The 60,948-nt window shown below is 31.8% G+C and overlaps 1 protein-coding gene and 2 long non-coding RNA genes across 3 annotated transcripts; 1 reads left to right on the forward strand and 2 right to left on the reverse strand.

The window, feature by feature from the left end:
• Nucleotides 1-14,158: 14,158 nt before the first annotated feature.
• Nucleotides 14,159-16,624, reverse strand: LOC143049002 (uncharacterized). Its single transcript, XR_012969986.1, has 2 exons — nucleotides 16,535-16,624; nucleotides 14,159-15,149 (listed from the first exon to the last, which is right to left on the reverse strand). It is a non-coding gene; the product is annotated as an uncharacterized LOC143049002 (long non-coding RNA).
• A 5,075-nt stretch (nucleotides 16,625-21,699) lies between these two features.
• LOC143049915 (uncharacterized) lies at nucleotides 21,700-25,631 on the reverse strand. The gene is made up of 2 exons (XR_012970360.1): nucleotides 22,070-25,631; nucleotides 21,700-21,787 (listed from the first exon to the last, which is right to left on the reverse strand). It is a non-coding gene; the product is annotated as an uncharacterized LOC143049915 (long non-coding RNA).
• Nucleotides 25,632-38,115: 12,484 nt separating this feature from the next.
• Nucleotides 38,116-45,617, forward strand: LOC143049003 (carbonic anhydrase 2-like). The gene is made up of 8 exons (XM_076222826.1): nucleotides 38,116-38,212; nucleotides 38,506-38,538; nucleotides 39,000-39,176; nucleotides 40,312-40,460; nucleotides 40,799-40,870; nucleotides 41,637-41,700; nucleotides 44,492-44,649; nucleotides 45,310-45,617. The coding sequence occupies exons 1-8, from the start codon at nucleotides 38,122-38,124 to the stop codon at nucleotides 45,583-45,585; spliced, it is 1,020 nt and encodes a 339-aa protein (XP_076078941.1). The 5' UTR covers nucleotides 38,116-38,121; the 3' UTR covers nucleotides 45,586-45,617.
• The last annotated feature ends 15,331 nt before the right edge of the window (nucleotides 45,618-60,948 follow it).

A 60,948-nucleotide genomic window follows, 5' to 3' on the forward strand; every position in this document is an offset into this window, starting at 1 on the left:
AGCTTGTTATTGCTATTCCTTTTTCCTGTCCGTTCTAAAAAAAATAGCCATCTTTTTTGTTCGCCAAAAAAATCGATTTTTCCTAATTTGACGTTTGCGTATCCAAATACAGAAAAGAACGGTTATCATCTTAAATGAAACCGGGAAACCTATTTCAAATTTATACACTTTTTTGAAGCCATCATTTTTTACTTTTATACATCAATTTTAGTGACCACCAGCCATGTCAATTTGTATCTGGTTTTAGCTACGTTTCAACTTCAAAACAGTGAAGTTAAGCTTCTTTTCATTGTACCTGTTTCAAAGTGCTCTAACATACTGATTTTATTAAAGACATGAATGAAATTTTGATAAAAAATTGTGGATTTTCACAATTCCATACGATACTTGTATTTTAAAGTAACTAAAACCCCTTTTGATCCCCTACACAAATTGACGGTGACATTGTTTTCTTTTTTCAACATACGTCATGTAACGTTTATAACAAAATATGTGTCAGGGTCATGTGCATAGTAAAAATTTACACATTGGAAAAGTGAAACAACAAACAAAGATCTTTTTTATTGCGTTTAAAGCTAAACGTCTTGGAAAATTCTGACAGATCTGACAAACTATTGATAGCCTACTGTATGGATGGACAAAAGCTCAAAAATAGCAATAGAAAATGCATTGCAAAGAAAATTCTGTAGGAAAAAAACATGAAAAAAGAAAATGAAGGTCAGTTAATAAAATCTTGCTTATATTATTATCTCTTTACTTAGTAAGCTATATTTCCATTCTCAATTTTATAGTAATAAGAGCAAAAACTAGCTTATCAAGCCAAGTCAGCCAAACAAGAAGTTTATTCAGAGATGTGTTCTTACAAAATTGAATTTATTCAAATGGCAAATTCTTGTCAAATTTAAGCATCTTTGATCATTATTGTAGTAAAATGCACAAAATTTGTCCCACCAGTTTCATTTCATTTCCTATTACTAGTATTCAGATAAAGTATATATACAATACTTTGTTTATAAATATGTAATTATTTAAAGAAGCTGATACAGCAACCTGTTCAAGAGAAGAAGCCCCATTTTTTCCAAAAAGTTTACTTTCATAATCTATAAAATACCCTGAGAAATAAGACAAAGGGCTACTGTGCAAGCTAATCTAATAGTTTAATTTTACAATAATAATGATTCTGAAATTCAAAATTGTGTCACTTTCACTTATAATTTAAAGCATATATTTTTTTTTTACAAAATTTCTGTCAATATTTTTGGTATAAAACTTATAAATCCCTTTTTTGTATTTTACTGTTCAACTAAGAAACATAGGCTTGAGTTTAAAGGCTCTCTTAATTTGAAGAAATTTGTTGAGACTCTTGGTCACACTTTATAGAATATAAAATATATATGATCAGTACTATTTATTTAATAATTATATCAATTTCAGAAAGATTATTGAAATTGTATAAACTATGTTTTATTGCATTAAATATAATCAGAAGTGTTTAAAAAAATTCTGCATGTAGTATATTTCATCCGCCAGATCTAATTTCTTTCAATATAGCTAGGTTATTAATTTTACATGTAGGTGTCATTATCCACATTTCTGAATTGGTTTTTTTTACTGCAGTAATATTTTGTCTTTTAATATAAATTACATTTAGTCCTCTGAAAAATAGGGGGAAGTATCTCTTCTTTATATTATCATAACATAGTTATAAATCGAGTTTCGTTTATTTTCTTTCTAACTTTTGTAAGGTAAACTCCTTTTTTAATTTTTATGCATTTTGCTGGGTTTTTATTTTTGACTGGTGATATTAAGGGGAGATAACCACTTGCACAAATCGGCATAAAAACCACCGCTTCGGTTTGAAATCAATTTGACGTTTGCGTATCCAACATTCTATTGCCGAGATATTCATATCGAGTGTTTGTCTTAATGAGATGCTTTATTAAATTTAAATTCAGCCCATCATTTTTAGTTTCCTCGTAAATATTTAGATTTTTCGTTCAGGAGACTTGACAATTTTCACCCAAACTCCAAGTTTGCAGATAAAATAAAGAATAAAGGACTTTGATTTGATGTGTGAGCTTTGACGAGAATAAACTATGGATACTCAAGATTAGTTAGGTCAATAAGTTTTTATTACGACAATAGTATTCAGTGAGTTAAAATAAGGTTTGTCTCTTCCGTTTTTTTACTGAATTTTCACGGTCACGTGACTCTATTGTTGCTGATAAACTTGGGGTCAAACCGTGACCTGCTTTCCAACTGTTCAGCTTCCGACTTTTGTGACTCTGGTTTTATGTCATAATCAGACTGTAGAAACATACTATATATATTAATGTCATTTTTGTCAACATATATCTATACTCCTCTTAGAACTAACGTCATAACGTTATCCAATTATATACATTGACGTTATTGTTGTTTCAGGCTGGAAGTTACAATCCAAATTATGAACATATTGTTTCGAAGCTAAAAGACGTAAAAAATATAGGTAAGTGAGAACAAAATTCATTAAATAAAATAAAGTAGTGCCAACGAAAGATGATAGTGAATGGACATTTACTGATCGTTAACCCTTTGGTAAATATAGATTTGTTCTTAACAAGGAGGAAGAGAAGACACTAAGAGTACAACAAACCATGTGATAAAAACCATTCGATAGCCAAATGATTTGTTAACATCGTTTATGCGACACATGGCGTTTACAGGAGTTGTAAGTAGTAAGTAAGTTCACAAACCAAGAAACATTCAATTAATCACAGACAAGAATTAATTACAAAAGGACATCGACCAATTTATGTTCACGAATTTGGTGGACGGATGAATTTTTTCTGACTTAAATTTAACTATCTCCTTAAGCGGGTCTAGCTAAAATGTTTGGTGCCGACCTGGTCACGTTGAAATGTCCTTTCTCATTTTTTGGGGTCAATGTTTATTTTGTTCTGTTTTTGGTAAGTCTATTATTCAGTTCTTACATACTAGAATATTGATTTTAAAACATATTTCGAACGAATTTTTCTTAAGGTGACAAGACACTCCTGGATACCTCCCTTTCCAATCATGGATCTGTTCCAGGAATGCACTCGTTGTTGGTACCGATATTGTGGAAGTTTAACCACACTACCATGTACAGAGGCAGTTATACGGACTGTTTTTGATCAAAGCATTTGTATGTCAGAAGACCAGGTAGATTAAAGATCGATATTGTTTTAACGTAACAAATACAACATGTGATCACATTATTCAGATTCTATCTATTTGTACAACATGTGATCACATTAATCAGTTTCTATTTATTTGTACAACACGTGATCACATTAATCGGTTTCTATCTATTTGTACAACATGTGATCACATTAATCAGTTTCTATCTATTTGTACAACATGTGATCACATTAATCAGCTTCTAACTATTTGTACAACATGTGATCACATTAATCAGTTTCTATCTATTTGTACAACATGTGATCAGATTAATCAGTTTCTATCTATTTGTACAACATGTGATCACATTAATCAGTTTCTATCTAACATTTTATAAAATAATAATATAACATCTACAGAGTTATCAATAACATGAATAATACAGACACATTTTCGTCAACTATGTAACAGAGAGGTGATATAAGATAGTGTTGGCTACGTGTGTTATTTGGTAAAGCTTTCTTTATTAAAATATACACATTCACTTTTCACTTATTAGTGAGTCTGAGAATAATGGATGTGTTCTACAATCAAATTTCATACTACAGCTACTGAACCACTCAAGTTTCCCGTTTTTCCGTTTTCGCTCCGTTTTTCATTCGTTCCGTTTGCGTGTTTCGTACATTCCGTTTACGTGTCATTCATCCCATTCATTTCGTTCATTCCATTCCGTGTTCCATTCCGTGTTCCATTCCGTTTATACACGACATAGCATGATAACAAGCGTGTTGTTCGGTAAATTGTGAAGCTAATCATTTCGATTTAGAACGTTTACAGCGTGTGTGAACGATTATATCATTCTAAAACGAAAGGTAACTGGGTTCGTTTCACAGATAAATTTCGTATTTTATAATCACATCATCACATGTATTTTTCTTTATTAAAAAAAAACGACAATCACCACATGATGGTCACTGGCTCAGGTCTGAATAGACTGTCTTTTTTAATTAAATGATGTGAAATTTTGTTAAAACATTTTTGTTCGCAGTATAGTCATTAAAAACTTGTTGAGACATGGAAATATTATATTTTACTTTCATGCTGAGATTAAATGTATTCACAGGTTCATTATTTATTTTTTGTAAAAAGGATGTTTAAGAATATCCCTATATTAAAGTGTACTCTACACATGGCTTACTGGATATACCGAGTTGCAAATATCTACATGTAACTAATTTACAATAAAACGAATGTAGAAAATTGTAGTATGGTAGTTTGTAAAAAGTCTTCTTTCTATTTTAAATGATTAAAAGTAAATGCTGAATAAAATGTATCTACGATTGCTTAAAACATAGGGACAATATTTCAGTAAGTCTGTGTTTCATTTAATTTGATTTAACAAGCTAGATTTATATTTTTTTAATACAGCTACTGTAATCTTAGTATTATAGGAAAATATTTTTTTTATTTGCATATCATAAATACAATGAAATATCATGCATATGACCCATGTATATGCAGCCTTGTGTTTTAGTTTAGTGGACTATTGACAATAACATATTTCTGTAAAGCTAATAAGACATTTTATTGCAACAGATGTGTATTTAAATTAAAGTGGTGACAACGTTTTCGAGGATTTCATACATTTTTTAATCAATCCAAATAACCAGCGGGCGTACTCTGCAGGACATCTTTTGAAAACTTGCCAGACATTTCACACTTAGCTTAGTTGTTTAACAGATAATTATTCTACTGCCAATCATTAAATGGAACTTTTATTTTTGTTATTTTTAGCAAATGAGACTAATAAAGATATTTATATATTTACATTGATCTTGATTTTTTTGGGTGTTTAAAATTTGTTCAGAAATATAATTCAGTATTTTTATTTCCTTTATTTGAAATGTTTACGCTTTCAGCTAATCTGACAATAACAGTGTAGTTACAACGTGATACCTATTAAGAGAATGATAAATGAAAAAAAAAGTCACAGGAAAAAAGTCCAGGGAAAAAGGTCACAAAGTCCCTAAAAAACAAAGTCACCGGAAATAAAGCCACAAGAAAATAATCACAGGGAGCTGACAATGCGGTATGGGCTTTGCTCACTGTTGAAGGCCGTACGGTGACCTTTATATATAAATTTGTTAAAATGTCTGTGTCATTTGATCTCTTGTGGAGAGTTATCGCATTGCAATCATACCACACTGTCTTCTTTTTTTATATATGTGTTGTGCAAAAAAAAAAAACCACAAAACCATTACAAGTTGTCGATTTATTCATTGACAGTTGCTTTTTCAGTTAGTGAAACCGTTAATAAAAACAGTCACGTACTTTGACGTTTAAAATTAATTTGAATAAGCATAGCATACTTATAGATTTATGTATGTAAGTTTGACACTAGTAATTTTGAGGCCCTTTATCGCTTGTTGTTCGGTGTGAACCAAGGCTCCGTGTTGAAGGCCGTTTGTTGACCTATAAAGGTTTACTTTTTTTAAATTGTTATTTGGATGAAGAGTTGTCTCATTGGCACTCACACCACATCTTCCTATATATATCTTAGGGCTGTATAGCCAGTCAAAGTCTTTGAAAACTTCCATCATCATCATCATCAATGGCTTTTTTTTTTTGGGGGGGGGGGGGGGTGGGGTTACAATTATAGATTATGATGATATTTCTAAAAACTTGTGATCTTTTTACAAATTTCCATTAACTAGAAATTAATATTCAGCCTTAAACGTTGCCGATGAGAGCATTTTAGAAAACCATAAATAATATAGTGTAGATATTTCAGCTTTGTCTTAAAATTTGCAATAAAAAAGTACCTTCAAATATTGAATCAAAACTCTTTTGAAACAAAGAAATTTGTCCAGATATATACATGTTGTATAAAGAATATATATTTTTTCCGTGTTCTATTCCGTTTATGCACGACATAGAATTTTCCTTTCCTAATCAATTGTACTCATAACTTAAAGTAATGTGAAATTTTACAACAAATCATCTACAAAATTGTACTTTAGTGTCAGTAAGGACAAAAAGTCATATTTAGTGTAAAGTGCAAAGTCCCAAAAATGTAGTTAGAGTTATGAATTTTCGTTAATTCATATATATCACATTTTATAAGAAATATTAACATTAAACCGGGATAAAAAAAAATCTCAATTATACTAAGAAAAGAATATTCAATGAATATTATACAATATGCTTCGTCGTAAGTTCGTGTAAAACCTTAGACAAATAGTACAGTTGCATTTTATCGACTGGTCAGTGTTCGAAACTTATGATAACAAATAGTTATAGCGTATTAAGGACGAGAAAACGAATAAAAAGCTATGTTTCGCAAGAAACAAATATCCACCAGATACAAAATGACTTATAGATGTTAAACTGGTCCGCCGTTCCATCTATACATGTAGCTTTGCACTTCGAGGTGAACACAACAGGGGTCCAGTTTGTATAGATGTGAATTATTAAAAGTCAACGTCTCAAAATCCTATGCACGTTTGAGTTTCAATCCTGCGATAATTACAAGCCAGGGTACATCAAAGTGACATATAATTAATATTAAGCCCCAGTCCCACTAGACCACGATCGCACCACGCTCACCGCGATCTAAAATAAATTTAGATCGTGGTGAGGTCGCGGTATGAGCGGCATGAAAATGTAAATTTTCGTTGCTTTCACCATGTTCACGATGCTACTACGTCCTCTCTACGCTTCTACAAAGATCCCACTACGATTATACCACGTTCTCACCGCGCTTATTCTGCGACTTCACTACGCTTATCAAGATCTTTCTACGCTCTTCACGTTCTCACTACGACCATACCACGAGTTATCCGATTGCAACACGATCTTACTGCGATTATAACACGTTCTTATCACGATTATACTACGTTCATAGCGCGATCTTACTACGTTCTCAGCAATAATGTCAACATCGTGTTCCATATCAATACAGTTCAATTCCTTCTATTTCTGATTAAATCATAGATTTCTCGGAAACAATACAGTTATGCCACCAAAATTTACCAGAACACGTGGGCATGGTGGTAGGAGTTGATGTAGCGGCAGAGGGAGCAAAGTAACGAATCCTGATCAAGCAGAGATGTCGGACCGACCAATCCAACCTAAATTACAACCTATTGCTGGTCCATAAAGCTCAATGACGATATTTTAGTGAACGATAGCAGAGATGACACAGATGTATCAATATATATAGGAAGATGTGGTATGAGTGCCAATGAGACAACTCTCCATCAAAGTAACAATTTATAAAAGTAAACCATTATAGGCCAAGGTACGGCCTTCAACACGGAGCCTTGGCTCACATCAATCAGCACGCTATAAAGGACCCAACATATTACTAGTGTTAAACCATTTAAACGGGAAAACCAACGGTCTGATCTATATAAAAACGAGAAGCATTGTTGAGCCGTGAGAGCAAATGGATAATTACATTCAAACAAAAAAAAATCTAGGGAGCTTTTTTATATATTTTATGTGAAAATGACAATGAGAATGATGGTCGTAGTGTGAACGTAGTCAGGTTGTAAGAAGAGCGTGATGAGGACGGTAAGGGCTTGCTAGAATCGTACTATGGTCGTGAACAGCGTGGTATAGTCGTAGTGGAAGCGTAGTTGGGTCGCAGTGAGAACGTGATGGTCGTAGTGAGGTCTTGATAACGTCGCTGTGCGATCGTAGCGCAGTCTCTCCGAATAGGATCACGCGTTCGCTACGCTGTCGCTACGATTGTACAGCGACCTTTGCGATCTTACGACGATCTTAGTGCGCTCTCACTACGCTTCTACTACGACCTGATTTCGCCACGACCGCACCACGATTGTTTTGAACATGTTCAAAGTTGGCCACGCTCTTCACGATCTTGAAGACCTCACCACGACCGTGATACGACCTTACTGCGATCTACACGATCGCACTACGATCATCAAAATTTGCATTTTTTTCACAGATCGTAGTGCGATCGTGGCCTAGTGGGACTGGGGTATTAGTTAATTTTATATACTCAGAATGAATAGCTTGATCGTTTATACAGAGAATAACATAAATTTAAAATAAAAAAATATTTGGTATGATTGCAAACTAGACAACTATTAACCAGAGTAGATGACAGATGAAAGCAACCATAAGTAACCTATAGAAAATCCACACCGAATAGTAAGCTCTAAGAAAGTTCCGAAACAAAACAATTCAAACAAGGAAATAAGTAATCATGTTGCTGTAAAGACTTTATAACAGTTGTGTTTATGAATGAAATGGTTAAAGAAAGCATCAATCTGTCGATTGCTTTCTTTTGCTTACTGCGCTACATCGATGAGTGTCAATTTCATTTTTCGTGAAAACAGAAATATTTTGTTAAAAAGAAAAAAACAACCTAAACATCAGAGATACATTTAATTTCAGTTTTGTTCCTGTATCAATTCGCAGTTTTTCTTAAATATTTTTTTCTTATATGCGAAGGGATTCCGTGCCTTCAGTTAGGTTTAGTATCAAATAACCGAACTTTTAATTATAATATAATATACTAGTAGGAACTAATAAATAAGTCGGTCCAAGGCCTAATTGATGAAAGGGAATTATCGACAACACAAAATGCAGGAAATAGTTGTGTACAAGAATTGAACCACGCTGAAGTACATCCATTATTCATATGATACTATCATAATTAAGATTGCTCAAATAGACTAGGGTTCGGTTAAGTATTGGGGTGAAGTAGATATAAAACCCGAAGTCATTTAAGCAAATGTAACCTGATAAAATTGATTCTCGATCAATGTTTGTGTCGATTTTTTTTTTTTTTTTTTTACATATATTTTTCTTCTCCACATATCTAGTAAATATTTCGTCCAATTCGACAAAATATGACAATGTCCTACTAACAGTACTACAGTTCAGCAAAGAATGACAGGATAACTCACCTTGTCTATTCTCGCGAGATCTCATTTAAGATATGATACTATCATAATTAAGATTGCTCAAATAGACTAGGGTTCGGTTAAGTATTGGGGTGAAGTAGATATAAAATACAGTCATACTTCACCTGAACAATAAAAGTTACTATACAGAAACAAAACAAACCTTAAGACTTCCCAAAACTCATCCCAAAACTCAAACCTTAAAATAAATCCATATTCTATCAGCTTCGAAAGCAGAAAGTTAAGCCCGATGATACATATACTGGTCCCAGGGGACGTACTTAACTTACAACAAGGTGCAATTATTCAATTTACACGTCGTAACGTCTCGCTGTGAACTTAAGATGAAGAATGACAATCAAAGCGCTATCGCATGTTAATCTTGTTTAAATCTATATTCAAAATGACTTCGTGTCGAACATTGTCATCCATATATTATCCATAAACTCCCTTTATATACACATTAGTGACACGAATTAAAAGAACTGTTAAAACTTCTAACAATACAATCGAAAGATGATAGACGAACTTCAAGACAAATAGGATGTGAATGAAACTGCTACTAGTGCCCATTAGAGCAAAACGCTTTCAGTAAGCTCAACACGAGAAGAACCAAATATAGAAGGACAGCAAATATACAATGCCAAAAACTAGGCCAAGGTGCACTTCAAAAGGTTACCTTGTTCGGGCCGTGCACAAACATTAGAATAAGAGATGGCACCTTAATTGTAACTGAAAACGGTTTACAAATTATATTATATATTTCAAAAACTGGTTTCGTCTGCGTTTGTGCAATTTTACTTCTGCTTATAATATGGGCATAAAACACTGCCATTCTGCTAACACCTCAGTAGCCAACAATTAATTAAATACTGTGTATGATGAGCCCCTACTTAATTCACTATGACCATCACCTCTAAGTAAATTCTTAGCCATTCTCAGTACAATAATATGACAGGGGTATAAACTAATAATTTAGTTAGGAATCACTTATCTACATGAATGATAAATTTGCTATACGAAATGCCTAATGAAACCAAATGAAATAAACATTATTTATCAAACAACTATTTCCTAATATATTTTAAAGCAAATCTATGCAGAGATAACATGCAAAGTGAAAAACAAAACAAATTGGAAATATATGTAATTTCTCTAATAATAACCAGCAGCGATCAGTTTTTTTTTTGTTTTTGTTTTTTTTTTATCAATCCTTGTTACCAAATTTATCAAAACATTCATTTAGTCCGCATCAGCCACCTCGGCACAAAGACAGCTTACAGATGTAGAATCAACAATCTGAATAACTCTTGAATATCTATTTTAAAATCTATTCGAAACCACCCCACATGATTCATTATATATTGCATTGACAAGAAGTTAACCCTGTTGACAGCACAGTTATGGCGCATCCCCAGTGAATTACATGTGATTTCTCCACCTCAAAATGATTAAACCCTTTATATAATATTGAAGGTATACACTCATATCAGATTATGAAATAATATATAAAGCTGCCAGTAATGCCTTCTCTGTGTTTGAGCGTCACAATACGACAATCTTTATTCATAAATCCGCTACCTATCTACCTGCAACAGGAGACGGTTCGACCTTTGCCTATTTTCTATTTATCAACTATGTTTTTTTTTTTTATTTTCTGTATATTTTATAAGGTAAAGTCCGTAATGTTAAATCAGCATCTCAAGCTACACGTATTTTTTTTTTTACATTTTACTGATGCGCTCCTTTTAATAGTGTGTAAAAATATACAATCTACTCCAATAATACGTATTTCTACTACTCGAACACACCTTTATCTTTAAGTACATCGACAAATAAATACTCTAATACTGATCACGGACCTTGACCTCAATATTTCTGTTAACTGTAAATTGAATACCTGCAATCGGACAATTACATTAAATCAAGCTAAATTGATTTTATTGCTCGGAAATAATTAATTTCCGAAACACAAATCTACTTGATATTTCCGACTTTAAATTATAAACCGTCCATTAACCTCATAAAAAGATTCGAACCACTGGGCCACGAGTCTCCATGGCTGAAGTGATCGATTTAAGTACTTTTTTTTTTTATATATAATTTAATAAGGTCTCTCACATATCAACACATCTAAAATGCAATAACAATATGACATATCAAAGTCAACAATGTACACGTAAACAGCGCACTCAAATAAGTCTCAAAATATTGCATTGTAAACTAATGTAATAGTTAAAATCAAAAATGTAAGATGAATGTTTACGGCTTCTAAACAAACCGAAATTCTACCGTAAATACCCTAAACTATTTAACTTTATGGTAAGTTTAAAACACCGAAATATAAAAACTATCCAACTCTATTATTACAAGAACACGCTGTGGAATTAGACCCTATATTTTAGATAAACAGGACCAAACGAAGTAACGAAGAATCACCCTGAGAAATACAAAAAAAAAGGACATCAACACACATCCTAAAATCAGTAGCTTACATATCACATCAAAAGGAATCGAAAAGCTATTAAACGAGATTAACCCTCATAAAGCCACAGCCCCAGTAAACATCACTTGCCGCTTTCTCAAAGAAATGCAGACACAAATCGCACCAATTCTCTACCTAATTTTCCAAAGGTCTTACATCACCAGAATCACGACCGGAAACATGCTAGAGTCGCACTAGCATACAAAAAGGGGGACAGACATAAACCATTTAACTACAGACCAATCCGTTAACTTGTATTCACTGAAAGTTACTGGAGCATATAGCCATCGAACATGAAACATCTTGAATACAATAACATCTTGCAAGACCTCCTACATGGCTTTCGGTACTATCGATATTGTGAACTTCAAATACACAAACAGAACTCGTAATAGTTGACTTTGCAAAAACCTCTGACAAAGTTTCACATCGTCACTAACTTTACAAATTAAATCATTTTGACTTCACTGGAAACACATTTAATTGGATCTCTGTATGTATCTCCGACCGTACTCAGACAATTATTCTGGATGGAAAATCATCAATCACAGTCCCATTCCCCTCTAGGGGTACAACAAGGTACTGTATTAGGTCCAGTTTTATTCTTGTATTAATGACCTTCCAGACTATATTGTTCATAGCAAACTAAGATTATTTGCTGCTGACAGTATCATATACATGCCAGTTAAATCCCAGGATGACTGCCTCAAACTTCAAGCTGATCTTGATGCAGCAGCGAATTCGGAAGCGGACTGGCTGATGGCCTTCCACCCTGCAGACAAGTGTACTATTCTCTCTGTCACAACTAAACGTCAATCTTTGCAACATAGGTACAGTCTTCACACTCATATTTTAGAAAATGTTACATCTGCTAAGACCTAGGCAGCGCATTACAAACCAACCTCAAATGGGAAAAACCTACAGATGACAATATCTCTAAGACAATAAAACACTTTAAAGAAACATGAAAACAGCAAATCAGAAAATTAAAAGCAAGGCATACCAAGCACGTGTCCGTCTCAAACTCGATTACTCGTCTGTTGTATTGCAGGGTCTTATTCAGACATTGGGGTACAAAACACCCATAAAAACCATTAGAAATATCAATAAACAACGGCGGTTTTATTCAAACCCAAACGTTGATTATGTCTTCTGCAGAGATATGCTTTAAACGATCAAGCGGCCGAATCAATAAAATATCTGCTTTATATACCAAGTACAGGCCAAGAAATAACAACTTTAACCTGGGACTATTATACTAAAATAGTCACAGCTTTAACCAACCGCATACAATCCAAACTTGTATATAAAGAGCACTCGAAAATGCTTTAAACTAAACAACAATTGATTATTACCGAGATGAAAAGAAAAGCTTTTAATCATTTACCTATATGTAAAAACACCGAGAGTCCTTACTGAGTAACCAATAAAAATCAACTACACTTTTTAGTTTACCCTCGATTCGAACATGTAAGCAAAATAATAACCATGAAAATAAATTGGAAATATAAGCCATCCTGCACATAATTTTGAATATATAAAACCCGATTACGAAACACACCTACCACCAATGAACTGTTTAACAAGGTACGCCTAAAGACCTACATAAGCTTGTTTCTACCATGTCAGTTGCTTAGACAAAAGCAGTAGCCTTGAATTCGAAAATAATTTTCTTGAATATCATGAAATATCCAACAAACTGCACCCAAAATATTTTCAAGATTCACATAGAAAATATGGTCGTACCAAGATTAATCATCGACTGACGTAATCAAGTCATTAAGTTCCTTTCCAACAACCTTGGTACTTCACGCATCAATGTTAAATTGGGAATCTTTTATCGTGGCTAAGTTCTGTGTTTTATTAATTCACCTGTTCTCGGTAAAACTATATCCGGAAGTTCACACTAACCAACCTCCTCCCAAGTATTGTGAAAGACCCATTACATATCCTTTTTTTTTTAAAATTTCACAATGAGTATCTTCTACACATTCATTGTAGCATACCTTAGCATTAGGATAGAGTGTTTGAATTATACGACTCCCCTCTAAAATTTCATCATCAAAGTGTTTGACAAACTTTAATATCAACAAATTTTAATCCAGTTAAACATTTTTCAATGCTCTTATATTTCCCCATTCATTTAAATTTAAATTGATATTCCAAGCTACAAAATTATTAGGGTCTTTAAACCGCAAGTCAACCAGGTTGACACAGACACTAGCCTCTGTATAACCCACTGAAGCAGCCAAAATGAGGGACAAGGGTTGAGCCTATTCACCTCTGTAATTATCTCAGCTCACTTGTGTTCGCTTTTTTTTTCTTTAAAAAAGGAAGAAAATGCCCATTCTGACCTCATGTAGATAGCTTTCTATTTTCTAACCCAATTTCTTGGATAAAAATTAAACCTAAGAGACACATAGATTTTCTTGTCTTTTTTCTCTCTCTCTTTTATATTTCTTTCTTTCGTATTTCCACCCAACAGGAAAATTACAGAGGTGGATACTCAACCCTCGACCCGCGTGAAAATAAAATCACTAGGGCTTCAGTGTCCCTTGAGTCAAAGGTTGCATATCCAAAAAACTAAATAAAAATAATATTAATCTTTTAATATTAATACCCTGAAAAAGTAACGCAAAAAATACAAAACATGCTTTACAGCATTCCTTCTTTATCTTTGATCAATCTGCTATATAATGACCCTCTCTTTTACAATAGTGACACCTTTCTTTTCTTGCATAACGAGGTTAGACATATTTGTCATTTTTCACTTTGTATTATAAAACACCGAAGTGCAGACAAACAAACCATTTAACATTCCAACAGGTTATGCCATGCACCGTTTTCCCTTTCAATATTTTATTTTAGCAAAAATAAAATATGTTGTAGTTGTCCAACTGCCAAGTTTGATCAATGTTTAATTTATCGGGCCTCAAACTCAAGATACTAAAAATATCTAATTGAACCATCAAGCCATCTAAAAGATACTGACCAAGCCCCTTATAACAAACGTTCAATGATGTACATGTACCACCAACATTACTCGTATCTGTAAATGTTCAACTGAATGACAATTAACTTCTTGCGTTTGTCATCAACGCAACACAAATGTTTGCCAACCCAGTGGTAGTAAGCTATGCAACTCTTTCTCTAGAAAGGTAGATAAACACGATACGAAACTTGTTGCTAAGAATTAAACTGCCTTAGTCCCACCACCAATTTTTAAAAGCAGCCGTACTCGGTGATCACGTTTGTACATTATATGTTTCCTTCAAGACTTTCCTTTTGAGGCATCAACTATAGGTTGAAATACAAAATTGCAAAATGCAATAGCATTCAGACATTTTCCATATGTATATCTTTCCCTGTCAGCACCATCACACTATTCACCGTTTCTCCTGTTAAACCCTCATACTCCTTAACACGTTTCTGTACAGAGTAATCTATTAAAATATTGTCCCTTTTCAGCTTTGCTAAACTTGAATCTGATATCGGCTCCCCTTGAGACCTCACTACAGGATAACCGGGATTAACAGCTTCCCTATCAGCGAATGTCTAAGTTTCAACACACCAGCCATATAAATCAACTAAAAGAAACAAAAAGCTAAATATCATAAAGCTATTCTACAAAGTTGACAAATACTCAAAGTCTGTATTCGTTATTAAAGACATAAAGCAAAATAAATTATGCCACATATCAAGTATACAACAATAATTAAAAGAAAAAGTCTACTCGACTAAACAAAAATCAAAAGAAAATTCTAGTTCTAAGTATACAAGGTATAAGTTCCCTTCTAAATTATTCAATAACATCAGAAAAATAAAGTTATACTATACATCTTTTTTTTTAAACAAAAAATCCTACCTTTCGTCATTTTCATAACAACAAACATTGTAATTATATATTACTCCCTTCTTTATCTATGATACCCAAGTGTTAAATAATTGCAACAAATATTAGACAAACATCACAACCAATACAACCTTGAACGGTGTCTCAAAAGTCGAACGCACCTTAGAAGTTGTACTTGCAAGTGTCCAAGTTTCACTTTTATAACGAAATTAAACTAGGGAAATACATGCTACTTTCATAAATTATTTAATATTATGCATAATGTAAACATAAAAGTGAAGAAAAAGGCTGTTGATTTTCGATATAATGGGAACAACACAATGATGCATAGTCTGTCATAAACACACTTTTCCACCACAGTAAAATATAACAACAAATATCCCGACATGCGAATCTAGAAAACAATTTAAAGTCGGTCACGCATTCAAAATGGACAACATAAAATGCATTCAGATTTCTGACAAATACAAAACGATTATAAAATAAATAAAGAACAAGATATTAAAATAAAGTTATGTTTTTTTTTTCTTTTCGCTATATGCTTTAAACAACCTAATACAATAACATATCAATATACGTAAACAATTTAACGTTACAATTGAATCAACAACTTCTTACCACATGCCAACACTCTGCACGAGAAAAAATGGCGTGCTTCAACAATATCCAAAAATGTAAACAGAAATACCGAGCATAGCCCTTGCTATCTCTTCTATGTCAAAAGATAATTCCAGTACATACTTTCTCTTCCAATGTTCAACTACTTTAAAATAAATTCCAATGCACATTTCTCTTCCAATGTTCAATCATTTTAAAATAAAGGCCCTAAATTGCCTCGTTCAACAATATCGAATACACCTGTGACTACATTCCGCATGTACAACAGCGTGTAATAAAAACAGTAGTACTACTCGACTAGATACACAAATATTGCAATTCTTAGGCCGCACCTATCTATTGCCAATAATTAAATTAAAAAAACTTTTATATACCTGTAGCTACATTCAACATGTACAACAGCGTGTAATAACAACTCTAGAACTATCCGACTAGGTACATAAATGTTGCAATTCTTAGGCCGCACCTATCTATTGCCAACAATTAAAATAAATAACTTACTTAGTTAGTGCACTCAACACAATGTCCCAAATGGACATAATGACAGGCCAACCGTTCAGGCCGACAGTTCAGCAAAGAATGACAGGATAACTCACCTTGTCTATTCTCGCGAGATCTCATTTAAGATAGTTCATTATCTATTAACTAATCAAATGGTCGCCTAGTTACAGTAACTGTAAGTAGAAAAGGGTATAAATTTGCATCTGCATGGATAGTAAGATTGTACAAGTAAAAAGTAAAACGCTGAGTATTCCACATGCCTGAGGTGTTAATTGACTTCTTAATTTATGAATTAATAGTATTATATTATGTAAACGAATTGAGAATCTGATTTATTCTTCCCGTAAAGTGGACAACCTTAGCGTGAATACAAGTACTTCTTCGTGACAATTACAGCTAATTTCTTTATTCATGCAGGGTAAGACTTTGGTAAGTTTGATTGCTTTGTTTGTATATTGACAATTGGAATTGGGATAACTTTCAATCAAATTTTAATATAACATATACTTGTTTTAATAATGCCTGTCTATATTGTTTGCAGAAGTCGATCTTTATAATAGTGCTCGAACTAACGTTAATACAAACAAAGCAAGCAAGCCAACTGAAGTTTTACTCTATAAGCATGAGGAAATTAGCTGTAATGGTACAATTTTAAGGCCAGGAGCATTTGAGATCGTAAATAAATTACTGCAACCTAAAACTCAGCCGTAGTCCGTTTTAAAATTGTTTAATGTGTCATTGTTAATAACGTTGTCTTGTCAATATAATTTTTATTTCTTTTATTTAAATGATTCTCATATTGCTTGTTCATGTGAACTTAAACACTTAATCGGGAGAGAGTGTGTCCATGTCTGCATGGTCACTGCTTATCAATCGTAATCCTCAACAATTTAGTGAACTTTCGGGAATTATCGCGTGATTTAATAGCTCGGATTTTTAGATTAGATATGCGCCGTTAAATGTGAAACTGATCTTACTAGGATCATTTTTAGAATAAAAGTGCCTTAACCTTTGTTAATTTATCGCATGCACGTGAGTAACTTACTTAAAAAGTACATGATTTCGTCTTCGCCGTTTTACTAAACATACAGCTTTTTAGTAATCACTATACTGCATATAAGATATATACATGTACCCTCCCCCCCCCCCCCCCCCGAAAAAAAGAACAAACAAAAAACAACAACACACCAGTACATCATTAGAACCGCAATTTATTCATTGTGGAAATATTGCGCTTAAAAAGAGGGGCAAAAGATGGCAGATATCAGAGGGACATTCAAACTCATAAATCAAAAATAAACTAACATCGCCATGGATAATAAAGAAATAGATAAACAGACAAAAAATAGTTCACAGAACACAACATAGGAAACACGGACTGAGCAACACAAACCCCACCAAAAACTTGGGTGATCTCAAGTGTTCCGAAAGGGAAAGCATATCCTGTTCCACATGTGGCACCCGTTGTGTTCTCATATTACCCATAATACCAATTTGATTTGATAGCTTTGTTTTAATTTCTGTTTCAGACGCGAATTATTCAGTTTTTGGTTAAAATGCACACCATTGATTTTTTTTTACAAAACTGTTTTTGAGGAGAATAAAATTATTAACCCGTATGCATAAATTCTTAAAACATAGGAAACATATAGACAATAACTGTTTAGTGTCTTTAAATATCAGCACTATGTGTACGAGGCTAAGACACCGGTGTAATGCGAGCTTTAGCGAGCTAATACTCCCGTTTCGAGCCGAGTACAAATACAGCTTAACATTTAATGACACTAAACAGTTATTGTCTTTATCCTGCATTTAATTCTGTATTTTGTTCGTGTTTTGAAAGACACAAAACTTCACATTTTTTTGCATTTATTTTCTATTTGAAATCCCTTGCGTCCCGCATAGTAATATTACAATCACAAATTCAGCTGAAGACGGGTTGAAAAAAAAGAATCTCGAATGGTCAACAATAATACATCGCTTAAGGTAAATTATTGTTTATTTTAACATAACAACTAATTTCAGATCTAGATCTAGGTGAGGGCGTGCAAGTATTATAATTTCACCGAGGGGAGCAAAACGAAACACACTGCAATATTTGTTTATGCAAAAAAAAAAAAAAAAAAAAAAAAAAAAAACGATACCTCCTGCTTTTAATTTAATCCTTTAAACGTTACAACATTGTATAGTAATGCAAGAATATAAGGATGTAGGAGTGTACCATCTTTCAATGTATTTTGTCCTTCTGTATATACTACGTTACAGTAAAAGAATTTTTTTTTTTTTTATCGTAGGCGAATATTATTATCTCAAAATGTATGCCCTTAAAATATTTCTTTATTGTTCAGTAGCTGTCAAAATTATTCTTCTATTTTGATGAACACATTTTAGTATTGTATTTTTTCGTTATAACTACTTTTTCGTCCGAAATATAAGTGAAATACTTGCCATTCTACGTTAAGAAAACGTAACAAAATAAGCTAAAAATCAATTCACAAAGCTATCATACATTATAAAATAAAAAAGAATATATGCTAATTTGTTGCTATTATAAGTATTTTTTCGAAGTTATATGTTTTAATATCAATTTTGAATAAGTACCTGTGTGTCGTAAGTATAACGGTGTCATTCAATTTTTATTCAGTAGGGGTTACGGGGTTAGGACCAACTTTTTTTTTTTACTATCAATGCCTTTGAATGTGGTAATGTGATTGGAACTTCAATTTATCCTGAGTTGGAACCCACTTTTTAAAAAAATGCTAGGTCCGCCCATGATTATTTCCTAATTTCATCATAGATACTTGTATTTAATAAGACCATCCTTGAATTATCCTGGATTTCCAACTTAACATGACGTAAAATTGAGATTGGAAATGAGGAATGTCTCAAAGAGACAACAACCCGACTAAAGAGTCGAAAACAGCTGAAAGCCATCAATGGGTCTTCAACACATAGAGAAAATCCCTCACCCGGAGACGTGCTTAAGTTTGCCTCTAAACAAAAATATGTACTAGTTCAGTGACCTTGGACATGAAGCTTAATCCGAAAATTATAAATAAACATATTAAAATTTAGGCAATTAATAAGTTTGCTATAACAATGTTGCCAAAGATTAAATCTATCTGAAACAAGTGTACAACAATTAGCAATTTTCTGATTTATTACTAAACTAAATCGTAAATCATAATGATGATAAACGTGATTTAACTGTTACATTATCACGGCCGACACTCGGCTAACCGAGAGATTGGTCTGTTAATCTATATTGAGTATGCGGCTATATCGGCGGTTGGTCTGTTAATCGGGTTGGTTATACGTCTGTTAAGAGTAAAACTCACAATTTAATGTTAAACTCTGTTAAATATACAGAATTTTGGCATATTATGAGAACCACTTCAAAAAAAGAAAAGTGTCTGACAAAATGATATCTATCATAGAACATTTTCCACCAGTAAACAAAATGCATAGCCTGCGCAGTTTTAAGTAAAACGAAAAGGCGTCGCGCAAGTATGTGAATTTTATGCTTGTACGCATAGCAATATTTTGAATAAAAGGCTAAAAAAACATTTTTAGATATGATTTAAAGGACACAAAAAAGTATTTTGGTTCTAAAAAAATAATTGTCATTAAGAAATATTTCCTAATTGTTATATAAGTTGAGTAATACCAAATTTAAATGAATATTAGGGGAATACAGTCTGTTAATGGGTTGGACAATTTAAATCGTGTCAGTTAAGAGTTATTTAGCCACGACAATAGTCTTACTACCTTTAGTTTATATTTTCACATTGAAAAAAAATGAGATGTACTTGTGACGAAAAAATTACAATACGGTGCAACAGTATCCTTATAGAAAGAGCACTTTTAATTTGATTTTATTTCTTTGCATTTCATTGAAGGGTGTGTCACTTCAATATAGCGTTATATTGACTGATTGGCCGCTCGAATTCGCACGAATTTATTATTTACGCCAAGTTATCAATCAGCCTTTTTTTTTGTCTGTTCAAAGTCTGTAACATCTATGAATCTGTCATGGGTGCAATGCAGCTGGTTAAATTCAATGCGTTTTCTTTGAAATACTAAGACTTTTCTACCTCAGGAATAGATTACCTTATGCCGGCGTCACACACATTGGCGTATAGACCGGCGTGCACCAAACGTACAGAGAAAATTGACAAAGTCGGTATACGTTAGTTGCACGCCATATGAACGCTTAGCAATCTTTCAAAGCGCGTTGCATAAGTTTGAAGTACGTCGAAATACAAAGGTAAAATTGAGAAATTGGGAAATGGGGAATGTGTCAAAGCGACAACAACCCGACCATAGAGCAGGCAACAGACAAAGGCCACCAATGGGTCTTCAATGTAGAGAGAAACTCCCGCACCCGTAGGCGTCCTTCAGTTGGCCCCTTAAAAAATATGTATACTAGATCAGTTATAATAGACGTCATAATAAACTCCGAATTATACACAAGACACTAATATTAAAAATCATATAAGACTAACAAAGGCCAGAGGCTCCTGACGTGGGACAGGCGCAAAATTGCCGCGGGGATAAACATGTTTATGAGATATCAACCCTCCTCCTATACCTCTAGCCAATGAAGTAAATACGCTTGATGAACGCTACAACCCGAGGAAATTTTTATGCACCATACAACATACGCCAACATACGTTTCTTGAACGCCGGATAAACGCTTAGGTACGCTTCTAGTACGCCCAATACACGCCTAAATCTCGTTTTGCACACGTTACAAATATGATTGACAGGTTAAATGCATCCAAAATTACTAGCGTATTGGCAGCGTAAATGATTTTGAACACGCCGGAGTTATACGCTGATGTGTGACGCCGGTATTAGTTGTGTTTCCTCAATGCTTTTCAACTTCGTATTTTATTTGGCCTTTTAAACATTTTTTTCGAGCGTCACTGATGAGTTTTTCGTAGACGAAACGCGTGTCTGGCGTAAATATAAGGCGTAAATATATAATTTCAATCCTGGTATCTATAAGGAGTTTATTTCCGGTATGTATTGTCTTTTGTACCAAGTCATTATTTTCATTTTCTGCCGCCTAAGGAAATGTCTGTACTTTCTGTTGTGCGGGAAAGAGGGGGAAAGCGCAGACTAAGACAGTTGCCTCCCCTTTCCCGTTGAAGGGTTATTGTGTTGTTGGTTTCTGTTTTACATGTTTCTTCTCCGTATTTTAACTACAACAATTTGGGGGACTGTCATTCGCGTTCTTTCGAGGCCTCCTGGTGAATAAAACAAAGATGTCTATATATATATGTTTATTTCGAGTCCAACCATACCAGTAAATTAATCAAATACATAAATATGAAATAAAGAGTTTGATTCTTAAAATGAAATTGAATTAACAATTATCAAAATACTTTATCAATTAATTAAAATAGTTTATCATGATATTAATGGTAACTTTAATAATACTTAAGATTTCTGTTATAAAATTATTACATTAAAACGTTGCTATGGTTACGTTTAATTTTTCACTAAACAAAATTTATAAGTTTACGAACCTGGTGAATAAAACAAAGATGTCTATATATGTTTATTTCGAGTCCAACCATACGAGAAAATTAATGTTTGATTCCTTAGGGTTTCCTATTTTAAACCCTAAGAACACGTGCTGGTTGGACTTGTTTTATTCACCAATCAAAATGACTTTTAGAATATTTATTTTTATAAGGACAGTTTCTATTGGTCAGATCTCTTTTACCTTATTCACATTTTTACATAATTTGGGGTTACTATTTTTAATTACTTAATACTTTGTTTTTACGACCATTAGGGAAATCCGATTATTTGGTTAGATAGAATTCTAAGTGAACAATAGAAAAGAATTAGATATATTTGCTAAAGGAAATACTTCTAAGAGTTTAAGCTGTCAAACATTCTTTATGTCGCTAAGTGTCAAATAAGAATTTCACACTATTACTTATATCAAAAGTTACATAACATTATAGACTTTCTAATTATATCTTTTTATACAAAAATTAGTTATTTTCAACAATTACAAAGAAGATTCACTTAGTTTTATATGAAATATTAAAATTTATTTCTTGTAATATTTTACCTCATTTTACCTTCATTATATATCCCTGTTGTTCGACGAAATTGCTCCGCAATTTACATTTCAATTTATTTCTTTTAAAACTTGTTTAAATTTTAAAAACTTTTTTTTAATATTCTCTTAACTGGATTTGACTATTTGACTTTGTGGCTTATGATCAGTTTATATTAGATGTTTTGGTTTTACAAGTTGTGACCAAGATGACTTATTGCGTTTTAGATATTCTTATTCTTATTTTTATAATTAATAAAACAATTTTATTCTTTAATGTTTTACATTTTTCGATCTCTTCATTCTGTATTTTAGGAGCGTTGGTGCTTTTTTTTTATTATCATTATTATTATCGTTTCTCTATATTTATATATGTGGTAAGCCCGCTTTTCTTGATAGTCTGCTCGAACTCCAAATATACCCGAGTCATTTCCTCTCTCTGGAGTATGCTCATTTTCTTGGGTACTTTGCTCCGACTCCAGAACTACCGCAAATCATACCCTCATTTTCTTTTATATTTCTTTAGTCGGATTTGTTGTTTGTTTTACAATGGATAATTTTCTAAAACATTTGATTACAGTTAAGATTTTAAATTATGGTTAATGATTTGCTTATGCTAGAATATATTATGTTTGCTATAATCAAGGTTTTACATGATGACTAGCTAGGTCAACACATTTAGCACTTAATTAATTAGGACGTCAACTATAAATTCTTATGATTAAACTAACATTAAATTCTTACATACGGGAACCTTAAAACATATGTTTCTCAACACTTTATCGTAATCGCTATAGAACCATTAAAAACTTTAACACTCAGCCAACATTTTATTCATTTTTACACGTGCATTTCTCTTTAAATTTCTCTTTATTTATTCATCTATATTTATTCCTTATAGGACACTGTCGTATCTCGACATTTTCTGCTTCTTTTTTTATTTATAGTCTTTAAACAACCAACCTTTTTTTACAGATTCTTTTTATGTACTTTTATCTTTTGAAGGTTAAAGATTTAGGCATTATTTTACGATTCTCATATAAACAAAGGTATTTCTTTCTACTCTTTAACTTTAAATGAATTTGAATCGCCTGAACGTTAACTTCTCAGATATTGCATTTGAATGCTACTTTTTGAATTTTCTATTAAGTAAACAATTTAAATGTTTTACTTCTCATTTCATATTTCTTTACTTCTTTTACATCAGCTCATCGTCATTTTAGTTTCTTATTTGCCATTTTCAGTCTTCCAAATTAAATATTTTACTTTTATATCAATTCTTTTTTTTTATACATTTTTGCACTTTAATATATAGTAAGTCATATTCCGTTCATCTCAATTAAGACATTTCTTTTCACATTTAGCTTTATCAATGCCTCAATATTTAATGTAAACTAATTCTTACTTTCTTTCAACTTTTTCTTAACTTTTATTTTATTTACTTGCTATTTTCTATTTTTACTTTAACTTAAAACTTATTTGCTATTCGATTTATTTGTAATATTAACTTTAACTTACTTGCTATTTAAATAACATATTTTTTTAACAATAGAACATATATACAATATATACACAAAGAATGAAACAATATAGTTCATTTTAAATCCCACTGTTCAGAATCATTGTCCGAATTAAGCTTCATAATGTTACACATTTCTCCGTTCTCCATTCTGCGTACTTCTTTCTCCTTTCTCCGCACTCCTTTCTCCGTTCTGCATGTTCCTATTCCATTCTCCTGTCTCCTTTTTCCATTTTCTTTTTTTCAATTCTTCCTTCTACGTTCTTTGTTCTCCTTTCTCTGTTCTAAATGGTCCATCTCTATTCTCCTGTCTCCTTTCTCCATTTTCCTTTATCGATTCTCCTTTCTCCGTACTACTTTCTACTTTATCCTTTAGAATATATTTAACACACTTATTTCCTTTTTCAATTTCAAATACACTATTCTTCGGGAAACTACTCGCTTTATGGGTACCGTGGATTTTTCCACTTGCCTCCACCATTTCTGTTATGCGGGAAAGAGGGGGAAAGCGCAGACTAAGGCAGTTGCCTCCCCTTTCCCGTTGAAGGGTGTTTGTGTTGTTCGTTTCTGTTTTACATGTTTCTTCTCCGTATTTTAACTACAACAATTTGGGGGACTGTCATTCGCGTTCTTTCGAGGCCTCCTGGTGAATAAAACAAAGATGTCTATATATGTTTATTTCGAGTCCAACCATACCAGTAAATTAATCAAATACATAAATATGAAATAAAGAGTTTGATTCTTAAAATGAAATTGAATTAACAATTATCAAAATACCTTATCAATTAATTAAAATAGTTTATCATGATATTAATGGTAACTTTAATAATACTTAAGATTTCTGTTATAAAATTATTACATTAAAACGTTGCTATGGTTACGTTTAATTTTTCACTAAACAAAATTTATAAGTTTACGAACCTGGTGAATAAAACAAAGATGTCTATATATGTTTATTTCGAGTCCAACCATACGAGAAAATTAATGTTTGATTCCTTAGGGTTTCCTATTTTAAACCCTAAGAACACGTGCTGGTTGGACTTGTTTTATTCACCAATCAAAATGACTTTTAGAATATTTATTTTTATAAGGACAGTTTCTATTGGTCAGATCTCTTTTACCTTATTCACATTTTTACATAATATTTGGGGTTACTATTTTTAATTACTTAATACTTTGTTTTTACGACCATTAGGGAAATCCGATTATTTGGTTAGATAGAATTCTAAGTGAACAATAGAAAAGAATTAGATATATTTGCTAAAGGAAATACTTCTAAGAGTTTAAGCTGTCAAACCTTCTTTATGTCGCTAAGTGTCAAATAAGAAGAATTTCACATCTATTACTTATATCAAAAGTTACATAACATTATAGACTTTCTAATTATATCTTTTTATACAAAAATTAGTTATTTTCAACAATTACAAAGAAGATTCACTTAGTTTTATATGAAATATTAAAATTTATTTCTTGCAATATTTTACCTCATTTTACCTTCATTATACAAGTACGGAATGACCGTTGTTTTCTAATCGTTGGTAAGACGTGGTTCTAAACAAGAAATTGACATTAGCAAGATTTGTTTATATTTGTGTTGGGTGCTGATTTAATGTGTAACAAAAAGAAAAATTTATATTCCTGGAAATCACAATAAATGCATAATATTAATTTTATTTTTCGAGTAATGATGTATTCCTATGATATCGTAAGTCATTTAGCCGACTCGCAGTCCGCAAACGTGCTTGTTTTTCTAATGACTGACCTTCACGGTGGTGTAGAGAAAGTGAAAACTAAATTATGCATATGTTACACATGGTCTTATAATATTAAACGTTTAATTTGAGTTTTCCGCGATGTATGATCACTACAAAGTAACTACCAATCGATTTATCAGTACTTTAGGAAAACGTGTGGGAACTTAATGTGATGATACAATGCATGTAATATCAGATTCATCAATGGCAACATATCACCATAGTTTATTGAAGATTAAGATCAAGTAGCAACTTGAAGTGATTAGATCACACTTGATTTTAAATAATGACTTAAAAATTAAATTATACTTGTAATGTCATTCATAACTCTTAACAGACCAATTAACAGACCGGGTTTTATACATCCGACCCATTAACAGACCACATTTTTTATCAAAAATTGATTTATGTCACCAAAATACAGTTTTTCGTGTAGATTTTTCACATATTGATGTTAATATGGTAAACAAACATAATGCCTGTCTTTTTTCGATGTTCAAAATATTGCATGCAAGTAAACTCAACCAACTTGTCATTTTTGTGTACATTGTGTGTGTGTAAAATGTGTAAAAATTTACTGATGAGTAACTCGCCTTTTCATTTTATAGATCGTTTATTGAAGATAGAAAAAAAATAATTACACCACTGGATTCAGTACTCCAAATCGTTTTGTTAGACATGAATAGTTTTTATGATATAAATATAATTAAAAAGTTATACAATGAAACATACTGAACTTGCAATGATTTTCTCGATAACACCTGATTAACAGACTTTAGCCAACCCGATTAACAGACCAACCGCCGATATAGCCGCATACTCAATATAGATTAACCGACCAATCTCTCGGTTAGCCGAGTGTCGGCCGTGATTATCACGATTTTGTTTTGACTGGTCAAACAACAGAAAAGTTCCCAATTGTGAAATAGATAACGACTTGTTATTTTTCAACCCAGATGTGAAACTTCAAAGAGTGAAGGTGTGATAGACGGATGCTAAAAATCAACATGTAAATTATATGGACGAGTAATAAAAAGGTGTTACATGTATGAAGTTATTCTGGAAACTGTTATCAATTAGCGAGATTCCGATCAAAGCTTTGTATTTGCAATCTTCGAAGAACGCAAAAAAAAGGCAAAAATAAAGAGTGATATTATAAATGTAAAAGTTCAAAAAGTTTATTTTAACATATTTCTATTTCCAAGCCAATGGTCACTTACTCACATTTAACATAAAAACAAATATGTTTTAAATATTTCTTAAGAATATATTGTTTTTAATATTTGGTCTTTATTCTACTTTTCAAGACATTTCCAATATTTGCATATATAATTATATATATTTTTTTTAGATATTCAAGGCAGTTTTATTTCCTTTTCAATAACTTTTAGAATGATTCCCTTCTCTTATTTCTAGTTAATTTTCTGTATTTTATAAACGTCTTTTTTTATGTGCGTTAGATATATTTTCTAAATAAATCAACCGTTTAATTGTGTTGAGTCATTTAGGTAAACAGAAAACACAATAAAATAAATGATTATTTTCTTCACTTAATATTCTTGCTACATTATGTAAGTATATTTGTGAGCGTAATTCGTCCTGAACATTCATGATATATGTGCCACTGGACTTCAAGAAACGAACAACCAATCATTACTAGCTAGTGTTTGCACTTGAATAAAAAATAAAAACAAATACACTGTACATGCATATGATAGCGGACTATGCGTGCACTTACAGATAAATTGACTGACTTTGGAAGTACCAGGTTATTTTGAAAAAGGTGGAATAAATGGATCATACGCTTATGTAAAAGACGAGAAATGATTACACTAAAGTCATCGAATAAAATGTTTTCCCTCCGTGAAACGAAATAAGAATATTTTTTATCTATTTTTTGGAAAAACTTAATGGGCGTTAGTTTTAAAATAATTTACAAACACGAATAGGGTCGTTCATTTCTTTAATAAAGAAAACTATACAAATCGTTTGACGTGGATAACGAAAAAGATTGACACACACACATGTTTTGAAAGCATAATATAATATATTCTATTTATTTTAACCAGGGATAGCGACTGCCACTAAATTATGTTTCTGAGATACTCCTTAAATTTTTCACGTCTTTTACGATGTACATCTCACTAACTTGTTGCTATGTAAATAAGTAGAAAAAAATGACAACTTTAATAATAAATATGAATAATAAAATAAAGAATGTTTCCATCCTATTTTTTTAAGAAGAGAAGGTATTTTGATATTTAAATTGATCTTGTTTGTCTTTCATAATTTAAATATTTTATTTTATTTTACTATTTATCTATTCATTTCAGAGCTATCATTTTTATTTTAAATGCAATATCGAAGTAATGTAATGAATTCTATTCATAAATAAACAATGAGTAGTACAATATACCGATTAACTTTGGTATATTTATTCGTTTCATTTGGAAGTTTGAAAACTAGCATAATCGCCAAACAACCAATCTGATGAAATAGTATCGTTTCTGAACGAAACAGTGTTTGTTTACACGGAATATAATGATCGTTTCGTTCGTTTCGTTCACACACGTCTTTGAGCGGAAAAACACGAGTTGACTTTAATAAACGAAATGAGTGGAGATACACGATTCTGACTGATTTAACTCGTTCGTTCTCATTTCATTCCATTCCCGTGTTCGTTCCGTGTTCGTTCCGTGTAAGTGGGAACGTTGAATGGTTTAGTAGCTGTATACTTATCACTCCAAAACAAGTGAGGTCAGCTTAATTTCTTGAACACGTAGTTAATTGAACATCGATGGCCCAAAAAAATCGCCACCAAGACGAGACGATAACAAACAGTATATTTACTAAATACAATACAGCACAAAACCTTTAATAGACAATACAAACAGGAATTGAGCTGGTAAAACTATGGATTATATTTACATTGTTAGTGTTTTCCTTTATAGATTAGTGAATTCCGGAAGTTGATTAGAGAACCAGAGGGAACAACATTAAAGTTGATACATTTAGACCTGTGCATCCATTATTACAACGCAAGGTTTTACTAAGCTGCCCTCGTAGGGGAAAGTATTATTATAATTGACAAATCATCGAAATGCAAACGAGTACGGTTATATCAACCATGGATGTGGGAAACGAACAGCTATAAGACGTACTATAATCATTCAGCTGGAACCAATAGCTGTCTATGGGTTGATTGAAAGTACGTTGAAATGTATTCATATTTCATCTATTAATATGTAAATCTTATATATGCATTAATAAACTGCAGTCAAATCTCTAAGGTGCTTATCATATTCTTGCAATTGTGAAAGAAATATAATTATATACATACATATCTAGTAATTGGTTGCTGTGTGTACATTGGAGAAAAATACCCTTATATCTAATCAGTTGGGGCTGCATTTCATTTTTATGCAGCTCAAAACACCATATCTGTTTAAAGGGGAATAATCCTTACAGAAATTGATTGTTTCCCATAATACTTTCTCTTCCATGTGCATGCAATAATTATTCAGTGTTCTATTGTCATGTATTTCATTTTCATTGTAATAACACAAATCATTGTAATCATTGTATGAAATTTAAAGCCCACAAGGGTCAATGATTGGATCAATAAAGTATTCTTATTTTTATTCTTATTCTTATTCTTATAGAAACCAATGAGTTAATGAGAGCTGAGCTATTACAAAATGCAACATCATTGAAATATTTCTTAGTTATCATTAAAAACTTCTGTGAACATATATTCTGTTTTGTTGTTGTTTTTCTACCATGAAGCATTGTTCGTCAACCGACAATGGCCAATGTTAACAACTAATTAAATGAGAGGTCTTTGCGGGGTTTACAGAATTCAAAACGACCTAATGTAGTCAAGATCATTCTCAGAAAGCTAAATGAAAAATGGATCTACAACTTAAACCCATTTAAATAAAATGTACGATAACTGTTTATCGTACAGCGGCAAACAATTAGTACATGCATATTCAGGAATATTCCATTCCATTGTCAGATATAAGTACCTTACACTTATGCTATAAAAAATAATAATAATAGAAAATAAGTTGATTATCCGTATGAATAAAATAAGAACGAAGATGTCAGCAACATTTAACAATCACAAGTCACGTACGGCATTCTACAATAAATTGAATCTTTTCCATAAAGCCAAAATGAATACATTTGTGGAACAATTTAAGAAAAAAAATCGAAATGACTTGATTTATAACGCCAACAAAAAATGAAAGAAAACTGTTATAAAAGACGGCGACTTACGGCAAGAACTTTTTTTACACTATTCGTCGAATTACAATGAAACAGTCTATGTTTCTACCATTTGATGTACCAACTCATCTTTAACTTATAATTGATATAAGCTGTATTCTATCAATTCCTGACCATGATCCCAGCGGCACCAGCATATGGAGTAAATATGTGTCTCAATCCATACGTTACTCTACAGCTAGCTCAAAGTACGTTGATTGTGTTGAACGAGGAATACTGTTTACTCAAAAGTTGCTAAGACAGGGCTATAAATCAATCAAATTACGGTCACCAGTCAAGAAATTTTACGGTCGCCGCCATGAGCTGATTGGCCATTATAACAAAAGTGTGTCAAAAATCATATCTGATATTCTTCCTCAGTCATAATACATGTAATAACCTTCCATCATTACCGAACTGAACAAAGAAATAACACGAAAGGTGTTGTATAGTATACGAAGCAGGAAATGCTTACCCTTCCGGAGCACCTGATTTCACTCCCGGTTTTTTAGTGGAGTTCGTGCTGTTTCTTATTTCTTTTTTTATAACTGTTGATGTAAATGTCCTTTAGTTTGATGAGTCTTTGTTTACTCCTTGGTTTTGATTGTTATTGTCTTCCTCTTCACCGTTTCAGTCGATAGAAGAATTAATATCGTTATGAATTCATAACTTCAATATATCTTTTTTTATTTCATGAATCGTATACTAAACTGCTTTTTTATGTGCGGATTCGTTTAGTATTTATAAGTTTCATTTACATGCTCTTTATCTACAATTTCTTTTAGCTTGCTTTGATACTTAAGGTTGAAAACTAAACTTTACGACAAAAGAAATGATTTCAGCTTCCCAATTGGGATCTTTCCATTTCTAAGTAGCAACATTCCAGCAGCGCCTGCATCATGTGCATACGGAGTATATATCACCCAATTGATACAATAGTTTCCATCATGATTTCCTTGTTAGAAAGTTGCTGCTCAAAAAGAAGCTACGAAACCAACAGTTCCAAATTATGAAATTGAAATCGTCCCATTATAAATTTTACGGATGCCATCACGAGTTGGTTGACAGTAATTGAATATCCGTTTCACATATGATGTCGGATATGTTCCTTATATCGTAACTACTATCATGTTCGCTTTTCACGAATGTGATCTACAGGATTAGATTATTTAACAGGTTTGTAATAAAATGAGCAACATGACGAGTGCCACATGTGGAACAAGATCTGCTAACCCGTCTAGAGCAAATGAGATCACCCGCGTGTTTGATGGGGTTCGAGTTGCTTAATTTTTTTTTTTATGTTGTACCTTACGTCCTATTTTTTAACTGTTTGTCTTTTTTTAGGCCATGGTGTTTTCAGTTTATTTTCAATCTATGAGTATAAATGTCCTTCTGGTATCTTTCGCCCCTTTTTTACTTTCTTTCTTGTGTGTGGATTCATTTATCATTAATGTTTGGGTTTGTCTCCCTTTATTAGACATTTAAGTTTACGTTGATAGTTTACATGTCAATACTATACATGTGTAATACATGAATAGAAAGAGCATCGCTAAGTGTAGTGTATCCTTATGTTTGTAACGTTAAAATCATTGTTCATAGCTATTACTATGTATGTGCACTGCCTTACCGCTTCGGACATACATTATCACTTCAGACACAATCATTGCGTAGCGGGTTTTTCTAAAGTGTGTACCACATTTGTTTATATTATTTCGAATAGACAGAAAACTAATACAGTCATTCCTTATGCATTATTATGATTTAATTCTAAATTTCATTTTAAACAATGTCAGCCAATCAGACGAATTTTTACATCCAAATTTAAATTATTCAGCAATAACGTTAACATCGTGTTCAATATCAATACAGTTTTATTTCTTCTATTTCTGATTTTTACGTAGATTTCTCGGAAATTACAAAGTCATGTCATCAAAATCTACAAGAACACGTGGGTGTGGTGGTAGGGGTAGATGTAGAGGCAGAGGGAGCTCTGATAATAACGAATCATAATGTTGAACCGACAATCCAACCTGAATCACAATTTTATGTTGTTCCATCAAACTTAAAATAACGATGTTTTAGTGAACGATAACAGGGATTACACAGGTGTATCCAACCTGGCTGAGTTGTTAGAGAAAAAAGGCCGAGAGGTCCAAATTACATACAGACAAACAAAACCTGGAAAGCACTTATATATTTTTTGTGAAAATGACAATGAGCATGACGGTCGTTATATGAACGACGTAAGGTCGTAAGAAGAGTGTGATGAGGACGGCATTGGCGTGATAGAATCGCACTATGGTCTTGAACAGAGTGTTGCAAACATGGTATAGTCGTAGTGGAAGCGAAGTTGGATTGCAGTGAGAACGGGATGGTCGTAGTGAGGGCGTTATAACGTGGCTGTGCGATCGTATCGAAGTTTCACAGAAAAGAATACTGATTTCGCTACGCTGGAACAGCGACCTTTGCGATCTTAACACGACCTAACTGTGCTCTCACTATGCTTCTACTACGACCTGATTTCGCAACGACCGCACCAGGATTTTTTTTAACATATTCAACATGTTCATAGCTAGCCACTCTCATTGCGATCTTGAAAACCTCACCACGACCGTGATACGACCTTACTGCGATCTACACGATCGCACTACGATCGTCAAAATTTGCATTTTTATGCAGATCGTAGTGCGATCATGGTCTAGTATGACTGCGGTACAATATATGAAATGAGATATCTCGAAATTCGAATTAAAGAGTACAACGGCATGTAATTATTTGTCAGATGCTGTTTCATTATATATTAAAAATCTAGTGTCCATGTATATGCCATGATATTTCGTCTTTATGTTAAAATGCAGAAACTATACAGTCTATTCATTATTTCAACATAATAATGCCATAGATTGTCAGTTAAGAGACAGTCGCAAATTACCATACCTATTACTTTTTATCTAGATTTTCCAATCAATTTCATATAAATTATTATCTTTATTGAGTTTCAGTCAAAAGATGTATTAATAAATTGACCCGTGTAGCATCGACTTTAAATGCCAGTATGATTTGCTTATCCATTTTTTTCAATATATAACGCAACTCTAAACAACTGTCATATATTCCCGTGCTTGCATTTCCTATCATGATTTTCTTGATAAAGGGTTGCTGCTCACAAGGAAGCTATTAAACCAAGAGTTCCAAATGGTGAAGTTGAAATCATCCCTTCGTAAATTTTATGGACGCCATCACGAGTTGGTTGACCGTTATGGAATAATCGTTTCACAAATGCTATCGGGTATGTTCCTTACGTCGTAACTACAATCCCCTTCCCTTTCATGAATGTGACCTACCGAATTAGACTATTTACCGGATTTGTTATCACATAGGCAACACGACGGGTGCTACATGTGGAGTAGGATCTGCTTACCCTTTCGGAGCACCTGAGATCATTCCTAGTTTTTTGGGGGGTTCGTGTTGTTTATTCTTTAGTTTTCTATGTTGTGTCATGTGTGCTGTTTTTTGTTTGTCTTTTTCATTTTTAGCCATGGCGTTGTCAGTTTGTTTTAGATTTATGAATTTGACTGTCCCTTTGGTATCTTTCGTCCCTCTTTTATATAAGTTTGATGTTTACACAGCTACTTTTGCATAGGTACTTGCATTTCTGTACTAAAAATATGTAATACTGGAAATTTACTTTTAATATTCAGTACTATTTGTTTTTTTTGTTACATTAAAATTATTGTAATATTTAGGTATTGTTTTATCTGTATTTTACAGTACTTAATTTGTACTTGAAATTTAGGTACTACAGATGTTTGGTTACAACCGTTACATTTTCAGCATTTTGGAAGTTTTTATATTTCAAAACTGTTAAAATTATGATTTTCAAACATGGAATATTGTATTATTTCTGTACCAAAATGTTTAGTACAAATCAAGTACTGTAATATACAAGTACCTAAATATTACAATAATTTTAAAATAAAGAAAAAGTACTAGATATTAAAAGTAAATTTCCAGTACTACATATTTTTAGTACAAAAATAGTACCTATGCAAAAGTAGCTGTGTAGCTTGCCATAAAACCAGGTGTAATCTACACTTTTCATCGGAAAATGAGTATCTGTTATAAAGGTACACTGAATATTACCAAGCCCTGTTTGGGATCTATGCAGACAAGTAAACCTTTTTTTTTGTCGTGCAATAATATATTTAATATACTATTTTATGCGCTCTATATATGTTTTTTGGCTCAATATTATTTATAGTTATCAAAATCATTTTATGACTTGGAATCGGTGGTACTTACTATTATAAATGTGATGGAAAGAAATATCGTGAGAGATAAACTTTTATTTGTACACCGCTAAGGTTGCCCTGTCCCGTGCAAGTCTTAGTGAAGTTCAACTAGACTTCTCAAATAATGGTAAAGATACTAAGATATTATTAAAGTCATTTTATGTCTGGTCAAATCCTGGGTCTATATACATGAAGTACAAGTAACTTATGTATCTAATACACAAGCATCATCTTTCATGGGTAGCTTATTAAAACTAATTCAAAAGCTTAATAAATAGTTACTGGTAAAAGTTAATGTGTTTGATTTCAACACATTTTAAAATTTACAATAAGCACTTTATACACTCATGAATTGTCTGATTAAAATCATATATAAACTGGTGGCACCAACTGGTAAATATAATATACCTAAGCAAACTCTAAAATATTCTGCAGATGGACATAATTATATATGTGAAGTCTTAGAGCAAAGGCATAGGTTGGACCCTAGCCTAGATTCAGACTGTAAGAAGTGTTATTGTGTTGTAGGCTCATAGATACAATCTCCTTTTAATGGTCCATAGACAGTAACCTACCTCCGTTTCAGAATACTTGTTAATTTTGCAGGCTGATGATTCTAATCAAAAGATACCTGTTCAATGTCGAATAAACTTATAGAAGTCAATATTAGTGGCTGCTTAGTACTTATAGTCTTTTGGTTGACGGAAAATGTCAGAGTAGAATTCTTAGGGTTGTCATCTACTTTTGAAGTATTGAAAAGGCGTGTCCCATTTATTGATTAGATAGATAATCCAATTCCTCTATAAAATGGCCAACAGCAATCATTATAATAGTACCAGGATTATAATTTAGTACGCCAGACGCGCATTTCGTCCACATAAGTCTCAGCATTGACGCTCATATCAATATATTTATAAAGCCAAACAAGTACAAAGTTGAAGAGCATTGACGATCGACAATTCCAAACAGTGGTGCCAAATACGGCTAAGGTAATTTATGCCTGGGATAAAGAACATTTGTAAGTATCTAGATTGTGATGACGTCGACTTTGTTAAGAAACAACAAAGTACGAAAAGTTTAATAAACTGTTATTAACAGATGGCGTTTATATAACTTGAGATTGTTTTCATACTTTTTAAATATATCTGATACGTTACATCTGCTATTGAAAAATAAATCAAAAAAAAATTCTTCATACCCTCTAGATACTATTTAGTAAATTGTATAATTTTATAATGTGATGAATAAATTGACAAGCACCGATTGTTTTAATTCTAACTCGTTGTAGACATGAACAGTAATTAGCGTACTGATACGCAATTTCTGTAGTTGAAAAATGTGCAATTTCTCGTTAAATGAAATGCTCTGTAACAATAAGTATTTCGAAATGGATAGATTTTACAACAACATTCTGAAATTTTCCGTACACAAATTTAAATATTTATTTATAAAATAAGCCTTCTAAAATATAATAGTCTGAGGAATAAATGTTGCAACTTTGTTTTTCACAAAAGAAAACAAAACTTTGACACACACAGTAGTAGCTAAAAATATTAAATAAGTGTGGCTGTATTTTTCAGGAGGGAGCAGACAAGATTATAAAGATCTTAGAAAATGTGTTTGCTTTCGTTTCCTTACAAATGTCTTCGTCTTGTCAATCTTCTATGTATATCGTCTCCTTCTTTTAAGTATTCTTCACTTTCTTCATCTTCGATAGCATTTTGTTTTTATTTAACAGATGCATTCAAATAGAGTGAACATTTAAAATTCATAGTTCTCATATAAATGTATTGAGCTAAGAAACATCTTATGGAGTTTGGTAGCACATTATGATTGCATTTATTTGAGCTCATCACTATATATCCAATCTGAACTATAATCCTTCTTAAAATTACATACTATTATATGTTAGGCTGAAGAAGGATGCATGAAGTTGGAAGTTCATGAAAAGTATAGGGGAAAACAAAATAAATACCAACAAGACAAGCGCGAAAAAGGCTTTGAAAGTTCGTTAGTACCTACGCGTTGAGTTATCTGATCCACTCTTTGTTGATAATATCCTTGCACTGATTACACAATTACCAGTATGTGTATGAATAGAACTGATAGATATTATAAAAGTGACCTAGTGTATTTACCTACATTTAACTTGAAAATGTATTCAGTATAGTTTATGATATTATGCCGTACGTACTTCGGTATTAACATAATTGCATGGTATTATTCTTGCACTATTAAACAAATACCAGTATGTATATATAGTAGTTTTGAACTTAACGGTTTAGCTATTTTGCAATTTTGCAAAAGGTAATATTCTTAGTTCACCCTCTAGTTGTTTCTTGAAATTATCTAGTATACATTTATAATAAATTTGGTCTGGTTTTCAACCTACAATTTTCTAGGCACATATATTCTGTAGTATAAAGACAAAATTGACTTTACGAGGTTTGTTAACAGATTATTTGATTTTTAAGCTTTTGTTAGCAGAGATTTTTTTATTCTTTTAAGAAGAATTTTTAAAAAGGTTGATTTGAGATTCTCATTTCATCACAGTATGTGTATTGAATCCAAATCACAGATCTGATTAAAAACATCTACATATCATGTAGAACGTCCTTATGAAAATGGTAATTGTGAGAATCTGTATTTTGTTACTAGAATATAAGACAGGTTCTGCTTTTCGTCTATTCCTGCTCATTAGGAGTACGTTTTATATGTTTGCGCAATCGCAAACTTTTCTGATATAACCATCCGTAGACTCTGGATTGTATCATTTTATGACATAATACAGACATTGCAGATCAAGTAAATGCAAAAAAAGAGTTGAGAAAGCTTGCATTCGGGGAAACAGTTTACTTTTTCCGTTGATTTTGTCGTCTAAAGAACACATACGTCAATTAGTTCCCCATATATCGCACCAGTTATAAGCCTTATTTTACTTCTTTTCGTTAAATAACATTAATAATCGAACAAACAGTACGTTATATAAAAGTAAACTGAAACAAAACCCATTCAATCTATCACTAATTTAAAGACTGTTGTTTGTTCTTTGGTCGTCTTTCGGTTTTTTGCTTTATCATTGTCAGATCCTTAAAAAAGCGTCTGTCCATCAATATGCATCGAAGATTTTACAAAGTAATTGACTATGTATAAAACATTTACCACAGTCTTAACCTAATTATAGACTACGTTGATCTCGAACAGGGAATGTCATATCGTCATTTCTCTCGTATCTGCAACAATTGTCATAAGCTTAGCAAAAAGATAGAACGATTAACAAATTGAAAAATGCCATTCACAGCAATAAAAATTTGAAAATGACGTAACAATAGTGTGGTACAAATTATTGATTGCCACAGGATAATAGAAAATATGTTATTCCCCTGTTGTTCTACTGCGTATATTTCTTTTGCGTTAATAATATAGCCTACGACAACAGTTTCATGTTTATCAAGTGTACATATCAAATTGAACTGTTCCTATCTGATGATCACGATTTAACGTGGATCGTATCTGAAAACTGAATTGCCCTATTGTTTTATCTGACGGCTGTTAAACAGGAAATATTTAATTAAGGAATTATGACATTCAATCTGTTACATGGTTTTCTGTATATATATATACACACAGTTTTTCATCTCAAATTAATTTTCACGAAATGTTGAAAGTCGAAATGAAATCGTTAGCTATATTACTGTTTTTCTGCATAGCAACAATGCTTTTGCAAACCACTGAGGCGAATGATGGAGAAAAAGATAATAAAGGTAGCCTTCTAAATGTGTTGAAATATTTCAGTAGGGTATTTGAAACAAGATTTCAATTTCCATATTTACTCACTAATATAATCATTGTAATAGTAGTAGTACTTTTAAGGCTAAAATTTTCATGTAGAATCTTCTACAGAAGATAAAAGACTAAATAAAAAGACAGATAAAAAATAATTATCTTGCAATCATAAGTAAAGTTTCTCATATTTACCTTACTTGATTTTAAACATCAATAATGATAGTAAAACAAAACCAGAGAATACATATTAACCTTTCTTCTATTATTTTAGGACCTAGCTGGGGATATAATCAAGGAGGTATTCGTAAGTACATAATTTTTACAACAACCCAATAGGTAACGTTAATTCCTGATGTTAAAATTAAGTACAAATGTGCATACACAATTTGTAAAGCCGTATGCCATTATTAGTTTCTTTGGAAAAAAAACCATGAGATATTATTAGACATTTGAGAAAATTAACAAATGGATTCTCGAGACATAATCTTGCATACATTTACACTGTTTGAGCATAGTAAATATTAACAGATCATCGGAAATCTATTTCACTATATCGAATTTGTTTTAAAATGCTCCGCTCATTACTGCAGATAATTATAAGAGCCATGCTAATCAACGTCGTGTTCTTAACGTTTTTCCCACGTTTGTTTATTAAAATAAAGTTATCATATTGTGTAAGCATATTATATTTTATAACTAGTTTACATTGTATTCATCTCATTGTTATTAAATCAGCTTTACTAAAATGCTATCCTTGTATTATAGCGCCACCATTTTGGTCTTGCTTAGCAGATTATGAAATGTGTGCTGGTACAATGCAGTCTCCTGTTAATATTGAAACACATCACGTGGTCAAAAACAACAAGATTGGCAAGTTTTATTTCTCAGGACTTCGAAAAACAGCAGGAATTAAAATGGAGCTGAAAAATTATGGTCATGGAGGTATATGGCTTTGAACTTTATTATTTTAATCTATTGTTTTTATAGCATTTTCGGTAAATTTGCTCCATTCGTTTGGTTGATCAGATGTTTTTATAATCTGTAAATTTTCTCGTCTCCCACCAGACTCTCAGATTTGTCTTCCTTGCTTTTTATAATAAAATATTCAGATACTTTCATTTTACTTTTATATATACAGACTTTATCTAAACTTTTATCAATACAAACGATGAGTCTTGGTTCAAGTATGTATTTCTCAAATTATAGCTACGTTAAAATTTCTTTATCATATGTTTAGTAGTAAATACAGTAGTTTTGAATATTTGATAAATAGCCTGCTGTTTAATCCATATCGCGCAACTTTGATGCGCACCCATTATATCATACCCTTTATCACACCCCTACGCTTTATCGCATACCCTTTATCACACCTTTACCCTTAATCACACCCCTACTTTTTTTTTCTTTACATAGTCAGTTTTTATTTATGTAAGCTTAAGAAATATTTTTCCTCCTAATAGTTACGGTCATTCGGGCGTGACGCAATTTATTGAATGACGTCATTGTTTTGTATGTATATGTGACGTCACGAACGTTAAGTTTTCATATTTTTGGCACACTAAACGCAACTATAAATAATACAAAACGCACAAAAAAATACACAATAATAAACAAAATATTTTAAAACAACAGCACGCAAATTGTAAGGTAACCCAGGTCCTTTGGATAAGTAATTGAGCAGTTCTTTTAAGGCTTTTAAAACAAGACAAAAGTAGAACTGCAGGTAACCTAGTGAACAATTCATATAATATAACTCTCCTGTTGAAATATATGATAAAGCGTATAAAACATGGAAAAATCCGTATCATATTCCGTATCACCCTCGACCAATATCATCCCTCGGGATGATACGACATATGATACGGATTTTGCCATGTATTATTCTCTATTTATTAACTTAGAAATCATGTTAAAATCATTTACCATGCTCATTTTTTTTTTTTTTTTGATGTTATGATATTTATTTTTATAATATTCATTGTTATAGTATTTATTTTTATAATAATTATTTTTATAATATTTATTTTTTTATTATATAATTTTTTAACATTTATTTTTATAATATTTATTTTTATAGTTAAGGTAGAGTTTCCCGAGGTTCAGCCAATCATTGATTGTGGCGGCCTCAAGGGATCCCACAAACTATTAGGGATTCATTTCCATTGGGGCGGTAACAGTCAGAGAGGTTCAGAGCATACAATAAATGGAAAACAGTTTGCTATAGAAGTACGTATACACAATTGGCCACTTTTAACTGGTTGGTTTTCATTTCATTACGATAAGTATCAGTCTGTGTTTTTTTATATAATCCTGGTACCTTTGATAACTATTTTACTAATAAATCAACCTGAACCAAAGCTATTAATTGTTCAAATACATTAATAAAGTATTTAATTAATTCATAATGTAGCAAAACATAATTCCCGTTAAAAAGTCGTTTTGAAAATAAAAAACTTGGATAGTACTTATTTTAGGATTTTTAATTATCCAAATCAAATTTTCGTGTCACTTGTAATGCTCGTAATTTCAGTATAAATTTAGCTGCATAAATTTATATATTCTAGGCCCATTTTGTGTTTTCTCCAACAAAAGATGGAACAAAACATTTTGCCGCAGTGATTGGAGTATTGATTTATGTAAGTCAATTTTTTTTATTCATATTTTATGACTGCATGGTAAAAGAGGTTTTTGACATGGTATTTATCGTTTAGTCAATAATCAGTTTCGTATAACTGCTAAATGTTTACATGTTATCCTAACGTACAGTTCTAAATGTTGTATGCCTTACAAAAAAAAAAAAAAAGAAAGCGGTCTATTTATTTATCAATTTTTAGTAGAGTATGCACTTGTGGTCGTACTGCATGAAAAGTACGGAAGTTAAAATACAAATGAGAAAAGGGAACAGGCTATGTACTAATAGAAATTTGGTTTTGCAAAATGTCACCTTCAGTCCTTAAAGACTAACGTTAAGGAATTTGGATTGTGCAAAAGAGATAACAACCCGACCAAATAGCTGGACTCACCAGAAAGCAGCAAATAAGTCTTACACACAGCGAGAAAATCCTGTATCCGGAGGCAGGCCCCAACCGACCCCCAAACAAAACAGTGCAATAGCTATTCTTTATATATTATTGTCGTTTGTTATTAACAGTAACACGATTGAAAAAGTAAACAAACAAAAATACCAGACTCCAAGAAAAATTAAAGAAAGTCCCTCATCAAATTGCAAAATCAAAAGCTCAAACCTATTGGACGAATCAACAACAACAGTCATATTCCTGACTAGATGGTACACGCATTTCCTTTTGTAGAAAATTGTGGATTAAACCTAGTTTAATAGCTAGCCAAACTAACTTGTAGACTGTTCTTAGCAATTAACATGAATTATTATTGTCGTTACAGGCTGGAACTTACAATCCAAATTATGAACATATAGTTTCTAAGCTAGAAGATGTAACAAATATTGGTAAGAGAACATGGCATAAATCAATTTTGAACTGTAACAACAGTAAATGATTATAGTGAATGGACATGGTTTGATCCTTAACCCTTTGATTTTCCAAAGGAAGGGACAAGAATGAGTTTTTGTCCTAGCGGAATGTTCACCCTCCCCTTTAGGGAGTGTAGCTTATATGTTTGATGCCGACTTTGTCGCGCTGAAATGTCTTTTCACCAGCTGTACATAATGTGTTTTTGAATTTTGTTAGCAAAATATCCATTAGTTTTTTCTGTCTTGGGAAAGTCTATTTATTCAGTCCTTCAACATGCCAGAATATTCGATCAAAACAATCTTCCTGTACGTATTAAGGTAGCAATACACAGTTAGGAAAAAAACTTAAAATTGACACTCAATTTTTTAAACACCCTCTTTCCCCTCCTGTCTAACAAATAAGGCTTAATATTTGTGTTAAATAAAAAAGAAGATGTGGTATGATTGCCAATGAGACAACTATCTATAAAAGACCAAAATGACACAGACATTAACAACTATAGGTCACCGTACGGCCTTCAACAATGAGCAAAGTCCATACCGCATAGTCAGCTATAATAGGCCCCGATAAGACAATGTAAAACAATTCAAACGAGAAAACTAACGGCCTTATTTATGTAAAAAAATGAACGAAAAACAAATATGTAACACATAAACAAACGACAACCACTGAATTACAGGCTCCTGACTTAGGACAGGCACATACATAAATAATGTGGCGGGGTTAAACATGTTAGCGGGATCCCAACCCTCCCCCTAACCTGGGACAGTGGTATAACAGTACAACATAAGAACGAATGCATGTATATATTTATAGAAAAAAAATCTTCCATAGATTTGATTTCTAATGGTCATAATGGTGAAATATATTCCCTTTTGAGTATAACCATGGCAATAATCTGCATTTCTTTGATACAAAATATAGCAAAAAAGGGGTGTAAACATGTCACAAAAGTCTCCAAAATTTGGTCCAAAGGAAAATTTCAATCAATTACAGTGATACCTTTCCTAAAACCATAGGTGTATATCTATCAAGTGGTTAAAAAATATCAGATGCATTTCTGCTTGTTTTTCCATAAAATTGAATTGAAACGATCGAGCTCAAAATCATTGTTGATAAACACTACAATAATGTATGTTTCTATGGGCGGTACTGATTGGAAAATACCGACTGTCAAATAGATAAATGGCCTATAAAACATGATAAAACAATCTAGATTGTCATATGAGCACACTAAGAAGGCTATATTATTCTTCAATTATCTAAAAATCAATTTCATTTTACAAAAACTTTCATATTTAAAAAATTCACCATGGCTATAATGCGAAACTAAACTTCTAACTGTGTATTGCCACCTTAAGGATTAAATTTTTTTTTCCAATTCCACTTTAAATGGATTTTTGTTTTCTGCTAGCTAAAACGAGCAAATTGGCCTGCTAGTTTTGAAAATCGGTTCAGAAATAAATATTTAATGAAGGTTAGTAGTTGACACTGAAATGCAACAAAAAAAAGGTTTTATAAAACATGCCATGACAAAGTGCATTTTCTCCTGTTTAGTCAAATTTCAAAAACTATACCTTCTGTGCCTGTCTTTTCTTGTTAAAAAACTAAAATTAGCCTTAACAGAAGACAAATTTTACAAGTTAAAGCTATTTTTAAGCTCTAGAATGTCAATTTTGTTGTGTATTAGCATACCAAGGCTTTGGTTATAATTTAGTAAATACTGAATTTATTTATAACAGCGGGAACAAATTTAGGCTTAATTCATTCTAAATTGTGACTTTATACTTGCTTAAATAATAAATTTGATTTAGTCGCATGAAAAAATATAAAGCGTTCCCTTCTAAGGTTTCTACATAACGCACAGTCTTCTTTTCCAAGGGGGGCCAATAAAGTATCAATTTATGACCGAACCAAGTCTTTGTGTCAAAATGTCTATATTGGTTGCTAAGGACAATAAACAACAAAACTAACATATATTGTCATACTTAAGGATGTTTCTCCCTCAGAATTGTATCTATAATCTAAATATCAATAGATTTGTGGTATGATTTGTCTAAGTATAAGCAATTCTTTGCTTTGACAAATGCCATAAGGTAGCAATACACAGTTAGGAAAAAACTTAAAATTGACACTCATAATTTTTAAACACCCTCTTTCCCCTCCTGTCTAACAAATAAGGCTTAATATTTGTGTTATGCATGTATATATTTATAGAAAGAGAATCTTCCATAGATTTGATTTCTAATGGTCATAATGGTGAAATATAATCCCTTTTCAGTGTAACCATGGCAACAATCTGCATTTGTTTGATACAAAATATAGCAAAAAGGGGGTGAACATGTCACAAAAGTCTCCAAAATTTGGTTCAAAAGAAATATTCAATCAATTACAGTGATACCTCTCCTGAAACCATAGGTTTATATCTATCAAGTGGTCCAAAAAAAAATCATATGCATTTCTGCTCGTTTTTTTCATAAAATTGAATTGAAAAGATCGAGCGCAAAATCTTTGTTGATAAACACTACAATAATTTATGGACATATGGGCGGTACTGATTGGAAAATACGGACTGTTAAAAGGATAAATGGCTTATAAAATATTTTAAAAACAATCTAAATGTTCATATAAACCAACTCAGAAGGCTATATGATTCTTCAATTATCTAAAAATCAAGTTTATTGTACAAAAACTTTCATATTTAAAAAATTCATAATGCGAAACTAAACTTCTAACTGTGTATTTCTACCTAATACTTTTTTACAGGTGACAAGACAGTCCTGGACAACGTCACAGTCATAGATCTGTTTCCGGAAAATACTCGTTGTTGGTACCGATATTGTGGAAGTTTAACCACACCGCCATGTACGGAGACAGTTATATGGACTATGTTTGAACAAAGTATTAGTATGTCAGAAGACCAGGTAAATTTAAATATATATTTTTAAACGAAAAAGATACAACATGTGATCACATTTATTTATTAAGACTTTTACAATGTTTTAGGAATTTTGGTTCTCAATACTCTTCAACTCCGTACTTTATTTGGCCTTTTTAACTTTTTTTGGATTAGAGCGTCACTGATGAGTCTTATGTAAAAGAAACGCGCGTCTGGCGTATATACAAAATTTAGTCCTGGTATCTATGATGAGTTTATTTTCATTGCTTTTGAATAATAGGAAGGAAATTTATTAATGTTAAAACAATACAGCAGTTAAAGAGATATTATTGATACAAACATATCTCTGCAGATGGGTACAAGAGAGGATTATACAGATTCTTTCATCTACTGGTGTTAATTGGTAACTATTATAACACTTATACCTTTTTTAAGTGTGAGAACATTGAATGTGTTCTAGGATCAAGTTTGGTTCTATACTTGCAACTTCAGAACAAGTGAGATCACCTCCAAATTTTCTTAGAAGATAGATGACCCCAAACGATACCAAGACGAAGCATGGCAAATAGCAAATGGCAATTTTACTAAAAACAAAAACGTTAAAACTCTTTGATAAACCAAAAAAGAGGGATTTAGCTAGTCAAACTGCGAATTATATTTACAGTGTAATGTGTTTATCTTTTAGATAAGTGAATTCCGGAAGTTGATGGGAGAACCAGAAATATTTACAGAAGGGAACAACAAAATAGTTGATACATTTAGACCTGTACAGCCATTATTACAACGTAAGGTTTCACTAAGCTGCCCTCGTAAGTACTATTATGGACATAGTCATCCAAAGGCAAACGAGTACGGTTGCATCAACCATGGATATGGGAAACTAAAGAGTCATAAGACGTTCTATAATCATATATCTGGAAGCAATAGCTGTCTATGGGTTGAATGGTATAGAAACCAATGAGATATTGAGAAATGAACTAATACAAAAAGCAACATGATATATACAATCTTGCATAATTATGATTAAAAAATCTCCAATTCATAGTCTGTTTTGTTGTTATTTTTTGAAGCACGTAGCATTGTTTATTAGGCAACCACGACCTTGTCTTTTTTGCTATTTTGATTAGTGATCTTGACGCTAGTGAATAATAATTAAAAAAATAAATATAACGAATGCAAATATTGGACATATAAACAAATGATGACCAATTTATAAAAAAAGTTAAAAATATGCAAAGTGATAGAGAACCAGGAAAGCTAACAAAAACAAGGAAATACTTCCAGACTCATTGAAAAATGTTCGATATTTGTTTAAACCAAGCAAAAACAATTACTTCATGCATATTGAGGAATACACCAGTTCATTGACAGTTGTCAGTATTTTCCTTTGTCATACACTTATACTATCCAAAAAAGGAGATCAATTATGCTAATGAACAATGGAGGATAATGTCAACAACTGATGGTCTCTTACGGGATTCAAAAATAAGTTGAATCTATTCCGTGAAATAAGCTATAAAGCCCAATATGAGATCGGGTTTTAAACAATTCAAAAGTGGAAAAATGGCTTGAATAATAAAAAAAAAAACAAATATGGCAGACGACAACTTAAGAGAAGCACTTTAGTAAACTATTGTCGAATTATGTCTATGTTTCTACCAATTGATAGATTAGAATTGTCCTAAACTTATAGTTGATACATGCGATATTCTTTCAATTACTCTGTACCAATTCAGTAGAAAGAAGAATAACTTATTCTATGGTAATCAATATTTCAACATTTTTTTCTCAGATTATAATTTTTTAAATTGTTGAATTGAAACAATAGGAACACATATGTTTATCCGTTTTTTTTTTTTCTAATTTTGCTTTGCGGTGTATTGTTAACATAAGAATAAACACACCCCAAAACAGTTGGCGAGATTTATGAAACACAAGGAACTAAAATTTATAGAAAAATCCATAAAAAGTCCTGGGCAACTTGAAACATTAGTTTTATTCAAATTATGTAAACTTGTGTATGGGCAAAATCTGACGGTTGTGTTGCAAATCATTTCATATCGAGGTAATTATCATTATAATGTATACTACATTTATCTAACGATTACAACATTGTAGTGACGTCATTCTATTATTGGACTATCATTTACCTGCACGAAAACATTATGTTACCTTTATCTGTCCAATATTTTAAAGAATACCCTCCTCTTTCTTAAAAATGTTGGACAGCTGAAGGTAGCATAATGGTTTCTTACAGGTAAATGATAATTCAATCATCTATCAATTCCGCCAATTATTTTCTTCATGTGAAAACAAAATTCAACCAAAAAAAAATGACAATTAAAAAAACCCGTTTTATTAAAGTCACCTTCTAAAACAATAATTTTGTCAAAACGGTTTCTTAAGAGAGAAAAAAAACATTTTCAAATTGATTTTCACACTCCCAATACTTATATAACAGCCATTTTTTCTCATGTTTTGGGTTCTCTACTTTAGCACTAATTCAATTGGTTCATAAGCTCGTTGTAAGTCTTGTTTTTGTTGCTTTTATGTATTTATTTTTTCCAAAGATTTATCCTCATCCGTCTTTGGTTATCAAAATTTAACTGTGGTGTTGCTCTTAATCTTCCTAACATCATTTTCAGTTACAATTAAAAGTGAAAAAAGAATAAATTAATGCTTTTAACTGATGATAAATCATGCCGAAATACAAGTTTTATAAACAACCGAAACCTCTGCCTGTGTACAAAGTGAAAATCTAAAACTTGCTATGAACTAGGGGACTACAAGAAAACATAGATTTAAGTTTTTTCGACATGCATGAATATTTGCCACTGGTCGTTGAGCAACCAACAATCAATTATATAGGAATTGATCTACTTGATATATTAAACACGCATTTTCAATACTTCACACATACAATCTCATATGTTAGCCAACCGTTCGAAGAATTATATTCGGAAAAAAGTAAAATCACAAAAATACTGAACTTAGAGGAAAATCTAATCGGAAAGTCCATAAACACATGTCAAAATCAAATAACAAAACACATAAAAAACGAAGGGACAAGACCTGTCATATTCCTGACTTGGTACAGGCATTTTCAAATGTAGAAAATGTCCTATAATCCAGAGACTACAAATGCTTAACAGCCACCAATGACGACTTCAATATATATAGTTGACCATGGATATGTAGCCTTTTAGGCAAGAGAGTCATCAGCCTGCAAATTAGACAAGTATTTTGAAACAAAACTAGGTTACTGTCTATAGATTTTTATCATTTTGTATCTATTAGACAACAACAAAACAACATTTCTTATAGTCTAAATCTAGGCAAGGGTCCAACCTGTGTCTTCGCTCTAAGACTTCACAAATATTCGTATTCCCGCGTCAAGAATATGTTTAAGTTTAATTAGATATATTATATGTATCGGTTGATGTCACCAATTAATATATGGATTTAATCAGACAATTCATGAGTGTATGAAGTGCTCATTGTAAATTTTAGAATGTGTTAAATTAACAGGCATTTAATCAGACCAGTCACTCTTTGTCAAGCATTTGATTAAAATATAAATAGTGATCAAAATAGTGCACACAAAATAATTTGGAGTTTACATGTGTTGGTGCTGTCTTATGTCGCCAGTTCAGAGAGATTCATCAGCCAAAAAAGATTGCTTTAGTTTTTTTTTTAAATGACACCAGGTAAGATTACAGGAAAATTGTCTCACTTCCAGCAAAATGGCATTAATCATGTTAAGTTTTTAAATTGACACATACAACAATATTCTTTTTTTATTTTGACATGAGGCTAAATTACAGAAAATAATCTCATTTCCGGCAAAATTCCTTTAAATTATGTAAAGTTTTTAATTTGACACATGCAACAATATTCCTTTTTATTTTGACACGAGGCTTGATTACAGAAAATAATTTCATTTCTCGCAAAATCCCTTTAAATTATGTAAAGTTTTTAATTTGACACATGAAAAAATATTCCTTTCCAATTGGACATGAGGCTTGATTACAGAAAATAATGCCACTTCTTGCAAAATATATTCAATTATGTAAACTTGTAGTTTAATCGAAACCTGGCTCGATTTTCCGGAAACTTCTTTTTAATCCTCGTTCGAAAACGCTATGCCGCCCACATGAAGATGACGTTGCATTTATCAAAAAAGGAACATTTTGATTCCAAAAAACAAAGTTCCGTCTTATTGAAAATACACATTATTGCTAAATTGATAAAGTTGTGGTTCTTTAAAAATATAAATTGGATAAAAATCTTAATTTCCGCACTTTTATACTCAGTCATATTGAACTTTAAGCACAGATGGGATAATGACTTAAAACATTATACATGATATGTACATGCAATTAGTAAACCAATGAAAATAAACAATACAGACACTTATAATCCTTTCTTTAAAAGACTTTTAATAATGTTTTGGCCCATTATTTTGATGATTTCTGAATCAATTGATCCAGCCTTTTAAACAGGCTATCAAAATAACAGTTGCTGTTAGTTTTAAACAGATGCACTGTTAACAAACCTTTGAATTTTTTAAAATACTAAGGCTTTTCTACCACAGGAATAGATTACCTTAGCTGTATTTGGCAAAAATTTTTGAATTTTGGATCCTCAATGCTCTTCAACTTTGTACTTGTTTGGCTTTATAAATCTTTTGATATGAGCGTCACTAATGAGTCTTATGTAGACGAAACGCGCGTCTGGCGTAAATATAAAATTTAATCCTGGAATCTATGATGAGTTTATTATGCATCAAAGATTGCCTTCCACCTAAGTGTCAATATACTACGATGTATTAACAAATTTAACATCAAAGCAGACGAAGTACCATCCGAATGATAAATGTAGTTTATAAGATGTTACAGTACCTGATCATTTGACATGCAAGACCCTTGTTTGACAAAAATGTCAGAGAAAGTACATGAACGAAAAATCAACTGTATGCATGTCTCCTTTATGCTTAACAAAAGATATTATTACACCTGCTTAGGTCTTTCCGAAAAACGATTGCATCTTTGACACAAACGTTTCATTCAAGTTAGACAATACATACAAATAATATTTACTAGTGATGGTAAAAAGAAGCAATATCCTAGCAGGATTAGAAGCTACTACATGTAAGTTGTTTCAGAGCAGAAGTTGAAAATGGAGGAGTACAAAAACAAAGGGATTCTGAACGGGCAGAAACCTTTACATCACCTATTGAGCTTTGAGCATCATTGTGTAAAACCTCTGGAGCGTAAACATGGCAAAGTGAGCTTAAGGAATCTTATACGACTCTCTCTTTCAAAAACAGTGACCTTTCCCATTCCTGCTTTCAACATGCATTTGTAAAGGAAAATCACCCTCCAAAAAATGAAAATTTATATAGGGGAAGGGGAAAATAGGGCCTGTTGTCGAAAACTTTCACGTGATAAACTACTCTTTGAAATTTATAAATTAGATACAAATAATATGGATCTTTACTGAGTTTGCATATGGCCATAAACTGCAAATCTTATCAGTACAGGAACAATTTTGTTATCAAAGGGGCACAATTGGCGCCATTGGGAAGACATAGAACTTGTCGATAAACTTAATTGCCTAAATGTACATTATTGTTGCCAAGGTAACACTGAAAAGCTTCAAATGTTTCATCGCATCTCCAGTAAGTATATCTAGCATATTTAACTTTCTCATGGGAGAAGAAGGCTTTATATGAGTTGCAGCAAACACATTTGCATGCAGATTTTTCAAACTACGATTTAATTAGAATGGGAAACGTTTGTTTAAAAAGATTGCGTGAAATTGTAGTGTAAATAGTTTAAACATTTAAACTTCCAACAGAATCAAAATGACATTCAAAGGCACGTAAATTAACTTAAGGATGTACTTGGAAATTGGTGTCAGATTATCGGACTCCTTGTTTTTTTTTCCATCAATACAGGGTAAAATATTTTGCCCCATAACACCCATTTTTCTTTTCATAAAAGACTTCAATAGCTCATACAAGGCCATTTTCCAAAATTTAAGCAGATTCTTGATTTTTATTCTTTCGATTTGAGACCCAAAAAATACCAATGCAAATGTAATGTGAAAGTCCGAGTCAGCCTTTTCCCGCCATTTTTTAAAACTCAAATATCTCGAAAAGGAGCTCCATGACTTATCAATATGTTTGGCTTATTTTGTTCCTTACCTGGTTCTCTTTTGATATGTAGTATCAATTTTAATTTCTTGATTTTTTAGATTTCACCTTAGGACATCCTTAACATCCAAATTTTACACTCTTATTATATATAAAGTAAATTTTACTATTTTTATATGTTTTATAATAATAATTAAATGCTCGTTTTTCAGTAAATACAAAGACTAAATGCTGCTGAAATGAACCTTCTAATTATTTTGGGGGTTCAAACGATCCGTTATGCATTTTCATTGATTTTACAGATATATTAATATATACTAGAACACACCCGCGAAATCGCGGGCATTCAGAGCGTAGTTTAAAGTATGTAAAGTGTTGTTGGAAGAATTTTGTAAAATATTGAATGACGGGAGAATTTCAGCAAATGTATCATAAGTCATTGGTTATTGGGGACAGGAAAATGTTTTTTTTTATCCCTCCTCCTTCATTTCCAAAATTCCCAATTTTTGGTTTTCTATCAATTTCAATATGAACATACATTTAGTATGTTATGAACATTTAAGTAAGGAACCTGTAATTCAGTGGTTGTCGTTTGTTTATGTGTTACATATTTGTTTTTGTTCATTTTTTGTGACATAAATATGGCCGCTAGTTTTCTCGTTTGAATTGATTTACATCGTCATTTCGGGGCCTTTTAAAGCTGAGTATGCGTTATGGGCTTTGCTCGTTGTTGAAGGCCGTACGGTGACCTATAGTTGTTAATTTCTGTGTCATTTTGGTCTCTTGTGGAGAGATGTCTCAACATGGCAATCATACCACATCTTTTTTTGTTGTTGTAATAAATGAATTTTGTAAAAGATTTAATGACTGGAGAATTTCACAAAAGGTATCAAAAATTCACATGAATAATTTTAGCGCTTAATATCTGTATATTATGAACATTCATTACTATATAAATAAAGTGTATTTACTTTCAATTGCAAGTTTACTAATCGATCCATGGTGGTCAATTGATATAGTATACAGACCCTCTCCATTTAATAAACTCTGTGACCGCCGTGGATAGTAAAATTGAAAATGATAGCAGATACTGATAGAATTAAAATACACTTTATTCGTAGTATATGTATGTTCAAAGTATACAGAAAAAGGTGGGTGTCTTCAACCTATGCCAACATTTGATAAAAATATATTCAACCTATGCCTACAAATAAAATACAATAAGTGTTGTTATAACAATTATAAATTAACAAAAGGTAAAATACAGTCAGTAAATTTAAGCATTTAAAAATATTTCTCTTTAAAAATTCAGAAACAGAAATAAAGTATTTGCAAAATTGTGTTGTAGTAAAAATGGAATCATTAAAAAAATAATTAAAAAGACAAAAATTGTAGTATAGACCCCTTGATACTAGCAAAATTGTGTTGAAAATTATAAAAAAAAAATAGACTAAATATTTAAAATCAAACACTTGATAATATTTGAGAAAAAAGAGATTTTGTATTTAATATGAAGCATTCTTCAACAAGCAACAAAATATACAAATATACCATTCTTCAACAGAACTTTTGTTAACAAAATTAATTTTGCAATATAGAATTTAAAATAAATATAAGAAAAAATGATTTTTTATTATTCAGTTATAGCAAGGAGGTTATATGAGAACCTCCTTGGTTATTGGCATTAACTTTCCAGTGGAACAGTGCACCATTTATTTACTTTGTTTTAGTTTAGAAATTAAAGTACTCCGTGTTTGTTTTTATTCATTATTTTGAGTTGTGAGATTTCTGGTTATATCTTGTGTATCTAATTTAGAACTCCATCATCCGAATTGATAATTAGATAATAATAAGACAATTTGCAAAATTAATATAAAAATATAGGGTAATTTTATAAGCAAACTTGTGACTATCATAAAACCATTACTAGAAACCTCTCGTTTAGTCCTTACTTTGTGACCAACTTTAAAACAAACCCACTAAGGACTTGAATATGACGTAAAACCATCCTAAGACGTGTCTTATTCCTGAGATAGTTTTGTGAAACTGACCCAAGAGACTCAAGAATAACAACATGACACTACATGATTGTGCAGATGCAGCATCATATCTTATATTATGACTTTTGAGACAATCATATTAGTGAATTTTGTCTTATTCTCTGCATGTGGTGGAATTAATACATGTAGTGAACATTTAAAATAGTTATTTTACATTAGTCAGTATTTATGAAATACACAAGTTTCAATTGTTTTGTATGTCCATGTATTTGAAGGAATCTATATTATATAAAATTTAATATTGTTATCATTAAATATTTTTATATTATTCATGACATGAGAATGACACCGATAGATATTTAATATGACTAGATGATTGTTCCTTAAGTTAAATAGAAATTAATAAAATCCTCTTTTTTCCCATCATTTCATAATATTAAATTACAATAGAGATCCTCAACACACACAATTACTTACATTTCACTAGTACTTGTAAAAGAAATTGTAAATTGAATGAGTATACTTTAACGCTAGGTTTAAACTGGTTGTAAATTGATTAGCCCCTAATTAATTTATGTTTTTATAACACCCAATCTGTAACAAATTATTCAACCTATGCCAACATTTTTTTACACATTTTTATACCTAAATTTCAAAATGTTGGCATAACCTGAATGAACCCAGAAAAACGCAAACCGGAAGTCTAATCTGACTTAAAATTTCGTCCAATGACGGGACAATATCCGGATGCCTTTTTTCTCGTTTTTCTCCCAAAATAACTCAATCTGAATAATCATATAAATGGATGACAAATGCAACTATGCACTGTACCTATATGACACAGAGGCGTGTTGATTAATTTATTGCGGAAAGAAGAGAAGCGACACACAAAATGAGGTCTTCTCGTTTAATAGTATAGAAGAAGAAAGTTAAATATAAGCATTACCAAACCTTGAAGATTTGAATAATACATTATTTTTTAATCTCCGGGCTAGCAATTGGTATTTTTTCATTTTTCTGTAAACCATAATTGTTGATATAGTTCAGTTAACACGCTGGAAATCATACAAAATAAAATAACACAGAGTATACGGTAGGCATATGCATACGTTGCTGCAACCAGTCCTATCTTCCATGACTTCTATGTGACTCAAATGATTATAAACCTTTCACCACCTTTAAGTTTTCTGGTACAATTAGATCGCAGTGTGAGAACGTAGTCACACATCAGGGGCGGATCCAGCAATTTTTTAAAGGGGGAGTTCCAAACATAAGTCACCATTAAATAGCATCAAAAAGCATTGATAATCAATAAAGTGCAGAGTGCAAACACCCGTACTCGCTCTCACTTGACCTGCAACAGCACCTCTTAAATTTGTGAAATGTTGACCTTTGCTATGAAAATCAGTATACAATAATTCACAAAATATCGCAACATGCGCACGTTTTTTGTTTTTTTTTTTCTATTTCGGTTTTTCTACCTATAAACCTTTCGGTCTGTGTTTTTATTGTTTAAATAATGGTCTTCCTTTGATTCTTAGTGTCAAATTGCAAAGTATTGCTTGTATAGAAGAACAAAGGATATGGGTTATCTATCCATAAAACAAAATAAGTATATTGAAAAAAAACCACACAAAAAGCAAGGGAACATAGGTTTTTTGGCATTTCTTTATCTCAAAGTCACTATTAAGACTTTAACACGGAGCAAAAAGAACTCTCACCTCACTGTATGTTTAAGATGGCCGTTAGCACCGTATTAAGCGGAATTCTTGACAAAAATAATTTAGATATACATTGAAAGACGTAACACCATCTAATCGGGGCCGGTCAAAAAAGAACACAAGGGAAAGTAAAACATATTGAAAGAAAAATTGTTCCTACGCACAGATTGAAACCTTAAATCATGTAACATTTATATTGACATTAGAAATCAAATCATTCACGGGTGCGATTATTGATTACGTCTGTGAATCTAAGCGATATAAAAGAAAATTAAAGAACAACTAACCAATAAAAATAAGTGAATGCACATATATATTGAATTCTATTATATAAATTTCGTATTGCGGCATTTTCTTGATAACAATTTAAAGTTAAACGCAGCTAAACTTAAGACTAAACAGTCATTCCCAAAAAATGGGTACAATTACAAAATTTCAGTGTCGCCGGCAAATAACCACAAAATGCAAGCTTAACATATGTCACAGATAATCTTTTTCGTGTTCTAAGTGATTAATATGTATACTAAAATAAAATTATATTCTTTTGTGATGTATATCGTAAATATATTTGTGTGATTTTCTATTCAAAATACGGAAATCACACGAATTCCGAATGTCGCCAAGAAAAACTCCAAATATCGGTGTGAATTAAAATACTTTATTTCATTTAAATCGTGATTAGATTTGCTTTTTTTATTTGACACTATATTGATTTTTATCCACAAAAATATTTTAGAATCAAAAGTTATAATATACACTTTGATTTACTCATTAAACCAATGTCGCCGATAACCGTATAACCTACCGTAACGTATCTTTAGGTACAGTCAAAACATATTTATATGATTGGAAATCATGCCCAAAGTGACTTTAAGCAAAGTTGATACATCAAATTTTAAAACCCTGCTTTTAACTTTTATTGCAATGAAACGAAAAATAAAGAAAAATCTTCTCTTTCTCTTTTTTTCGATTGTCGCATATAAGAATCCAACCTACGTAACGCGTATTTTGGAACGCACTAACCAAGAACAAATCAAAATGATGATTATTTCATTGAAAGCACCCATAAAGCTTCTCAATAATCAGTTTTGAGAAAGCAACTCAACAATATTGTTACATATTTCCATGTATAATGTAAATAAAACTAACCTCCGTTTAAATAACCTCCGTGACGCAGTTATTTACAGTTTTAGTTGTCAGACTTTTTATCAGTATCAGCGGCTGCCGACACTGCCGAAAGTCATTTTTGTAGCAGACATCATTTATTATAAAGAAAACAGACAAACAAAATACAGATTTTGAGAAAAAAAAATGTTGTTTTGAGAAAGGTATGTTAACTTGTTTTTTCCCTATTATGTGAGCAACATTATAACGTTTAATAAACGTTATATCAGCCATTTTCTTAGATTTAAAATAGTCTACAACACAACTTGTGTAATTACGACGACAATCATAACTTTAACAGCGGTTTATGGCAAACATTTTCAAGATTATTTAGGACTCATCAATGTAACGGAGGTTATGCAAATAAAAAAAATCTAAAGATGCATGTAAAAACGATCATACCAATTGAAATTCTTGTACATTGGTATAGATACCAAATCAGTTCATCAATTATCACTAATAAAAATTAAAAGGTGATGTCAATCATAGACGACATCATTGATTTACGTTACGGAGGATAGAAATTTAAGGAAAAAAAGTTTTTTTTCCCTAACAGGACTTTACTCTTTTTAAATAACGATTTACTAAGAAAAATGTTTAATTCTGTTGTCTTGTTTGTCATTTAATTCCAATATTTACATTCATTTATATGTTTGCTGTTAGTAAGAACTGGAATTGTCCGTTATGGAGGTTTTAAATGTCGTTACGGAGGATAGAAATTTTCGAAATGAAACTATTTTGACTCCAAAACTTCATAGTTGAGTATAATACATACATTATGGTGTGAAGGAAGATGACATTATCTGTATAGAGCTAATAAAATTAAGTTGAACAGTATTCGGTTTAGGTAAAACATATTTTTGAGTGAAAGTTCATGAATCGTTACGGAGATTTTGACAAGAACAAGTCCATTTGACTAAAAGAAACATATAACTTGATAGAAAACAGTTTTTTAGTTTGTAATGTCAATAAATTGTTAAGAAAAGCTAGCATTAAAGAGTTAAGTGTTACTATGTATCAGCATTCAGATACTGGTTTGATATCAACCTCCGTAACAAAGATGGGGGTGTGGATTAATACAAGCATAAAAAATACATACAAGTGATTCAAAACATAAATAATAGGGTTTTTCCTGGAAAGCTGTATTATGAAACTAAAATATTATACAGCATAACATTTCATTAGTTTAAATTCATTACTAAATAAGTTGTGAAAACTACTTATTTGAATTATTTTTTAAACACTATATTAATTCAGACCTTAAAATTGGTATTTGCTTTCAATATATACAGAATAATACGTATAAATCAGTTTGCTATGGTGGTAAATGTAACCCATTTCACATGAGCCTGGATTTAAATCTTGTGTTTTTCTCTAATGCAATTTTTAAGATGACTTTATACAACACTAACCTCCGATACGTTCATACTTACCTTGTCTTACAAAAAATGCTAAAACTAGAAAACAACTAAAATGGTGTAAGTAAAAATTTAAAAAATGACAGACTAGATATAGACACAGAAGAAAACAACACTCTCTCTCTGCTCAGTTGAAATTTATTTTTTAACAGTGTCTACTTTCGAATTGTACCCATTTTTTGGGAATGACTGTAAAATGTAATACATCATGTATATCGTATACTGTATCGCAATTTACGGCTTAACTGGGTCTTTTGGTTTTGCACAACACAAGAAAGGGTATACTAATTGTGTCAATGTAGGAGAAATATCCGTTAACCAAACTCCCCTTGTTAACAGTCCGTGTCTATCAGCTATGCGGGGATCAATGTGTGCGCAAAAATTACTAATTGCAATGTTTTTTTCATACGATCGTTTGTCTGAAATATGTGTTTTCTACCAGAGTATTAATTGTCAGTTGAATGTAGAAAATGGAGGAACTACTTTTACAAAAGTTACAGGTAAGAAAAATCTACTTTTAATTATCTATTGTCTTAAATTGCTAATTATTAACTTAAAGTGTTAAAAAATAAACTCTTCAAAGATACTAGACAGTGCGACATTAGTTGGATATTTGATTATAACTTTTCTAAACAGTTCTACAACAATTGCCCTTAAAACTGACGGTTTTACTTGCATTATCAGCTCCTAGGTAGCACTGTCAGAATCTGATCTTGGGGACATGTAGCTCTAACAGAATCACTGTTAGCACTGTCAGATTCAGTTCTATGTTAGCGCTGTCAGAACAGTTTTATGTTAGTACTATCAGAGCAGTTTTAGGGTAGTACCGTAAGAACAATTTTAGGGTAGTACTGTCAGAATCAGTTGTAGGGTAGCACTGCTAGAATCACTTTTTAAGTAGCACTGCTATACTCAGTTCTTAGGTATCAAAGTCAGAATCAGTTTCAGAATGAAGCTGTCAGTTTTATGATAGCTGTCAGAATTAGCTGTCAGAAGTAGTTCTAGGACAGCAATGTCACAATCAGTTCTAGAGTAGCAATTTCAGAATCAGTTTTAGGGTACCAATGTCAGAATCAGTCTGAAGATGAACTGTCAGAATCAGTTCTGGTGTATTACTGTCAGAATCAATTCTCATGTAGCACTTTTAGTATCAGTTGTAGGGTACACGTGGTACTGTCAGAATCAATTCTTAGGTAGCACTTTTAGTATCAGTTGTAGGGTACACGTGGTACTGTCAGAATCAATTCTTAGGTAGCACTTTTAGTATCAGTTGTAGGGTAGTACTGTCAGAATCAGTTCTAGGGTATCAATGTCAGAATAAGTTCTAAGATAGTTATGTCAGAATCAGTTCATATGTAGCATTGTCAGAATCAGTTCTAGGTAGTACTATCCGAATCATTTCCAAGATAGCACTGTCAGAACTTTTTTATCAGTCACCGTTTGTGTCAATTTTACTTCACCGACGAGACTTATCTTTAAATGACCGGATTTATCGGACGGTTGATGGTTACAAACTTGAAAGGTATCTGCTTGACGTTTCGGAGTCTATAAGATAGTCAATATGAGTAATTTCATTGTCAGTTCCAAAAAGGAAAATGAAGTATTTATTTTTGGTTTTGGTATTTACTTATATATGCTATCACCATTTGTTCATATGTTTCAAATCAATTCTTACGTTTTAAGTTCAGCTTTATAAAACAATATTAGAGTGCCTCAGATTCTTAAACGGTGAATAGTCTTTTATTTAAGAAACGTTTTGTCATTTTTCATAAACATTTATGCCATGTCCCTTTTTACGTATGTGTCGTTTACGGTGTTTGCTATTCACATAACGTTTCATCTACAAAAAAAACGCGTTTAATCAGGAACACAAATGGCAAAATCAAAAGCTCATAACACGAAACGAATGCATAACAACTTTATTATTCTTGACAAAAAGATATTATACCCTTTTTATAACTGCACAAATTAAAAACTACACTTTGATAAATATTTGTAATATTTCGTATTTGTTTTGTTATTGAAGCTTGTCCCTCTGGATGGATAAGGTTGGGAAATAGCTGCTATTTTTAGGAAAATTCCAGGAAATTATCATGGAACCATGCAAAGGTTAGTAAAAACATAGTTATTGTAACATGGCTGTGTCCTGTCAATCATGATATTGACTAGCAATACAATAACTAAAAATGAGACCATGAGTTATTTCAGTTATCATAGACTCCTTAAGGATCATATGCAGTTTTTGATAATTGTTCATCAGTATGTTTATTCCTAACTTCCAGTAAAACGTAATTCTGTGTAACTCGTGATGCCAGTATACTTTTAAAAAAATATCACAAAAATGCAGAACGTCGATGAAAATTCGAAACAAAAAGCCCATGTAGAAAATGGTGGGATAAACCTGGTTTTATAGTTGAATGTGGATTACCCTCTCACTTGTATGAATGTTTCATACATTTTTAGTATATTGAACACGATGTGTTAACAAAAGAAACAGACATAAGAGGTAAAAATGTCCAAAGTTGGGGTACAGCAGGCAACATCATGTAATTATCTTAATCACTTTTAAAACAATCAAATGTCAACAAAGACACACACTAAGGTATATAGACAGTAGTAAAAATGAAATACAAGAATTTGCTATAGCACTATAAATAAGAAAATGACGGGATGTATAGTCGAGCGGCTACAAGCATATTTCAGACGAATTGTGCACATCCTGCTACAAGCATGAAATTTGGCATAGACCTTCCTCAACTATTACTCTTTATATTGAGATAGGGAGGCATTTATAAAAATGTCTGAATTCCGGTAAAATCCAAACTGGCGGACATCATACTTAAATCAGCCAAATATCGAAGGCTAGTATGTGAAAAGGTGTTATAATCATGTTACTATGGTAAAATTTAGTACAAACCTTTGTTATGTACTTCTTTTTGATAGATTAGATGTCTTCAAAAACCTTACTTCCGGTAAAATCCATTATGGCGGTCATTAAAAAAAAATAAGACTATTTTTCAGAAATGTGTTTCAACGTATTGCTGCTATCCTTATATTCTCTACATCATTTCATATAGTATGCATGACAATCAGTTTGAGAAAATTCACTGATTCACATTTATATTTTTAAAAACATAGCTTTTGCCAAATGTGTAAGGAAAACTGTCAAAGCGTACGTAAAACATTTTACTGACTCTATAAAATTTTAAAATCAGTTTTATTAACTCTTCAATCATTGTACTCTCATAATGTTTTTCTTTGGGAACGACAATTAACATTTAAGATACAGTTTTGATCCCATATTGAAAGGACTAGGTCCGGTAAGTGCCGAGTTTGGCCTCAAATTTCAGGTTCATCTAAGTGTCTATTTCAGTTGATTCAATTAGTTTATGTGAAAGATATTAACTGATTTACTCATTAAAAACGCTCCGATTCAAGCTCAAATATGACAAATCTATCAAATTTGCATAAAATATCACTTTTCAGATGTTTTTTGTCAAAAATGAAAGTGGTCGCATCCGTGTTCATCCTCAACCTTTATTTATATATGTTATGTATTATCATCAAATACAACTTATTTTTCAATATTAAGAATGAACACAAATGCGGCCATTTTCATTTCAGACAGAAACCGTCTAAAATTTAACTAAAATGCTAAAATTGTGATGATTTCAGTTATTTAGCATGACTTTATGATGCCAGTACCCGATATATGTACATTGTATTGTCAAAAACAGCTATGTAGCAGAAGCATTCTACTTTCCAATAAATAACTAAAAGTTTACATTTTAACAATTTTGTAAAACTGCTATATTTTAGGGCCAAAAAGGGGTCTTACTGGACCTACTGCTTTTGCTGAAAATT

The sequence above is a fragment of the Mytilus galloprovincialis genome, chromosome 10, assembly GCF_965363235.1.
Source record: "Mytilus galloprovincialis chromosome 10, xbMytGall1.hap1.1, whole genome shotgun sequence".
Classification (NCBI taxonomy): domain Eukaryota; kingdom Metazoa; phylum Mollusca; class Bivalvia; order Mytilida; family Mytilidae; genus Mytilus; species Mytilus galloprovincialis.

Excerpts from the sequence above, each read along its gene's own strand:
- LOC143049003 (XM_076222826.1), top strand. The coding sequence starts at position 38,122 with ATGAAATCGTTAGCTATATTACTGTTTTTCTGCATAGCAACAATGCTT. Across the intron at positions 38,213-38,505 it reads TGGAGAAAAAGATAATAAAG|GACCTAGCTGGGGATATAAT; the intron begins GTAGCCTTCTAA and ends CTATTATTTTAG. Across the intron at positions 40,461-40,798 it reads GAAAACAGTTTGCTATAGAA|GCCCATTTTGTGTTTTCTCC; the intron begins GTACGTATACAC and ends TATATATTCTAG.